Source organism: Topomyia yanbarensis, chromosome 2 (genome assembly GCF_030247195.1).
Source record: "Topomyia yanbarensis strain Yona2022 chromosome 2, ASM3024719v1, whole genome shotgun sequence".
Lineage (NCBI taxonomy): Eukaryota > Metazoa > Arthropoda > Insecta > Diptera > Culicidae > Topomyia > Topomyia yanbarensis.
Genome location: NC_080671.1, coordinates 396,708,246 through 396,780,334, shown reverse-complemented (window position 1 = coordinate 396,780,334; position 72,089 = coordinate 396,708,246). Strand labels below are relative to the sequence as shown.

At 39.6% G+C, this 72,089-nt stretch overlaps 1 protein-coding gene across 1 annotated transcript; it reads left to right on the top strand.

The window, feature by feature from the left end:
* Nucleotides 1–59,721: 59,721 nt before the first annotated feature.
* Nucleotides 59,722–64,437, top strand: LOC131680841 (uncharacterized). Its single transcript, XM_058961551.1, has one exon. It carries the CDS (start codon nt 59,722–59,724, stop codon nt 64,435–64,437), a length of 4,716 nt encoding a protein of 1,571 aa, XP_058817534.1.
* The last annotated feature ends 7,652 nt before the right edge of the window (nt 64,438–72,089 follow it).

Here is a 72,089-nt window from a genome sequence, read left to right as displayed (position 1 = left end):
CACACACAGACATTTGCCGAACTCGACGAACTGAATCGAATGGTATATGTCACTCGGCCCTCCGGGCCTCCGTTAAAAAGTCGGTTTTCAGAGCAATTGCAATACCTTTCTATTGAGAAAGGCAAAAATTCCTTAGAACATTATTAATGCGAAAAATCATAAATAAAAAATTTATAAATAAAAATAGGAAATGAAGGAGTTCACCATAGAGAACTTCTCATAACTCGATTACTATGAGTGACAGAGACAACATGTATTCTGCAAAATTTATAAAAATGCTCTCCTCTACCCCTTTGTCGAAGACAACCAAGCGCTATCTCTTCCGGTTCAAAAGTTAAATTTTCTGTAGCCTACTGCGATCATTTAAAAAAAAAAATAATATTACCAAAAGATGGCCCTTTTTACACACACAAACATTGTAGAATATGTGAAATCGCTAATATGGACAGTTTTGACTCTAATGAATTAAGTACCTCAAAACGCTGATTTGAGCCGCTGTGTAGTGGTGCAATTGTGCCTTTCTTATTTGCCCAAACTACGATTCCATGGTTGGTTATGTTCAATATAATAGTGGAAATGTATATTACATATGCAGTACGATTTGCACATACATACAATGGCTCGACAGCCACGAACTTGAGATGCTATGTGTTGACGCTGAAACAGTTGAAACCAGCGGCGGATTCAGGAGGAGGGTCCGAGGAGTCCGTATAATATTTAATTAGCTCAATTAGCATTAGCTCAATGTTGTCTTTCGGAAAACTTATTATATCATGCGGGGGTGTGTGTGAAGCGGATAGACAACCCCCCCAGCCTATCTTGGTATGCCTACTAGGTGAAGGTGATAGGGATGAGAGAGGGGTAGGTCTGGAGAGAGTGCATGAGGTGGACATTTGAAGGGGATCTGTTTTGGGGGCTTTGATGGGAGATGGCTTAATGGGGGGAGGGGCATGATTGGTGACTAGAGGGGGAGGGGGCTCAGGGAAGAGTGTGCAATGAGCGGAGGAGGGGAGCAACCCCTCACTGTATACCCCCAGCTACGCCCCTGTTAAAATACAGAAAACATATACAGGCCAGGATTAGGTTGACGGTTTTCAGAGTGAGAGGCAAAAAATGATGAAAATATAAGCAGATCGTCACCTCTCCCTCTCCTCGATCGAGCTAAATCTTTCCCGGTAGGTATTGGAAACTGTAGCGGTGATCACGATACTGTCTGGAATATGTGATGGCATCATCATATTTCCTCTATGGCGGAGTGGTTAACGCACCCAACTAGAGTTTCTCGACTCGTTCCGGTCATTCTTTCGCTGTCTGTTTTCCAGTGGACACGTTTTTAAAAATACTTGAAAAAGGGAAAAAAGAAGACTCTCAGTTTCTTAAGAAGTATCTCTTGTAACTAATTCACAGGTAAACATAATTCCATTGTAAAAAAAATTAAGAAAAATGACGGTCTGAATTGCCCCGTAGGGAAGTCCGAATTACCCTTACATTGTAAAAGGATGGAAAAACGTAGCGGTTTGTAAATCGTTGGCTAGCGCTGCCATTGAGTGGTGCAAATGACCCTTTTATGGCACCAAAATGTAGCTGAGGTTTCACTTTTGACCGGTAACTTCTTTCACATCTATCCACGTAAAAGGGCGATTTGCTCAAGTAGGTCCGAATAGCCCCAGGTTCCCGTATATATATATATATATATATATATATATATATATATATATATATATATATATATATATATATATATATATATATATATATATATATATATATATATATATATATATATATATATATATATATATATATATATATATATATATATATATATATATATATATATATATATATATATATATATATATATATATATATATATATATATATATATATATATATATATATATATATATATATATATATATATATATATATATATATATATATATATATATATATATATATATATATATATATATATATAGCAATTCCATGAAAATAGTTATTCGTTCTCTCAGAATTCTGCACTATTTGGTATAATCTTCGACTTATTAGATACATATTTTTTTTATTTCGTCATTAGGGTGTCCCTTTCCACGTTAGACGGGTTCAAAAAGTAGTGATTTTTCAAAAGTTGATTTTTTTTTTAAATTCATAACTTTTGAACCACTGAACCGATTTTCATGAATTACAGGTCAAATGAAAGGTTTAAGTGTAGTTTCAAAAAGTGTAGCTTTTAATTTAAGTGTAGTTTCAAGAAAAAATTACTAACCTTAAAAAATATTGAGTTTTGTACGAACAAAGTATGCATTAAATGGTTTTTCTTGATTTTCACTGCGAGGGTTCTTCAATACTCCATACTTCTACATTTTTATTTGAAAAATCATTCAATTCTACACAACATCTACAAACATATTTTTGAACCAGATCTAGAGGTTTCGGAGATATAATTTTTTGAAAATAAAAAGTCTATGTATACACCCCACATGCATGGAAACGATGTAACCGCATGGTAATTCACCATACACTTCCAGTGAGTCACAGCAGCTGTGAATAAAGAATTCTATGATTTACTTACAAGTTGGATGCAACATTCATTTCAACCTGGGGGCTGTCCATTAACCATGTAGAAAAACATTCAGACATTGACCCTCGCGTTCAAAATATTTTTACCGGGCGTCATCTTCGGCTAGAAATTCCACTTCAATAAACATCCAGGTGGTTTTAAAAGGGTCATATAGCGAACAGCGAAAATCTTATTTTAATATCAGGATAAGTATTTTTGAAGATAGAATACGCCTCCTGCAAGTTACACAAAACTAATCTTCTCTGTTTGTAAATTTTGCCTTCTTCGTTGTTAGATATTAAATAATCCCTTTTCCCTGCACAGACCATTGAACAATAACATTAAAAGTAACAATGTAATGCGTGTGTGCCCTGAAGTATAATGTGATATTGATGCGAATAAACAAATTCATATTGTTCGCAAACAAGAGCACCCCGAGCACTACAACCCTGCATAACCATCCTCTTTAAAAACTTGATCGTCATCTCGCCAATACCATCATCATGCGTACACCGATCAACAAATTAATCCGAAATAGAACGGGGAATGAAGGAAGGATACATCACACTACACAGCAGGCTGAGCGAGATCGGTATCATCATCGTCATCACCATCTACCTGATAACGGGTGCGATAAGGAAGGCGGATAGGCGAGGCTCTCTTGTTATCACTCGGTATCAAAAACATCGCAGGAGAGTGAGTGATCTTGATCGTGCTGCTGTGGTCGACCGATGACTTGATCTGGAGGATTGCGCCAGTCTGGAAATCTACCTCACCTAGGTCACACTCAAATGGGCGCGAGTCCCGCACGTAAAATTGTATATTTGTGATATAGAAATTAAGATACAAATTAAGTTAAGAATAAATGTCAGCATGCAGTTTGTTTGTCCGCTTAAAATAAATTAGTTTGTTCGGTAATAAAATTGTGTTAGTGTAACAAGTGCGTTGTGTTCCTGGAGAGAACTTTTGTGCCCTGGTTCACGTTTCGGCACCGGTTGGGAAGATTCCCACTTCATCCAAGTACGGCTGCGAGGATTTGCATGTTGGTTGCATGCCCTTCTCCGTACGTCTGTGCCTACCCAATCGATGTTGGTTTTGGGACATCCGCCACTCACCGCTATCGAAGACCCCATCAAGGTAACGTCAAGAACCCAACACATATAAAGGTAGTCGTGTCATGTACACCACTTTCTACTTTTTATCCTATTTTTCCGCTCATACATTTTATTCAGTTCTTTCGATTTATTAATTTTGCTGATTCTGTTCAGTCATTTCCTTTAATCATTTCATCTAATTTCTTAGTTTGTTTCCATTTATTTTATAACTTGTTTTAATTGACTAACTTTTCATTATATGAGCTGAACTACTTTGATTTATTCATTCTATTAATTTGATTTCTATTAATCATTCTACTCATTTTATGAATTGGCTATCCAACTACAAGAAAAAGATATTCTTATTCCAAGAGCTTGCTCCGAGAGACTGACGTCCCCCTTTCCCGATCTGAAACACAACAAAAAGATTTCAAAATCATTTCTCGTTCTGTAACTTGGTACAATTTTCTGTCATTTTAATTACTAACGGTCGTGTATAACACATTATGTTAACAAAATTGTATTCTGTTATAAGAGCCGATCCATAAATGAAGTAGCATTTTTTGAGTGATTTTTAACACCCCCTCCCCCATCGTAGCATTTCGTCACAAACCTCCAAATACCCCTCCCCCTGGTAACTACGTAGCTTGATGGTAATTCTCCCCCCCCTTGTTCTCGCAAAATTTGAAAAAAAAAATAAAAGACTATAATGTTACGTCATTTATGGATGATCCCTTAATCTTGTTATTTCATTCTAATCGGGTATTCATCGGTAATGTTTCGTTGTGTGCATTGAAATAGTTGCTCAAAGATACGACATATGATCCTTTTTATCCACTTAAGGATAAATTATTGAATTATATGCACTACTCAGAATTTTCTCACAGAAATTTCAGTAAAAGTGTTTTGTCTCTACATTGAAGGTTAACAGAGAAATTATGGATCAAGCGAAAAACGGTACTTTGTGGTCGGAAATTTAAAAAAAACTTGGAATCAACTATTATCTATCGTTATAGAGTTATGGTGTGTTCGGAAAAGTTTCTTTATTTGGTTGAATCATACTAGTTCGAAATTCAGTCGCTAGATAGAAATGTTGTGTCTTCGAGAAAGTTGTAGGTCCTATCAGTCAGTCCTTCTGAAGCTGCAAACTTTGTAGGTCCTGTATGTTTCGAGATAGAGCATGTTTTGCTTAAAAATTTAACTTACATATTATGTTTCCAAAAATTTAACTTACATATTATGTTTGCGCTATATTTCTAAACTTCTAGGACCTACAAAGTTAGTATCTTCAGAAGATAAACTTATAAATACCTAACAAAAAATCTTTGTTGAAGACACCATCTTTCCATCTCGTTCCAATAAAAAGTTGAGAACAGTGCCCTCTTAGCGATTGAATTCCGAACTAATATGAAATGATCAAATATGAGTTAATTTGAGTTAGGTTGTATGCACCTATGCATAAATACAGGGGTTTACCCCAATTTAGAGTTTGCATTGTTTTGCTACATTGGCGTGTAAGCCACAAAGAGTTAGTAAAATATGAACTTCTGTGCCATCCGGAACATCAGTCTCGATCAATCGTTTACCGTACACGCAGCGAAATTTCAAACGCTTAAACCAACAAAATTCATTTTTGATTTAAATCACCACTATATCATTGATTCAAAACCCATTGACTGTTGAGTATACATTGTTTTATTATTGAACTAACATTATTATTTTTACTTCAACCAAATTTCATTTTATGCTGGTCTTGCATAGTAGCAAATCAGCGTGTATTGTGCATATTTGGTGTGTATCATTTTTTTCCTCAGCATACATGTAAGTATAAGAAAACAAACTTAAAACGGCGGTATCTATTAGATTTTTTTGCTAAATGTGAACTTTTTGTTTCGACAGGCTTTGCTGCCCAGTCACAACATACTGGACAATAGTGTTACAACCTTATTGACGTCAAGGATACTCTCTGGGTAAGTGCCAATATTTAAAAAAAGTATATTTAAGGTAACATTATCTTTCTAACTTTCAGGACATTGCTAGAATTATGAAAAAAAAAATTTACTGGCCAAAGAACCATATATGTAATAAAAAATATATGAACCAAACATTTTTTTTTTAATTTTCATTGAAAACAAAGCAAACATTTCAATAATAATCGTCTACTATATTATTTGTTGCTTCAACAACAGTATGTTGTTGAATTAATCGACGTTCGATCAATAAGATAGTGTCGATCGTTTCAACAATCATTTTGTTGATTCAACCGATAGTGTGATTCAAATATAGAAACGTCAAAACCAAAATTTATTGTATAAATAACAATATTATGAATTGAATCAATTCTTGAATATTATTAGCCGTGAGATAATAATAATTATTATTGAGTTTGAACCAGAATATTGTTATATCTACAATATATTTTTCTGTGTGTACACATAACTTATGTGTCATTTTTTGGATCTAGTGTCTAGCTAGCGGCCCAGTCAGCTGTTAGCTACTGACGAGGAGAATCCGAAACACAAAAATATGACTTCATTTGAGTTAGGTTATATGCACCTAGGCATAAATTCAGGGGTTTACCCCAATTTAGAGTCGACATGAAATGACGCACAGAGGAGTATTTGACCGAAAAAGCTGGCCGAAAGTCAAATTTTCAAAAACCGTTATCAATGACATTATATTATGTCATAATATTCCCTAGTGATTTCTGCATTAGATGGCAACCACGTTGCGTGTATTTACTAAAGTTTGGCAACGCTGTTAACTGTCAAAGGTAGGGGTTTTTAATACTGCAGGCTGGTTTAAAGTTGCGCGTGGAAGCAAAATCTTCCAAACATTAGTGATTCGAATTGTTTCGACTCAAATATCCTATATTTTTAATAAACCAAAGTCAGTATCATATTTTGGTGTAGATGGATCCATATACTCTAAAAATATTAGTCTTATTAAACTTAAATACAAAGAAAAAAATCCGCCATTTTCTCACTTTTCAAAATTGAAAAAGTTCATGTTCCCAATCCGTCCCAGTGAAAACTCTTATGCCTTGATTAAGTTTAACCCAAATACTACTAGATCGACGAAAAAAAACTTGCGCATAATTGCTCCATTTTGAATGCGAACTATTTGAAAAAATTGATATTTTTGACATTTTCCCTCATTTTATTACATTGTCCGTGCTAAGTTCAAACCTTTACAATGATATTTCTTTTCGAAATAATGTGTAATTCTTGGCAAGATTTAGGTTTAGTTAGCGGGGAAACAAAATGATGGTTTTATTGAACCAGAGTGCTTCAAAGTGCTTCGGCACCAACTGAGTCATTTCGGAATACAGTTGAAGCAACATATGTAGTTCAATTCTGCACGAAAATTAATCGATTCGAAGCACTTTGGAGCGCTCTAGTTCAATAAAACCATCATTTTGTTTCCCCGCTAACTAAACCTAAATCTTGCCAAGAATTACACATTATTTCGAAAAGAAATATCATTGTAAAGGTTTGAACTTAGCACGGACAATGTAATAAAATGAGGAAAAATGTCAAAAATATCAATTTTTTCAAATAGTTCGCATTCAAAATGGAGCAATTATGCGCAAGTTTTGTTTTCGTCGATCTAGTAGTATTTGGGTTAAACTTAATCAAGGCATAAGAGTTTTCACTGGGACGGATTGGGAACATGAACTTTTTCAATTTTGAAAAGTGAGAAAATGGCGGATTTTTTTCATTATATTTAAGTTTAATAAGACTAATATTTTTTAGAGTATATGGATCCATCTACACCAAAATATGATCCTGACTTTGGTTTATTAAAAATATAGGATATTTGAGTCGAAACAATTCGAATCACTAATGTTTGAAAAAGGTTGTTTCCACGCGCAACTTCAAATCAGCCTGGAGTATTGAAAAAAACACCTACCTTCAACAGTGAACAGCGTTGCCAAACTTTAATAAACACACGCAACGTGGTTGCCATCTTATGCAGAAATTACTAGGGAATATTATGATATAATATAATGTCCTTGATACTGGTTTTTGAAAATATGACTTTCGGCCAGCTTTTTCGGTCAAATACTCCTCTGTGTGACGTATCATTTTTTCAGTGATTTTTAGCACCCCCTCCCCCATCGTAGCATTTCGTCACAAACCTCTAAATACCCCCTGGTAATTACGTAGCTTGACGGTAATTCTCCCCCCCCCCCCCCCTCTTGTCCCCGCAAAAATAAAAAAAACGATGTTAGTTATTCCCCTTTAGATAAGCTACGTAGCTACGTAGCATGACATGACCCCCCTACCCCCTGTCGTCACACATCATTACAAAATACAAAACTCCACCCTCCCCCATATAATGCTACGTCATTTATGGATGGCGAGTAACACTTTGTCCGGAATTTTCATCCAAAGAGAATTTTGACAGTTGGCTTTTAAACCGTAATCATATGTTTGTCGAGAAGTAATGATCCTATATTTTCCAGACAACATGGGCCAATCAACTACCAATAAAATCGTTTATTTTAACAATAAAAACAATGTTGATTTATAAATATGGAAGTTTTTTTCCATTTTCTGTAAAAAATATGCCAAATGTAGGATTGCACCTTTTGGACGCCAGCCATTCCTAAAACGGTTGTCTGATGGTGTCGATTTGACGGACTACACATCCTTGAATCATTTGATAGCTCATCACTCAGTTTATACATCAAATTTTTGGATGATTTTTGTTGGATAAAGGTATAACACACCTAAATTATGGAAATCGCTATTACGATTGAGACGATCTACTCAACGCAGCTGGTGGAATTACTGTCCGAAAATGAAATTTGTTGCTGAGCATTTCGACGGAATGTGATCAATTTAATACAAAGCACCTTCCAGTGTATGGTTATTCCCAATCAAGTAAAAAACGTGATATATCGAATCCATTTCTGTGACAGTAGGATCAGCATCACTCCGAATTGAGATTGGATCAGAATTCAGTGGATAATGAACGCCTGTGCAGCGATGGGTGAAGACTACCATTCATTTCCTATTACGGACGTCTATCCGGATTGCTTTGATCTTTTGTTGCATCCTCGAAAGCGATATTAAGGACATTATACAAGCGAGCCACAACACAGCTCCTACGCCGCACACACCCCTCTCCACTGCCCAACTATGTATCTGACATGAGCAAACGACGCTAGAACATCTTCCTATACAATCAACCTGAGTTTTTGACGGAATTCCATCTGTATTATTTTGTGCGAAAATATCACCCCTCTTCACTTGGGGTTTCTTTTGAGAAACTCTCTTATATTTCTTCTTCTCATTTTCAGTGCACTTTTTTAAATGCACTTTACTCATACACCACTGCAAAAAACACCCGCGAAACTTTAATCGTTTATTAACAAAACTTCAAATTTTCTGCCAATGTGCAGATGACCGAAGGAAAATGTCCAGAAACTCATTTGTGCTTTTGAATTTTCTCTTCGAATTCCATATTTTCTCAATGTAAACAAGCGCGTTGGTGCCTAGCAACAAGCGTGCGTTCCTTGCTTCCACATATCTTAACCTTATGAGTTTGGATGTGCAGGATATTGGACAGATACGGCGCTCTGTACTTCTTTTCATACATTCTCGAATTGAAATATCCCGGGATATAAAATTATATGCATAATTCTTAACCTTCCGGCAGTCGCGCTATTGCACTGAGTGCATGCTGCTCTGGAAAACTACCGAAATCGTCTTAGGGGTCATGCATAAATGACGTAGCATTTTAGGGGGTAGGGGGGGTACACCAAATTTGTGACGAAGTGTGACGAGGGGGAGGGTAGGGTCAGAAGTTGTGCGACGTAGCATTAAGTTTAATTTTTTTGGCGGGCATCAAAACCCATTAATTAGAGAAAACAATTTAATGTTCCTCCATTCCTAAGTTGATTTTCACGCGGTTTTTCATTTTGTAAATTTTACTGTTCGCGGAATGGCAGGCTCGCAAAGAAAAGGATAGATTTTTCATGCGGATTTAAATTTCCACATTAGTTAGCTAATATTTCTAACTAGTAGACTTATTTTGGTAGCTGAATTAAATTTTCTTTCGGATTCAATCAAAGAAAATTTAGTAATTTAGTTGAGCTTATGCTTCCTAAAATCGTTGGCAGCTGCAGCTTTGTGAACTTTTCTTCATGCTTTATGACATGTAAAATTCTAAACAAAACTATCCACACTATATTTATCATGGGCTTCTTTTGTGGGTAATTTGCTGTTATAATGAAAATGTTGATAAAAGTCGTCAAACATTTTGTAAACACATATATTTAAAAGAATTGAAAAACATATGTAATTTTTTCATCTCCCGGTCACGTTGCGGGGGGGAGGGGGGGGGCTAGAGATATGCTACGTCAATTATAAGGGGGAGGTTAGAATTTTGTGACCAAATGCTACGAGGGGAGAGGGAGGGGTCGAAAATCGCCAGAAAAAAGCTACGTCATTTGTGTACGGCCCCTTAAGGCATCAGCGGCTGCTCGTTCAGTGGGCTATATGCGCGACTTCCGGAGGGTTAATAAAATTGATATTACAGTTGCGGTATATAACAATGGACGAAATATGCATTCGATGAACGGACCAAATATTTCAGCAGATGTTCTAGGAATTTTCTATATTTTAAATAGCGTTTGCGATAAACACAATATCTCTACAAACCATTCCTATTTTTGAAACAAAATTTAATAAATTTTTCCACAAGTTCGCGATTTCCATAACAAATTTTTATTTGCAAACCCTTCCATTGAAGACATTAACATAAAAAAGAACTGTTAAAAAATCAGATCCATCGGTTCATCGATTCCGAGGATATCGTGCGCACCACTAATGCTACTGTAAGGAGCTAATATATGATCGGTGCCAAGTCAGACCAAACTAAGTGAAAGTATTGATTTCGAGAGAGAAGGAGTTTAAAGTTTGGATTGCAGCACACTACGTTATAATTCTAAATGATTTTTCGGCATAATAACGCCTATTGTAACTGTCAAAAGTCTTATGTAACTAAAGAAATCCTTTATCCAGTGCTGTCATTACCTCACTTTTCAAGATTTTGCGATTTGGTACGATGGCAGACGCTAGAGCAGCTTCAAATGGGTATTGTAATAATAGAAACATGGGAACGGGCATAGCGTAGTTGGTAAATCGATTATCTTGTACGCAATTATTCCATGACTTATCCTCACATAATTCATGAAGCAGATCAAGATTTCAACGTTCTCCTAATGCGGCGGACACATTGACCAACGGCACGCTACGGTCTAGAGTAGAAAAATTGATATTGTTGTAAGGTGTGGCATTTATCAACGTTAGCAATACAACAAACCCAAATTTCACTTCGATAACACAAAGTTCATTTGTGGATTAGGAGGGTCAAAGTAATGTTACAAAACAGCTGGCACATAAGAAGTTTCGCTCATTTGACCAGACAGTTTCGGTTGAAAACCATTGGGAATGATGTCGCGGGCTTTTTTATTTCGTCAAATAATTCCTGAAAAAAATTAACCAAATTTTATTCAGTTTAGTAAAATTGCAGAATCATTATCAGAAAAACTCTCCATCAATATGGACGACCAACAGAACACTAAAATTTTGTGAAATTTTATATATTAATTCACTGCAGATTTGTCTGTAATCTCATTCTAAGTCAGCTGTTTGAAGGTAGCGGACGGAGCATTTATCGGAAGGTTTTATGAAATCAGTTGACGCTAGGAATTTGAAGGCGACACACAGCAGGTTACTCCGGGAGACTGTACGTGCAGATCGGGTTGTCCTAGACATTACCCATTCATCTTTTTGCGCATGCGAGTGAAACAAAGATATGTTTATGGTACTGATGAAGGCTTTCACATATTAATCATGACAATTATTAAAATTTCGGTAACACCCAGTCATACACGAGGTGCCTCTTTAGATGTATTATTGCATTATTAGCATCTGACTTGTCTTTCAATTTATTATGTCTCCGGTATATTCTGTCTCTACCTTCGCATTTTTTAAGTTTCAAACTTTGTGTCTGGCTCTAAGCCTGCGTACATTAACTTTCCTGAAAAGACTAAATGGTAAAATGGATGTCGAACAAGTACCCAACGACTACACATTGAACTCTGTCGGACCTGAGACGAGACATGCAGATAGCAAAAAATCGGACGTCAAATGTAGCCAGGGAGTACTGTCAATGCAGCCAGTTCATTTAAACTATGTAGGGCAAAAAGAGAGGCTATGTGAAACGAACGATAGAATGGACAGAAAAAAAAGAAATCATCTATCGGCAAGTCCCATCCCAGGGTCGGACCATATCTGAGCTTCTTTCGGATCAATCATAATCCGATAACACGGTGCTACAAAAATAATTGAATGTACTTTAAAAGTAGTCAGTTAAAGTTTGTACGTCTGGTCAAATGCAACACAAAAGCACTTTTGATCAATTTAATATACCCTCAAAATTTTCATTTATAGCAAAAAAAAAAACGATTTTTTGGAACTTTCGGCTCTAAAATAATTTCTACGCGGTCGTTGCAGCCGATTTTTAATTTTTTAAGCGTTTTGGAAATCCTTTCCAAGAGGATATGAGCATGACTCTTGCATTGGGAATGCTGAAAAATGTGTGTATTATGGCGAGTGTACATATGCTCTATTTCCATTACCTATGCGCAAACAGTGCCCGAGGAAGCTGTAGCGTTCTTTTAAAAGACGCTCTAAACACTTCATGACAGAAATACTAAAAAGCGCTGCGTCACTCACCAAGACAAATCTTGATGCTCTCTTGGCACAGGAAGAGTGTCACTTTGACAATCCCCATGTGGGACCATCTTTAACTGCTCCCAAAACAATGAACAAAATTTCTCTTGGAAGGCTGCCGCTCAAGTACGTTTTGACTCGAAACTGAAACAAACTGGCCTTAGAAATTTGAGATCAAACAAGGAGTTTTGGGCACTTCCAGGAACACAAAGCAAACTCATGTGATATTTCAACCAGAGATTAATCTTACTACAGGACTAGTTGGGACTAGGCTGGGCTCCGGAAACTTTGTGATAGTACGGAATACTTCCCGGTATCGAAGAAACCTCAATTTTCACAGTACGGCATCTTCTCGATTGATCTAATTTACTCCACAATAATTGCTACAGCTTTAACAAGGTGGACTGCTTAACTTCTCATGACCACGTATCTGTCTCACTTGTGTTTCTATGAAACTAAGAAAGCGAGCGATAAAGTTTGCAATACTTTTTAATATGAAGTCACTGCAGTTGAAATCTTCGTTTCATGCAATTCAACCATGTTTGTCATAAATTCTTATATCTGTTTTATATTTGAGAATAACACCATCTATTGTGAATCTAAATGGGATTGACTGATGAATCTTCTGCCGTTTTAACTTGACCTTGAAACTGTGTCAGGTTCTAACCCCAACGTCTGTCAGCACTTTGACAGCAGTTGGGGTCAGAACTCTACTCAGTTTCATCTCTATCTAAAACGGAATTGTTTTTTGGCCTCTGGGGTGTTTACAAAGGCTCCCGGTTTTAGTTCGCCTATAAACAATAATTTAGTTTAGCACATTATCCACTCTTATTTTATGATTTTTACTCACTTAGTCTAGTACAAGATTTCAGCGCCCACATGCGGCTGGCGCCCTTTACGGGGGTCAACCTGGCCAACAGCACGCTACGACCCTGCCTACTGTACACGGTTCGAATAGAATATACCGCGCGAACCCTTAAAATTTATGTTTCTTGTGAACACAGATTATTATTCTCAATTTTTGCGCACAATATACCTGGCGTTTTCATACAGCGGAAAAGCCCTGTTGACGCGCTGTATTTCAATCAATTTCAGTAGTGAGAACGGAAAATAGTTTCATTCGCTGTTCATCCCTAGTAGCAATTGTGGTTTTAAGATACTATTGAAGTACTTCTTAAAACTTAAAATGCACTTGTAGTTTGCTGTATAACTAGTATTGTTACTTGGAATGTGACGCGTAAAGTAGATAAAGCTGTCCCAAGTAGACTCGAGTTGTTGCAATACTGCGTGGTAGCGTTGCACGACACCCGATTTGAATCAAACAACAGACATAAATTTCATTGTATCTTTATTTCTAATATGATAATGTTCCGAATGCATACAAAAAAAATCAGCGCATCGTGACTGATTTGAACAGATTAAGTTAAAGCTAATTAATTAATATTATCCACCTGTAATCCAATTCATTGCGGTTGGCCTTGGCATAACAATCACGTCCGGAAAGACCGGTTTAATTTGATAAACCAGCAAGATTGACAGTGTGGCACAGGCGTCAGTGTCTAGACAGCTAACTACAGATTCGTGTCAGACATCCTCAAGCCATTTGCAATATTTTCACAAAATTTCATATTTTTCAGTTCCGAAAGTAATTCAATCGACATGAATTGTCAATTTTTGTTGGCGTAAAAAGATACTTTATTAACTAGGCATAGGAAATTCAGTGCAACGAAAATGCAATAATTTTGAAAATTTCCCTTCAAATGGATGAAATAGCGACCAGTCGTCGCTTGGTAGTGTATGTTTGGTCCACATAGGGGCTCTAGTCAAAATCAATTTAGCAATTTGCATTCATTACGATTAATCAGCACTGAATCCTTTTCGGATTATTATTAGCTCGACGTGTTGTTAAATGCAATTTATTTGCCACTTTTCAATAAACCACAGATGTTTTACCATGATAACCATTTTGTGATTCTCACTAAATCCGAGCGGACAATAAACGCAATAAAGCCGAGGTAATCGGATCGCATCTGATCCACTGGTTCGAACCTTTTCATGCAAGTAAAGCAGCAAACTAGCAAATATCAGTAAAATGATTATTCAGTTGTGTGGTTTACTTCTTGACTTTTTAGCAGAGCAAGTGGGAAAAAATGTAATGAAAACGAGTCTTCATAAAAAATGTTAAAATAATAGTGCAAACTATTTAAAATTAATCACTCTGCCATTCCTAGACCGAACGAAATATCTTTTACGCTGCGAAACTAAAATATTTTCATTTCAACGCCCTGCCCGTCATTTGTCAATTCATCACACCAACCGGCAACAAAACAATGCTTGAGCCAGTAGCGAACCCGGTATTCGCAGCTACGTGACAGATCTCCCCTCGGGACAAATTTCCACATTTAGGTCATCGTCTCAATCTACGTTTTCTTTTTTGTTTTGTTCCTGGCGGTGAAACTCGAGAGACACACATTTTCCAGGAGTATTTCGTAGAGCTCAGAAACGAATGACCCATTGTCCCACTGAACCTGCCACCCTGTGGTTTCCACTTGCTCTACTGGCTGGCAAAACTTCGACTCGGGATCAGAAGGAAGGGTCTTGAACTGTGTCTGTTATTCTTTTGTCGTTTGTGATACACTTCATCCTATTCTATCCCTGTTGTGGCTGCCCTGCACGGATCCTGTATCTCCTACCAAACAGTCTAAAGAGGAAGGTGCCATCTCCTGCATCCTCCTGATCCCTATCCCATTCCTAATAAAAAAAACCGACTTCTCGGGCGTATGAGTAAAATAAACACGTTTCAATTATGCGTCCTCATAAAAGCACTCTCCAGTGGTGGTGAATCGGTTCGAGGAATGGGAAGGGAAAAGACACTTTCGCATGGCCCCAGGAATGGCACTAAAATTTATAGTGTACCCGGCCCGGACAACACTGTGTAGAGCACACACACACACAAACGAGCCGAATGATGGACTTGACCGTGGCTCTTCAGCAGTTGGATTGTGGTTACCTATCTAGGAAGAAGAGGCAGCTACCGGTCGCCAGCACCAGTGCACTGTATATCCGACTCATAAAGGTGGACCATTGTGGGTTCGGGGTGATGAAAATGGTGCAGAAATAACGCGCAAGTACTGCAAATGGCCCTTATACACGCAATAAAGACGTGAGACAGAAGATTGTTATTGCGTTTCCTATTGCTTGCCGCTATCCTCCGATCTAGGCTTCTTTGAAGTGACAGTACTTTATTTTTTTTCACGCTCGGAGAAGCTTGTTATGTCGAAAGACTAAAAGTAGCCCCTTGGGGGAGCCTGCGCCATAATAGGATCAGATATAAAAATAGATACTTTTTGAAAATTTCCGGTCGTTAAGGAAGCTTTCGTGACGATATTCAGGTTTAGTTGATTGTTAAATTATTCCACATGCTAAACAGCGCACCGTGGGAACGAATAATTTTGTGATAGAATTTATGTTGCGATTAAATTGCATTGCCTTTTTCTATTTCTACTAATCTTTTCACCTCATCTTTATTACCTGTCGGGAAAATGACGAGACGTTCACATCTAAGAAAAACCTATTTTAATCCACCTAGCGGTGCAATTGTGCCTTTCTCAATCATGAATCACGAGAATGTGTGCGTTGTTTATATTCATTAAAAGCTTTTAAATGCATATATTACATTTTATTATTATACATCACATGACAACTATATACAGGAAAATAAATCATTATTCGAGTTGTAAAATTTTGAAAAAGAAAAAAACAGCCACGGTAATATTGAACTGAAAAAAGGTGCGAAATCGGCAAAGTCCCAAAAAGTCGATTTCTATAAAACATTTTTTTTCGAGATAACATAAAATCTCGACGTTTCATGCATTTTAAAGATGTTTGGCATCAAAAATACGAATTCGATTTCTGAAATTTCAAAAAAAATTTTGAGTTCCGGCTTGTATGGGAATTTCATATGTGACCGGACGGTTTAGTCTATATTTCCGGACTCATATAAGCGATCCGTACGAAATTTTATAGACATCTGTGGGGGTATTATAGCTATCATTTGGGACTAAGTTTGTGAAAATCGACCCAACCATTTCCGGGAAACTGATGTGAATTCGTAAATTTTGAAAGATGGCCGCTTTTTCCGGGCAATTCCGGAACCGTCTATGGTGGTCAATGTAGTCAACAAAAGTTTGGTTGGCCGTCGGTGACCTAGAACTGCAAATTTAAGTTGTTTGAGAGACATTTTAGCGAAATTTTTACCTTTTTTGCTTTCATCGGAGTATCGGTTTGAATCACAATTTGCTATGTGATCGCACGCCACAACCCGTAACTCCGGAACCGGAAGTCGGATCGGGATGAAATTAAATAGCCAATTACGGGGACGCAATACCTTTCATTTGAGGTCAAGTTTAGTCAAATCGGTCTAGCCACCTCCGAGAAACCGATGTGACTGTTAGTCTGAATTTGGATACTTCCGCCGGGGCTTCCGGAACCGATGATGGTGGCCAATGTGACCAAAGAGACTTTGAATGGCTGTTAATGACCTAGTACTACAAATCGAAGCAGTTGTGGTCACATTTTGGAAAAATTTTCACCATTATACATTCATTGCAGAATTTCTTAAAATCGACATTTTCTGCGTGATCGTACTCATCACCCTGTAATTCCGGAACCGGAAGTCGGATCCATTAGAAATTCAATAGCAGCCTATGGGAACGTTGCACCTTTCATTTGGGACTAAGTTTGTAAAAATCGGTTCATCCATCTCTGAGAAAAGTGAGTGAGATTGTGTTCGCGTACACACACACAGACGCACATACACACACACATACATACACACACACATACATACACACACACAGACATTTGCCGAACTCGACGAACTGAATCGAATGGTATATGTCACTCGGCCCTCCGGGCCTCCGTTAAAAAGTCGGTTTTCAGAGCAATTGCAATACCTTTCTATTGAGAAAGGCAAAACGTGGTGAACGAATTGACCCAGAATTTTAAGCTTTGCACACCACTGTAACAAACAAATAAGGCAGCCTGAAAAAATAATATAAATTTATCTAAGAGTTCTAATATCCTCATTGTTAAATGATGTGAACATTTCTTGATTGATGATTCAGTGTCCGTAGACTTTTGAATGTTTTCATTTCTTGCATAATGCGCGAGTTTTTAATCTCATAGTGATAGATGTTTGTATTTTGACAATTGCGAGCGTGTTGTATGATTATGCGATCTACGGTAATGCTAAAAATGTGAAACAAATTCACTACAGTTCAAGTTATTCACAGACTACCTTTGGAGGAATTATTCCTATATACCTATATTCTCTAGAAAATAAAATTTACAATGACTCATTGTCATGAAATTAATAACATAACTCTTTAGGAATAACATCATGATTATATTATACAATTACTAAAAATAAAAAATTTCAGTATTCTGTTGGATTAATTTGACAGGTGACTACCGCCGCACTAACCGAAATAACTAGATTTTGGTGATATCTGACCGAAAAGATGCGCAGTAATTTTAAACCTAATTTTGTAAAAAAAAATAACGAAACATATCTACTTTTTTACATTTTAACGACATTCAATTAGCTAGAGATTACTGGGTAGGGAAAGTTATGAAAATTAGAGCCATGGTACTCAAGTGAGAGTAAGGATGTGAAGTGAACAGATCGGTAAACTAGAAGTGGCAGGGTCATTAGAACAGGCTTAACTTTTGTCTTCTGCTGATGAGGATCGAGCTTAGGCAGCATAACTACGAATCACCCGAGTTCACCAGCATGTGTCTTAGCATAGACAGACTTGTCCATATTTACCGTGACAACCGACGTATGAATGTTGTTAAAATGTAAAAAAAAGAAAATGTGACTAACATAGTCGAAATAAATAAACAGAAACTTATCTACGTTAAAAGTAATATTCGACCGGCGAACGACCATATTATTGCGTTACTAGCATCGCCCCCTTGATGACAATGATCGCTGGTTCTACAGAAAATAAATTACCTGCTAGAAAAATATTCCCCATTTTCTGCTTTATAGTAGAGGTGTGCCCCGCGCCGCCGATTTCAGGCAAAGTTCGGCGGCGCACCGGCGTCACGCCGATGTGCGTACTGTTTTACATGCAATCGTCGGCGCGGCGGCGGCGGCGTGGTGCACACCTCTACTTTATAGTCGTAAGCTGCAGATTGCCTATCAGCAGCAGCAAGCGGTAACATTTTGCTCAGCGAATTCATTAAATAGTTCTAAAAAGTGCCCAACTAATTAGTCACGGGTTAAACGTAGGCTCGAGTCCGGTGCATATTGAATTCAATAAAATTCAATAAAATTAGTAAGACCAATAAAACGAATACAAACAAGAAACCTAATATAATGAATGTAAATAATAAACAGAGTAAGATAAATAAAGTAAATGTTACGAATAAAATGAATCGAGTGAATAAAATTTATTAAATTTCAAAATGTCGAAAAAATGTTTAACAAATGTTAACTATTTCTACCATTTTTGAAACAATTTTTCAAAACAATACTGTTTTAATAGGCCTCTTCACGTGATATTCATACCGTTTAAGTTGTAAAATGTTGCATATATTATCAGCTTTCAATCCAAAGAAAAAAAATTTTGAGCAAACACATGTTATTAAAATATTTGACTTTTTATGTTATCCGGCATACCAAAAACAACGCACGGGTGAAACAGTCCACTTCAGAAATTTTCACTCATTAATAAACTTGACACAAATATTATAAATAACACGATTAATAAAACAAAGAAAATTAAAAAACTTTAAAACGTTATTAAATTTGTAAAATCAGTGAAACGTGTGAAAATAAAATGAAAAAAATGAGTACCATCAATGAAATGAAAAGGAATTAAATAGATGAAATAAACATAATGAATCAAATAATTAACATAAATAAAAAATTTAAAATAAATAAAATTATTAAAATCAAGCAAATGAATTAAGTCTACAAAATAACCAGTGAAATGCATCAATACAATTTAGAAGCTTAGTAGAAATCAGTTTAAAGAAATATTAAAATAAAAAAAAATTGTGAAATTAATTAAATTGATTAAATTAATTGAGTTAATAAAATGACTAAATTAAATTAATTAAGTAAATAAAATGACTGAATGACATTAATGAGATTAATCATATAATGAAATTAAAAATAGTAAGTTATTAAAATTTATGTGATTAATAAAAGTAATAAAAACAATAAAATCAAAGAAATCGATAAAAATAATAAAATTAATTGAATGAATAAAACCTAAATGGATAGAGACCAGCATTCAAATAATAAAATCAGTATTATTATTATTATTATTATTATTATTAACTATAAAACAATTAACAAAATAAATAAATAAAATATGTAAAATAAATGCCCAAAACAAATAAAATGAATAAAATGACTGAAATGGGTCGAATGAATGCAATTCATAACATATCAAACATTTAAAAAAATAATAAAATCAATAAAATTTTAAAAAGATCAAAAATTTCATAAAATCAATAAATGAATAAAAATAAAATGAATAAATTATTAATTATAATAAAATTAATAATAATAATAAAATAAAAAAAAATTGTTATAAAACTATTTAAATTACTAACAAATAAAATTCATGAAGTGGATAAACATAAAACGATTAGCATGAACATAATCAATAACATAAATAATATGAATGCAAATCATGAAATGAAAAAAGTAATAAAATAAATTAAGTATTAAAATTAAAAAAATGAATAAAATTACTAGAATGAGTGAAATGAAAAAAAAATACGAAATGAACAAAGTTAATAATAATAAATAAAATAATAAGTTTAATAAAACAATAAAAAACAAATTAATAAATATAATTGGAATAACAAGCTTAAAACAATAAATACGATATCTAAAATAACAAAATCAATAAAATTCATGCAATTAAAAAAAAATATGAAATTATAATATCAACTAAATCAATGAAAATAAAATGACTAAAATCAGTGAAATAAATAAGAATAAAATGATTCAAATTAATGGAATGAATAAAATAGATGAATTGAATTAATCAAGTAAAATGAGTAAAACGAATTAAATAAATGAAATGGATAAAATGAACAAAATGAAAAAATGAATACATCGGGTAAAATGATTAAATTTAATAAAATGGATAAATGGATAAAATGAATAAAATAAATTTAATTAAAAAATAACATAATTGAGTGGCTGGTTTCCAAAAGGAGTTAACCCACATTTTGCATATTTTACATGAAATGGAAAAACTTCCGCATTTCCAAATTAACATTTTTTATTGTTAAAATACACGATTTTATTAGTAGTTCATCGACCCATGTTGTTTAAACAAACTAAGATCATTACATAAACTATCTTTTAATTCACGAGAATTTTCATAGTTCGAGGGCGTAACCTCAAGGGTACCTAGCGTCCAAAATGGGGTAACCCACAATTCACACGTCCTTTCCTTATCTTTCGTTTTAGAGTTACGGTGTCTTTGGCAAAAGTTGTTGCATGGCATCTAGCGCTTTATTTGATCATTTCGTAGTAGTTCGAAATTCGGTCGCTAGAGCGGCGCTGCTATCAACTTTTTAATGGAATGAGATAGAAAGATGGTGTCTACGACAAAAATGTATGTCTGGTAATTATAAGTATAGCAAATGAAGATACTAGTTTTGTAGGTCTAACTAGATTTGAAATATGGCGCACTTTTGGAAAAAAGTAAGTTCTGTAAGTAAAATTTTCAGCAAAAAAATTGTTCCATCTCGAAACATACAGGACCTACAAAGTTTGCATCTTCAAAAGATATATTTAAAATAACAGGACCTGCAACTTTCTCCAAGACACCACGAATCTACTCGTCAGTAACTAACACCAGCTTAATGCTAGTTAGCTAAGTTCAAATCAGCGCTAGTCAGATACTAAAATCTGAAAAGTCACATGTCTTGAGTGATCGCTGAAGAACTGACCGGTACCGAGTGATGTCTCGATAGTAAGTACAGAGGTTCTGTTTTTTTGTATACATAGGGGGACAAGAACTAGCATCAAGTATGGCTTTTTAGTGTTTTGGATTCTTCTAGTCAGTAACAGCTGTTTGGATTTTAGTGCTTAACAAGCGCCAATTTGGTGCTGATTGGGACTTATCTAACTAGCTTCAAGTTGGTGTTCGTCACTGACGAGAGGAATTCGAAACACTAAACAACCACATTTTATATTAGGTCTTCCGTCCTTATGCACAAAAATTGTGGTTATTCAATTTTTTTCACACTTGGTAATTTTGCAAAATTGATAAAACTAATAAGATTAATAACGTAATGAAGTTAATAAAATTAATGACCAAAGTCATTAATTTTATTTATGTTATTCCTTTAATTGATGAATTAAATTAAATAATCAAGCTAGTTAGCTCAATTTAATGAATTCAATTAATTAAAATAATTATATAAAATAAAAATTTAAGAAAATAAATTAATTTAATAAAATAAATTCATTAAGAAAATGAAATGAATTGAATGAATTAAATGAATTTGATGCATTAAATGTATTAAATGAATTAAATAAATTAAATGAATTAACTAAATGAATTAAATGAATTAAAAAAATTATTGAGTTTCATCAAATCAATAAGACTAATAGAGCTAATAAAATTAATATAATTGATGAAATCAATAAAATCAATAATAGTAATAAAAATACAATAATTAAAATTCATAAAATAGTAAAATACATAAAATTAAGGATATTAATAATTTACGAAATTCATAAAAATTTTCCGACCTCGACGAATGAGAATAAAATTAACAAAATTATTGAAATTGATCAAAAAGTATGGTTTTTTAGTGTTTCGGATTCTACTCGTCAGTAACTAACATCGACCTAATGCTACCCGCTTCAGTTTACGTCGCAGAGTTAGCTGCAATTCAGTACACCCTTGGGATCATCGACACTCTGCCCACAGATCACTACTTCATCGTTTCGGACAGCCTCAGCTCTATCGAGGCTCTTCGTGCGGTGAAGCCTAAAAAGCAATTCCCGTATTTTCTGGGGAAGATACAGGAGTCCTTGTGTACGTTATCTGAAAAATCTTATCAGATTACCTTTGTTTGGGTCCCCTCTCATTGTTCTATCCCGGGCAATGAAAAGGCCGACTCATTAGCAAAGGTGGGCGCATTAAATGGTGACATATACGAAAGACCAATCTGCTTCAACGAATTTTTTAGTATTTGTCGTCAGAGGACGCTCAACAGTTGGCAAACCTCGTGGAGCAACGGGGAACTTGGACGATGGCTACATTCGATTATCCCAAAGGTATCAACGAAGCCTTGGTTCGGGGGGATGGATGTGGGTCGGGATTTTATTCGCGTAATGTCCCGACTTATGTCCAATCACTACACCATGGATGCGCATTTGCGGCGTATTGGGCTTGCGGAGAGTAGTCTGTGCGCTTGTGACGAGGGCTATCACGACATCGAACACGTTGTCTGGGTATGCGCCGGGTATTGTGACGCCAGGTCTCAGTTAAAGGAATCCCTTCGGGCCCGAGGTAGACCACCCAATGTACCAGTCCGAGATATGCTGGCAACTCGTGATTTCCCCTATATGTCCCTTCTTTATACCTTCATAAAAACGATAAATATCCCAATTTAGCCCCTCTCTTTTATTTCTCGTTTTTAGAGTTTCCTCCTGCCTTGTGGAACCGATCAGCTCCAGAGTGCCACTATGTAACCGCCGTCGCCCTTACCACTACGCCTGCATAGAAGGAAACTGAAGCGAGAGCGACTCGAGGTCCGATGACTTTTGAAGGATTCCCCGCGGGTCCGAAGAATACCATCCGCCAATCCGGTACTCGACGACTTACTAGACTGAGGCGCAAATTTGTTTCGCTGATCCCCCTACCCCCCCCCCCCCCCATTCGAGCGAAAGTTGCAAGTTTTGCTCTTCTTTCCCTGTCTCTCCCCTGTCCTTGATACAACTGCTGCTGCACTGATGCGGAAATAAGCCACCCTCTGAATATCTTGACCAAGCATAAGTTTTAGTTAAAAAATTCAAATTAGTATTCTGTATTCCTAGTTTTAAGATAGCTATAATTTTTACTCTTTATTGAAACTCTTGTCCTCCATCTTGTAAATAGAATTGAATCCCTAGTTTTAAGATTTCTGTGAAGTTTCTCATAAATATTTGTTCCTCCTTTTGTGTACTAAACTATATTGTTAGTTTTAAGATAACCGTAAAATATTTCGTAAAATACTATTACTCCCTCTCTTGTATATCAAAGTGAATCCCTTGTTTTAAATTTTTTCATAAAAAAATCTTTTGGCCCTCTCTTGTATATTGAATCTTATTTCTAGTCTTAAGATAGCTGTAAACTCTTTTTTTTCCTTTGTAAACAAAATATTTCAACATTGTAACCTCCTAGTTTTAAGATATCCAAAATGTAAAAACACAAGCATTTGGCACCGCCAAGCTAACGCATTTGTGCCTATCAAATAAACGAAATGAATAAAAAAAAAAAATCGACCTAATGCTAGTTAGACAAGCCTAAACCAGCATCAAATTGGCCCTAGTTAGACACTAAAAGCCAAAAAGTCACACATAATGCGGGAAGGCTGAGCAACCGGCTGGTACCGAGTGATGTCTCGACAGTAAGCACAGGGGTTCTGTTTCCCGACGAGGCATGTGAACCGAAACCGCCTTTTGAAAGAAGAAACGAACAATATCAATGAAAATCACAAAAGAAATAAAGCGAATTGAAGATAAATGACACAATGAATCAAATACAGAGACATTATAGGGTCAACTCAAATGAAGAATTTACTCTCATCGCAACTTATTTATTTCGTCGATTTATTGAATTTACATTGAGAAAACTCGACGAAACAAATGAAGAAATGTTTTAAAAGAATATTAGGAAAAATAAAATAAATGTTATCCTCAGTATAATAAAAACAATTAGTGAAACGAGTTTTAAAAATTTAAAAATAGATGAAATGAAATGATCGATAATGAATACAACGAATTCAATTAGCAGAACGAACAAATTAAATTAAATTAATGAAACAGAAAACATTATTAAAATGAAGGAAATAAAAAATATATAGATAGTTAAATTAATAATGCAAATAACACGAGAAATATTATTGAAACAAATAAAATAAATAAAATTGGTAAACTGAACAAAACGAATGAAATGAAGAAATTAAATTAAATCAATTGAATGAGTTATATTAATAAACTGAATTAAATTAATGAAATTTAAAAAAGTAGTAAAAAGGAAAAGGGAGAGAAACGCCATTCGGCAATACAAACTAACTGGAGTGGTCCTGAAACCGCATATTGTTTTCAGTAAAAGGAAAGAAAATGATGATTAATTACGTATGTCTTTAGTACACCGGGATCGGTTTTTTATGAGCATTTGAAGATTTTAAGTATTATTACATTCAAAAATAAACACCCAGTCGGGTTTAGCCAAGTAAGTGACTATTTTTTGGTGAACCTTGTGTGTTGAATTTATTGATGTTATTTGGCTGTATATACAAGATCTCGATCTCAATCAACGCAATTTTAACGTTAAGAAAACTGAAATAAAAGTTTAAAAAACAGTTGTTTTCCGGTCAAAATCACGTAACTTCGAAATTTGTTAACTTTGGAGATTAAGTTTCTTCGAATAAATTTAATGATTAAATATCTTCAGAAAAAAATGAATTTATTGAGTAGTATTGCTAGAAGTAATTATTGACCAATTACTTTTGAAAAACATTTAGAGATTTCTGTCTTCAGTTAAGTTGTTTGGAATGATATTCGAAAAAAAAACTTGATGACAATAACGCAATGCAGCAGGCAGCATACCGAGATATATAATAAGATTTAGGAAATTTTCCTAAAACCCAATTTTCTTCTACATAACTTTTTCGGCATTATTGTTAGAGTATTTCATTATTAAAAACAATATTTCAACTTTTTTGAATAGCAGAAAAGGGCTTTATTTTTCATAAATAGCCTAGTGATTCCAAACCCGGGGTCCGCGAACCCCTAGGGGACCGTAAAGTCGTAGCTGGCGGTCTGCGATGAAAAATATATTTTCCAAGTGCATATTAAAATTTCAAGTCTTTTTGCCTTTCTCATATAGAAAGGTTATGCAATCACTCTGAAAAACGTCAACCTAATCCCGGCCCGGAGGGCCGAGTGTCATATCCCATTCGACTCAGTTCGTCGAGATCGGAAAAAGTCTGTATGTGTGTGTGTGTGTATGTGTGTATGTATGTGTGTATGTGTGTGTATGTATGTGCGTATGTGTCAAATAATTCTCAGAGATGGCTGGACCGATTTGCCCAAACTTAGTCTCAAATGAAAGGTGCAACCTTCCCATCGGCTGCTATTGAATTTTGGATCGATCGGAATTCTGGTTCCGGAATTACGGGTTTCAGAGTGCGGCCACACAGAAATTTCTCATATAAACTATAGGAAGAATTAAAAATAGAATTTTTATTTTTGATGCTAAATGTGTTCAAGGTGCATGAAACGTCGAGATTTGATGCAAACTCGAAAAAAAATTTGACGACGATTCACTTTTTTGGATTTTGGCACATTTTTGCCTTTCTCATATAGAAAGGTTATGCAATCACTCTGAAAAACGTCAACCTAATAATTTTTTTTCGACTCGCATAAGGTTTCTGGATTTTAACAGGGGCGTAGTTGATGGTTTAAGGAGAAGGGTTACACCCCCTCCCTCTCTACTGTTCACTCCCCTCCCTTAAAAATCTCCTCAAATCACCCCTCAGACCACCACCCCATCCAGCCCTCATACCCCTCTCTTTCAACCCCATCATCTTTAAACCACCACTATATCACAAAGCATACCAATTTAAGCTGGGGAGTCGTTCGTTCATGGGACTTTCGCCCTCCTCACATACCCACCCCCGCATGACAAAATGAGTTAGCAAGCAGATAACATTGATCTAATGCTGATTAGGCTAATGGAGTATGATATTTTTTTGTTTCAAGTGTTTCACCGTCGACACGTAGCTCATCAAGTTCGTGGCTGGCATGCCATTGTGTATAAGTGCAAAGTGTACTAAGAATGTAATGGACATTTCCACAATTATGTTGAACATAGAAAGCCTCCGTGCCATAGTTTAGAGAAATGAGAAAGGCACAATTGCACCGCTAGGTGGATTAAATCAAGTTTTTCCCAACAAACTGAAAATAACATATCGATAGAATTCAAAAGCGATGTTTATCCGTGGGGGTCCGCAGCAACCGCAGAATGATTTCAAAGGAGTCCGTTGTACGAAAAAGTTTGGGAACAGTTGAATATATGTCGATAGCCTGCATACACAGAGTATGTATTTCTTCAGCAAAGTTGTTTGTGATAACATTCAAAATAACTTTGCTGAAGATATATAATTTCTAACTATATTGTTAAAGGAATAATTCCCCATAGTTACTTAGAGGAGTATTAATCGATAATATTTTTTTTCCAAAAGATGAGCTGTGTTTTGTTAAAAAACTTTATCGAAGATACTAAAATTATGTAGCCATTCACCGTAAGACGATATTTTTGAGCATTTATTTGTGTTCTATTGAAAGTGTACAACTGGAGAATGAGACCTCGTATATAAAATCTAATTACAGTGCTCAATGCAGCACTCAAATGTATACCAAAATTTTTTCATTGAGATTTCGACAAATCTTCAAATGTTCATGAAAAAATATACTAGAGACAAATGAATGATTTCCCTTAAGCTTTTCCAAAAACACTATCTTGATTTTTTTATCGTTCGGCTTAAAAAATAAAATGAATGAGTTTAAGAACAAATAAATAATGCGAATAAAATTAATACCGTTAAAAAAAATAGTAAAAAGTGTAAAGTAAAATGTAATGTATAAAAATGTATAGAACGGATTATTTAATTTCAATTATAGAGATTTTATTCAACATCAAATTTGAACAAAAAATATTATCCCAAACGAGTTATTAGCAGATTTCGATGGCCCACCTCATTTCACGAACCAGTCCAAAATACGAAACCGCAGGTCAGTTCGTGAATGTAAGTTCCAATGCACTAGTTCTTTTTTCAATTTATACAAAAATTCAAGTTAAACAAAAAATATATATGTTTTAAAACATAAGTTCGGTATAGCGATATGTACGCTCATGCCCAACTCTGGCTGTTAACCGTACCTTGTTAATTTGATATGATCCTGTTATGCTAGAGATTTCGCAATGCTTAGACGGTGATGCTTCCCATTTAAACGTATGCATAGCTACCATTCATCGACAGTTTACCTAGGTTTATTTTATCTATGATAATGCATATCCTAGAAGCGAGTAGCGCATCTTGGCAGTAGCGTTGTTTGAAACGTGCAGCTACTGTAAGAACCAACATAGACTAAAACTAGAATATTTTAATTAATTTCAGCAAGATAAACATCTCCCGCAAACCTGCCGTACCTGTTGCACTAGTTCGGATGTTCCATCTGAACCCTTAGCTCATTTACATTAATGAAGATTTAGTGCAAAGCTGGCTATCGGTTCTTAGATACCAAGAAGCCAAGTTGGTATAATAATGTTAGAGTACTAGAGTGAAGGAGTCCTTAAACAGAAAGAGTTTAGCAAAGACAGGTATCTTCAAGACATAGACGCTCAATTGGGGTTGAGGTAAGTGTTCAGTTCTGGAGCTTCAGCTAGACACACACGCACAGTAAAACCTACCTTGAATAATCTTTTTTTCTTCGATATACTTCACCGAAATTCTATTGTCTGGGAAAAAATAAAACAAATAATCGCCTTTCCTCCACCGCCAAACAATCAGTGGATGTCCCCTTTTTCGATTGTTGCTTCCCTCCAAATAGGCTTTTCAGCTATTTTTCTTTTAATTCCATCGATGACTAGTTGGCCGCAAAATCGGTCGGTCATTGGGAATAGATCTTGGCTTTATGATATAGGATACCCTTCGTTGCATGATATGTGTTTTGCTCCGATAAGCTCGCGATGGGAAACAAGCAGCGCACTGTGGGCGGAAATACGGGGGAAGATTGGTTAACTTATGAATGTGTGAACTTTACTGAAACGATTGAAAGTAGGGACGCGAGAAGAATCAAATTGGCATCGTATCGATTTTGTCATAGAAAAGTACGGAAAGATTTTAATCGTTTAACAAAACGGAATGACGTTAGGTTTTGCTATGAGATTAGAAGAAATAAAATAAAATAAGATAAGTTAGCAAAATATCCCCAAGAACTTTTGAACTCTAGTTTTGATAATTATAAGTGAATAGCTTTACCGTTTACTCAGACATTTTTTTAACCTTATGATGCTCTTCCGTCATAGTGGTACAATCCAGGCTGAATTAGAACTTTTCGTTGATCAATTCTAAAGTTGTATGTGGAACCTAGTATTTCAAAAAAATCACTACTAGTCTATCGAATCCGTGTGCGTGTCTTATTCGAATCTAGATAAATATGCTAATCTAGATAAACTATGCTAACTGAACCAAAACCGGCTCTTTGTAAATCCACAAAAAAATTGAAATTTATTCTTTGAACATTCCGTTGAACAACCAGCCTTCATGAAATATTGATTATTGGTTAAGTTATACTTTATCCGCTATCCCTAGAGTACAAATCACATTACACATTATTGAAAAGATTTTTATTTTGCTGTGAGTCTACTAAAACAAATAGCATCAGAAAATCACTACAGAGATTCTGACCACTGCTGAACGCCCGCAGTGCAATCATACAAAATACGATAAGCGCATTAGACTCGGTCGGTTGTCAAAAACCATTCATTCAGCAGACTGCTCAAGCTTATGCACCATTTACATTCTATTCAGGGAAGCTCTATAGAATGAGCTTGACGACACGGTAATGCGCTTCGTCTGATTCGATTTCAATAGTGGAAAGGTTTAATACAGGACGTCGTAATATTGCCTCATTGATACCAATAACGCGAGGTCTATAAAGTTCCAAAGCGCTTAGTTAAAGCAGAATCAACTTTGAGTGATAATACAATTCCGGCATATTCGAATTTTAGATACTAATATTATGTCATAGAACATGCCAATCATCAAACGCTTATTTTGAGTACGGAGCGAAACTCCTTTCGCTGTCGGGTTACCTAGAATTTTTACTGTCACAGTCTTTCTCAAAACTTAACTTCTCTTTTTTAATTTTTTTTTCGTGGCTGGTGTGGAATTATCAAAACAAGTGTTTAGACAATGAGGTAGGTTTTCAAATTGACTGTTCATATCGATCAATTAAGAGAATAATTTAGCCTAGTGAATTATTTGATTCTTAAAATATATAAAGAAAACAAAACAGTCGACTTCTTCTCCTGAAAATTCAACTACTTGTTTCAGCAAGTTCAACACTTTATCCAAACGTTAGGCTGAAGGAATGTGCAAAAACCTTATTTAATCCACCTAGTGGTGCAATTGTGCCATTCTCATTTCACCAAGCTATGGTTCCACGGCTGGTTATGTTGAATAAAATTGTGGGAATATCTATTACATTCCTAGTGCACGTTGCACCTATATAAAATAGCTCGCCAGCCACGAACTTGATAAAGTAAATGTCGACGCTGAAACACTTGAAACAAAAAATATCATACTTACTTGGTCTAATTAGCATTACCATCAAATTCTCTTTTTTTAACGCGAAAGAGTGATGTTCTGTATTTCGAATTTTTTAATTAGAAAAGATGCTAGAAATTTAAAATTCTTCAATAACTCTAAAACGAATGAGTATTTTTCAAGAGGTGTACGCCGCGCTGCCGATTTCAGGTAAATTTTTTACATGCAGTCTACAACAATAATTTAATTTTTACATGCAGTCTTCAACAATATTATGTGGTTTTAATACCACAGCATTTGTCTGGTACATCATTTGCACGAAAAGTCACAGTGAAAAAAGTTATATTAAAAAACTAAATTTAAGGGGGGTTGCCTTAGAAAACGCTTTATAAAACGATAACCTTAAGTCCTACAAGTTCAAGCTGTTCAACAAAATTCTTCACCATGAGCATTTCTAAAACTTTGTCGAAGACACCAACTTTCTACCTTGTTAGGATAAAAAGTTAATTTTTCTAGTTCAATCATAGTAAGCCATGTCAGCCGCAATGGTTTGGCCTCTAGTGAATTTGGCATTTCCGACCACTGTGCGCTGCCTGCTGGCTCGTGGTGGATTCGGATTGGTTTGTAGTAGTTGTTAAACCAACCGACTAGACCTAAACCTCTTGTATCTCGCAATCCGTACCCATCGGTTTGCCCCGGACTAAGCACTGCTTTAGTAGGGATTGTTACTTATTTTGTTTTGCGTTAATCGTCATGTTTTTATCCATAGCTACTTTTCCTTACTTGCTGTCCAACCTTCGCGATATATCTGACCAGCTCAGGTCTGCTGCAAATATCGTTACCTGTTGAGACATGAACCGATCCGGAGGTGTCGACCATAGAGCTTTACATCTCTGTGCAACCACCTTCGCCGGGCTTCTTATCCTTCTTGGTGCTAGTCGTTCCTATTTATCAGCTAGCTGGTGCTGAGAACTTCTCGGCAGCGGTATTTCACTCTTTACCGGTGCACATTTTCGCGATCCATTTCGCTGCCACTCCAACGAAATAATCATCGGCGATAAAATTTATCTAGACAACGATATCCCTAATTTCTCCAATTTCCTTCAGAGAAGCCGTCCAACTTGACATACAACCCTTTCCAGCCACTCTCGCAAAGTTTTGTCTTTGGTTTTTTCATTGACTTGTTTCTAGGGTGACCAAACTCAAATGACATTTCATGTGTCAAAACGGATTGCATTATATTTTTTTCCTGAACAAGAAGTTAATAAATTTTTAAAAGTAATTCAAAACTCTCATAGGGGGGGGGGCTTGAACCCTTGCGCTCGGGCCTGCCAAGGGGTGAGTCGCTTAGCACAAATCGCATTGTGCTCTCAAACAAACAGCGTGGTAGACTGTACCGCAATGTGCCACGATGTGCCATGGTGCTCAGCAAACCAAAAGCAATGGTTGCTATGATTATTCAACTACACTTTGTTGACAGTTTTTGCCACACATTGTTGTACCGAGTGAAATGATCGTGTATTACTGTGAATCGTAATCTTATATCGTGTTATCGTAGGTGATACAGTGTGTATGGCACATTGTTCTAAGCGACTAACCCCAGCTGGGGCTAACCCCACATTGAGTCTAATGGAAGTTTTCTCGTTCGTTTTCCGAGGTTTTAAGAAAAAGTAGCCAATCGATTCGCAATCAGTAAATTTTATGTTGTAGCTCACATATCGGAGCACTCGATACAATACTGTTTTTAGTTGGATTGCACTGTACGTTGACGTTTCGGCCCACACAGTCGTTCCTGAAGGTAAGGGCCGCTCATACACTTGCTATGTATGGCTATTGAAATTCGCTATAACCCAATCAATATGGGTATTTTTGGGAATGGTCTTGAAGAGTAGGTACCAGAAAGTGATTTTGACGCCATTTTGAAAAAAAAATGGCGACTTCTGGTTTAGCGAAATCCTCCATAACCCAATCAATATGTGTATTTTCGGAATGGTCTTGAAGAGTAGGTACCAGTAATTTATGTTTGGCGCCATTTTCAAATCCAAGGTGGCGACTTCCGGTTTAGCGAAAACCGCTGTAACCCAATCAATATGGGTAGTTTCGGAATGCTCTTGACGGCTAGGAGACAAAGATCGATGTTTGACGCCATTTTTAAATCCACATGGCGAGATGGCGATTTCCGATTTCGCGAAATTCGCTATAACCCTTTCAATACTGGTTTTTTTTTTGGAAGTTTGTATTTGTATTTAAAATTTGTGTTCATCTGACACTAAGTCTTAATGAACTAAACTAAAAATAATTAACCTAATGTAACAGCAAACGGTGACGAAATTGTGATGAATTATAATTGAGGTCAAAGTGCTCGGCAAGCTCGTTGAAGCGACGAACCATCGCTAAAATCGGACTATTAGCAGCGTAGTTGGTGTTTCGCATTTCGATGTGTAGTAATGTCCGAGGGCGAAGAACACGGGTTGGGGCGTAGAGGTTAATTTGTCCAAGGAGATCGGGACCATCATACTCAGCCAACAAAAGCTTTGATATGAAAATGGTCTGCGAAGTATGTCTACGTTCTTGCAAAGTATGTAGTCCTAATAGTCTGCAACGGTTCTCATATGGTGGCAGGTTCAACGGATCATTCCAAGGCAATTGACGTAAAGCATATCGTATAAATTTGCGCTGGACAGCTTCAATCACACTTTGATTTACAATTAGTGATCTGCATCAACAATTTTAAGCAATTTTGAGCTCATCTGAGAAATGTCATCTCAATTAGTTTTGCATTATTTAGATTTAATAATTGCACCGGTTTATATGGGAATTTCGCATAGAACCGTGTTCTTCAACCCGTCACACAGGAACCGATTCCAATGGAATTTAATAGCAGTCAATAAGGATATTGTGGCTGTCATTTGAGACTAAATTGGAGGAAATTGGGTAAGACATTTCCGAAAAGCAGATGTAAATTCAATTCAGGAATTTAATCACTTTCCCGAAGGTTCCGGTTCCGCCGAAGGTGTCCAAAGTGGTCAATGCGGGTTTGATTGGGCATCAGTGAGCTGAAGCTATAAATTTAAGCAATTTAGAATACATTTTATGTAGTTTTGCATCTTTTAGATAACATGCTTATTTCGATTTTTATGGGCATTTCATGCGTGACCACATGCTTCACATCATAACTCCGGAACCGGAAGTCAGAATTAAATGAAATTCCAATAGCAGCCTATGGGAACAGCGGGATTCATGGGTTCCCGCGCCACCACGGACCAAATATTCGCAATTTCGGCTGGTTCTGCAGAAGTGCCGCGAATACAACACACATCATTTGTTCATCGATTTCAAATCGGCATATGACACAATCGATCGGGATCAGCTATGGCAGATAATGCACGAGTACGGTTTTCCGGATAAGCTAACGCGATTAGTCAAAGCGACGATGGATCGGGTGACGTTGCGGAACACTTTCGAGTCCTTTGAATCTCGAAGAGGGCTACGGCAAGGTGATGGTCTATCGTGCCTGCTGTTCAACGTTGCCTTAGAAGGTGTAATAAGGAGAGCGGGGATAGACACGAGTAGCACGATCTTCAGGAAGTCCGTCCAACTTCTTGGATTCGCCGACGACATTGACATAATGGCACGGAATTTTGAGACGATGTCGGAAACGTACATCAGACCGAAGGCTGAAGCCAGCAGGATAGGACTTGCCATCAACGTTTCGAAGACACAATACATGGGAGGAATAGGTTCTAGAGACGACAATGTCAACCTCCCGAGAGATCGGGCAGCACTGCCAAGTCGGTTGGCTGTGTTTTTAATTTCGTCCCTGATTTTCTATAATTTTATTTAGTATTTTTTACAATTGCTAATGAAATTTGGCTGGATTTAGTTAAAAAAGTGTATAAGCTACGGTGGCGGATCCAGGGGGAGGGTCTTGGGGGTCCGGACCCCCCCCCCCCCGAAAATTTTTAACTTCTTGAGAAATTTTAAAATAGTTTCTATTTTAAATTCGTTCTAAGTTCAAAATCATTCCATACCAGATTCGATTACCAAAACTGATATTAGTTGAATGAAGGTATTACATATTTCGTATTGTACAATGAACATTTCAAAGTCGAAATTTTGGACCCCTCCGAAATTTTTTTCTGGATCCGCTCCTGATCCGCTATAAAGAAATATTAAAACTTCAGAGTTTTTATATGTATCAAATCGGAAAAAAGCGTTTTTTGTGGTTGTACAGGTTTCCATGAAGAGGAAATGTATGCTATCGTGGTTACGTGCTTTTTTAAATCAGTTGTGTCTATAAAATTAATGTTTAGGATAGTGCAAAGCACGTAAAAGAATGTGATTTGTATAGTGGAATAGTGAATAATTTATTATATTTGACGCATTGTTCAATTGCTTATTGTCTCATTTCCTAATACATAATAGCGTCATATACGATGGGAGCGCTCGTTTTATAGTGTTAGTGCTGATTTTCGCAGCGAGCAGGCTAGAGTGAGGATTCGCTAGTTGCTCACTTAGATATCCTAATATGATGTGCATCTAGACTGGAGAAATGCTAATGAAATTGCAATGGGTGTAAAGTACTACAAAAAGAAGTATTTATTGATGTGTGGCTATATGTATTTTCAATTTATATTTATATGCGAGTTTTGAATGCGGATCCGACATGTGTAGCGGTAGCTGTGATTGACGAGCAAGGTACAACACATACATTAACAACACAGCTACTGCGTTTGTTCCCTTTCTATACTTTTCCCTTGATATTTGCATGAGTATATGTGTGAGCTATTCAGTTAAGACGGCTGGAAGCGTGACTGACATGGATGACGCACATATATGAATTCTAGAGAAAATTTTCAATAGGACGTAAGTAACATTGAGAGCCTCTCTTTGTTTACTTTCTCTTTCGTTTATTACAACGTCATTACAACACTTTGCACTAATTTTCCAGTACATATCGAAAGCCGACGGTTTTAACTAGAATATTACGCAAAGAGTAAAGTAGAAAATGTTGAAATGGCCGAGTAATGAACAGAAGAGAAAGACCCCAAAGAGAATCTCTCATTGTTACTTACGTCCTATTGAAAATTTTCTCTAGAATTAGTCAATTCACCAGGATATAAGACGGTACAGGTGGTCAGGGAGGCCATTACGCCAGTTTTATCTGCCAATTTTTTTTGTGGTGAAGGGGAACGTAAGCGAATGACGTAGTACATTTTTCTTTGCCATTGGGCTGTTTCTGGGTTACCATATTCACAGATTTTTCTGAAATATCACAGATTTTGTTTCACAAGGTTTGATCACAGATTCTTTTTCATTAGGAATTTTTGTTATTTGAAATTAGGTAGCTTTGTCATTTGAAAAATTAGTATTTTAATTTAAATAATAAAATAACGGCATTTCAGAGGCTTTATCGGTATGTCGGCATTGAGTATAAAAACCGGTATATCTGGCAACGCTGGTGCATGGTCTTGTTTGAGTGGAATGCTGTCTGTTGTCATGTATGAGAGTTGGGAATAGACAATTTGCAAGAGGGATCAAGGACCAGTTAATAATTTACTGCAGTCGTGTCGGCTCGCGGAGCAAATGTTTTGGTGACATGTTTTATGGGGCCGCTTTTTCACTCGCGCTTTACTTTTAGGGCAGTTGAACCCTGTGTGGGGTTGGGCGTGGATGAGGAGAGCAGTTCATTAAGTCATGTACGTTATATTTGTTGTCCAATTTGTATTTGTTCCTTTTGTATACTATCTAATACTTAGTAACATGGGCTCAAACACCTGAGGTAGTTCTTCTCGAGGGGCGGCTCTCAATGGGCATCTCGACCATCCAACCGTAAGTTGGCCTACCTCCAGCCCCTTGTCAGCAGCGGATACCGATAAAATAATCTTCGCTGTCTGAGTCTCTCCATACCCCTTCGTTAACCGGATCGTCATGTGCACCTCGCGCAGGTTGCACTGCTAGTTCAGTGCACCTCTCAGCTCATCTAAAGTCATGATCTCATCCAGGTCCTTACACACAATCACCGTCTCCGGGCTCAAGGCTTAACTTCTGCCTCTTCACTGGGAATTAGCTACTGCATAGTTGAACTGTTAATCGTGGATTCCTCCTTCCTGTGTACGTATACATGTATGAAGGTGCGGATATGTATGTGGGTATGTGTATATGTATGAATATATGTATGTATGAATGTGTGTGAATATATAAGTATGTGTATATGTATATGTACACAAAATGGTTTGCATTTTACATGGGATTGTCTTGTAATGTATTCATATAATGTATTAATGTCTAAAACTTGTAGATAGCAGCCAGATCTTCCTCCAATTACAGCTCCTCGGAGATCTCCAATGAAACGACCTACGCAAGTCCTACAGGCAGTGACACCAGGCTAAGAGAAACGAATGCGCTGAGGAAGACATGAGGTATATCGGTCCTTTCTTATTATTTCCTTAAATGTTAAAGGAAACGTAAATAGGAGTCAGCAAAAAAGTAGCATACTGCAAAAATGGTAAGTTTTCTAGTGCACATGTTTAAATTTATATATAGAAATCAAAGTAACACACTAAATACGCGTCGATTTCTTTTTTCCTGAAAGGAATCGAAAGTTTTACTGTAATGTTAAAATCCAAATGATACAAACATTGCAGTAAGGCGGGGCTGATTGATGGAACGATGACCTCGGAACATGTCTGTCTCTGTACACGAAATGGGTCATCGGAAAGTCAATTGAGCTAACACCTACCTAAATCCGTGAACCAAGTTATTTGCATGAATATGTTTAGGTACATGCAAACATCTTTTTTCTGTAAATCACTACCAGCTAGTGGGAGATATGATGGTTTACACACACACACACGACAATGTGAACCTCCCGAGTTCAGATTGACGGTGACGAAATTGAGATGGTCGACGAGTTCGTATATTTGAGCTCACTGGTAACCGCCGACAATAATACCAGCAGAGAAATTTAGAGACGGATCTCGGCGGGAAATCTTGCCTACTTTGGACTCCAGAGGACGCTCCGGTCGACCAAAATTCGCCGCCGCACGAAGCTGATTATCTACAAGACGCTGATTAGACCGGTGGTCCTCTACAGTCACAAGACCTGGATTATGCTCGTGGAGGACCAACGCGCCCTTGGAGTTTTCGAACGAAAGGTGTTGCGTACCATCTATGATGTCGTGCAGATGGAAGACGGAACGTGGCGCAGGCGAATGAACCATGAGATGTATCAGCTGCTGGAAGAACCATCCATCGCGCATACCGCAAAAATAAGACGTTTGCGATGGGCTGAACACGTCGTAAGAATGACAGACGACGACCCGGTGAAAACGGTTCTTGAGAGCGACCCTACAGGAACAACGGGGCGCACAGCGAGCATGGTGGATCGACCAGATAGAGGACGACTGCGGACCCTTCGAAGACTGCGAGGCTGGCGACAAGCAGCAATGGACCGAGTAGAGTGGAGACGGCTTCTGCATACAGCAAGAGACAACAAGGCTCTAGCCTGAACGGTAAGGTCAGGATAACCCATTTTGGAGAACTGCACGTATCTTTCTATCAAGCTATTGTGTATAGCCGCGTTTTGGTACCTGCTTTTATACGGTGAAACAATAACCACGCGATAAATAAAACTAAAATGTTTTCCAGAATCGAGTCGAGAATCATCGAGTAACTTATTGGACTAATATTATTGCGATTTTTTCCATAGATATTATAATATCCAGGAAGTATACTCATTCCAAACACCGTGTAGGTGTTCTATTAAAAGTTGGATCTTGCTACATATATGCTGCTGTTGAATATTTTCAGTTTGCACTCTGTATATTGCAACCCCTTCAATTATAAATGAAAAATCTGCAATCAACAAACGGGAAGCTTGTGTTCTAGCTCTTGAGCCTCGAAATAACCATTCGGCATGGTATATCAGCGACGAGAGAAATACCGTACTACCACCACGCCACGAAACATTAAAACAAGACCTTGTAGTACCACCGCCTACAGCGCAGATATGTACTCCAACCATCATCCATTAAATAAATTAAATGAATGCAAACGTGATGAGGTGAAACGCGAACAACCTCGGACCACTTTTTGGAATAACAGACCGGTCAAATATTTGCCAGCAGAACACATTACTTTTTGCGGAATTTATCGGTATAAATTAATTGTTTTCGGCCAACATAGTTTCAGTCAGTCCCTGGTGCACAAAAATTGAGACCCGTCAGTAATATTAGTGTTTTGAATGGCATGGCATAATTAACGATACCGTTTTGCATAACCATTCCCATTGTTGGTTGATGATGATGATGATGATGATGATGATGGTCCCACCTCATACCCCCACAAAGGTGTGAGCTGAACGAGTTATCTAGAAGATAATTAATATTTTAAATCATGACAAGACCAGTTAACAAAAAAACGGACTGGTTCAATTTACAGACATAGCCTTTCCTTCAAAAGAACGTAACCAGATATATTTCGAATATTCCATCAACAACCAGGGTCCATCAAGAAAATTTCCATTCCGGGAAGATACTTGATAGAATCGGGAATTGAACCCAATAGCTTCCATTTCTGATAATTCTCTGTAAGACTCCTCCCGCCTGACCAAGACATCGGTACTACCACCTGCTAAGGTGAGAAGTGACGAGCCTAGTGGCAGTGCAGAGTCTAATCGAGTTATATCATCCACATCAGGCCCCTTTATTGAAAGTTGCGTACCACTAACCCAAGGCAACCCAGGGATATTCCTTTCCGGGAATACCCTGGATGGATCAGGAATTGAACCCGATATCTTGTTTTATCAGAAGAAATCACCAAGCCCCCCACTCAACGAACCAACTCCGTTATTGCCGCTATGGCAGCAATAACCGAAATTAACTCTATTGTCGAGCAAAGCCAACAAAGCAACTCCATCATCAAATCAGACCCTGATCACAACAAAAGTCTAAAAGCTTCAATTCAACCCGATGAGCTCTTAGTACTGGTCACCATGTTCGATTTCAAGTTAGTCTCTATCTGTTTATCGCGCGCGTGGCTCAGACTTCTGTAGACATCTCATTATTTTTAAAAACTATAATAAACAATTAACAAAAATCCATCATCATCATAGCGAATATAATAACTTAGTGTGACTAAATGCAAATAATAGAAGAGAAAAAAAAATACAATCTTCGTGGTATTACATAGTTATTCAAATAACTCCAAAATATGAAAATTCAACAAATCTGTCTACAAAGCAGATTTTACGTGTGAAATACATAGTGTTTTGAACTCCGCTAATGTTGCCGCACGTCTAATATGTCTAGGCATCGAATTGAAAAAACTTATTCCTTTGTACAACAAGGAGTTCTGTGATCTACTAAATAAAAAGTTAGGTGTTCTTGCATCAGACGCGTTTCTAGTGTTGTACCTATGCACATCACTTCCTCTTTCAACTCGATCACACAAATATCGAGGTAGCATTCCATTAATAATTTTAAAAATGAACACCATTGTTAAGTAATAAATTCTTTGCTTCACAGAGAGCCATTGTAATGCGCTTAGCATGAAACTAGAGGAAGTGTATCTGTTACATTTTAAAATTAATCGCATGATTCTATTTTGCAATCGCTGTAACCTCAATATTTGTGTTTGATTGGCAAGAAACAAAATGGACGGGCAGAAGTCAATATGTGGTGAAACAATAGATTTATATAATAAAATTTTACTACTAATTGTTAAATCATTTTTCAGACGACACAATATACCATACTTTTTAGCAATCTTTTTGATGACATTGTCTATATGAGACTTAAAGGTTAACTTATCATCAATGATTATTCCAAGATATTTTAATTCACTAACGCGATCAATAGTCTCACCATTTATTTTAACGTTAACGTCAGGCCTAGTATTAGCCGAAGAGATAATCATATATTTAGTTTTAGCAACATTTAACTTTAATTGTTTAAATTTTAACCAACGAGCAAGGGAATGCAAATCTTCGTTCAAATGCGCCACGGCTTCATCTATATCCTTAGCTGCAATGAACAGAACAGTGTCGTCAGCAAACAAATTTAGGTCACAAAATCGTAAAACTCGCCTAATGTCATTTATATACATAATAAATAAAATAGGACCCAAGACACTACCTTGCGGCACTCCAAGAGGATTGTCGAGAGGACTAGATACAAAATCGTTAAAACTAGTTTTCTGAGTTCTATCACATAGATAGTTTTCAAACCACTTATGTGCTATCCCTCTGATACCAAATCGCTCTAAAGTTTTCAAAAGTAAAGGTCTCGAAATTGTCTCAAAAGCGCGTTTCAGATCCAAAAATACAGCAAATATAGTCTCTTTAACCTCGATTTTCTCTTTCCATTTTGCTAACACTAGATTCAAAGCGGTTTCGCAAGAGTGTCCCTCTCGGTATCCCGATTGCTCCGGAATTAGCAAATTATTATTATTCAAATAACTCATCAGCTGGCCCTTAACAACAAGTTCTAAAATTTTCTCTAATGTGTGCAACATGTTAATGGGGCGGTACTCTTCGGCTTTATCCGTCCCAGTAACTTTGGGAATAGGAATCACAAGTGATTCCTTCCAAACTGTCGGCACGTGCCCCGTTTGTAGCGATTCATTTACAAGGTCCAGCAGATCGTGTCCGATGACATGAAAGCAATCCTGTATCACTTTTGCATTGACATTATCGATACCAGCCGATTTTCCCAAAGAAAAACAAATATCTTTCAATTGTTCAAAAGTGATTGGGTGAAATCCGTCAAATCTACAGTTAGTATTAATCGGCTGTGTTATTTCCACAGGTTCACTGACCAGCTCAATACTTTGATTGATCAGTTGGACACTGTTAACGAAATAACTGTTCAATTTTTCAGCTATTATTTGCTCAGATTGTTCTTCTACCCCGTTAAAAGTTATGGACTGCGAGGAACTAGGTTTAGGTTTAATTAAATTCTTTAGGATTTTCCATAACTCTTTGCTGTTGTTTTGATGTTGATCGATCTTCCTTTGAATATATTCACATTTGGTCTTCTTCAAGGCCCGTGAATAAATATTTCGCGCGTGTGTGTACCCATTCCAAAGACGTTCACTATTAGTTCTGCAAAATTTCTTGTACTTTTTATCCCTTTTACGTTTAAGACGCAAAAGATCTAAAGAGTACCAGCTGTTCGATTTATTTGAATTAACAAACTTTTGAGAAACTAAACTATTTGTACACTCTTTTAACACGTTAGTTAGAACAGCTGCCTTGTTATCCAAATTTCCATTCAATTCCGTAAAATCCATGCTTCTCGAAACCAGTTGAGACATAGCTTGTTTCGAATATCTTTTCCAGCACTTGATTTTAACTTTATCCTCTTCATGGTTAGGTTCATTCTCCAGTAAAATTGAAATTGTCTCATGGTCTGAAATTTTACAATCGGCCTCTACATACGAATGAACCCCATCAAAATTGGAATACACGTGATCTATCAATGTTCTACTGTGTCTGGAAATTCTTGTAAACTCACTAACCGTTTGCTTGAAATTGAAAAACTCTGCCAACTGCTTCAACTGATTCGAATTTTGATCATTGAGCCAATCAATATTGAAATCGCCCGAAATTACATTAAGTTTACTTAAGTCAACGAAATTCTCCCACCAGTTTTCTAAAATTTCTAAAAACCGTCGATCGCTAGAACTAGGAGAATGGTATACTACTGCAAAGTTTCCCATCTGCATGCCTCTTTCAACTGATATACCCAAGAACCAATTATTATCAACTGCTTCGTTTAACCGAACGTTGAATTTAATCGATTCTTTGGCGTAAATAGCAACTCCACCGGTATGTCTGGAATGAGATAGGCAAAAAGCAACTTTATAACCCGGAATGCTATACTGATCAAATGCATCAGCATCAACAATATGTGTTTCTGATATTAAAACCAACAATGGACGTTTGTTTTCTACAAGATGTCGCATTGCGACAAAGTTTGTAGATAACCCAGCTATATTTAAATACAATGTTTCAGACAACCTCTCGTTTGTTAGTTGCTATTCACTTGACCAAACGTTGCTTTTTTTCAATTCTAGCAGTCTCCGATATACTGAACACTGCTTACTAAATGCCGCATGATTTACGTCCAAATTCATTTTACGTTCATTATTCTTTTTAATACAATTAACGCATTTAAAATCCGTTGACGAGCATTCAGATGTTCTATGTGCTCCATTACATCTGGAGCATGTTTCTTTATTCACGCATCCCGTGCTCTTATGACCATATTCTCCACAGTTGAAGCAGCGCAGCACGTTAAAGGCCTCAAAAACAGAACACCTATCCCAACCAATGTTTACCGCACGGGCTGACATCAGGCTGCTATAAGTGTCCTTATCAACTTCAATTATAACATTGTATTTGTTATATTTGAAGCGTGGATTTTGGAAATTGGCAACAACTTTAACATATTCAAACGGAATACCCTCATTCTGACTCTTCAATAAGTCAATGAAGACTTCTTCAGAGTATCGATCACTCATCCCCATTATTTTTATCTTCGGTTTACCGGGTATCGGTATAACAGCATTATACTTTTCACCCAGATTGCTTACAATGTTTTCTTTCACCGACTCAATATTATCCCGAGTTGCACACTCCACAATAATCGAGCCATCTTTACCGTTTTTAAAGTTGCTAATTTTGTGCACCTTTGGATCTAATTTATTTTTTAATTCATTCCTCGTGTCGTCACTCGATTGCAACGGCTCGACTGGTTTAATCACAATGACCGGGCGAGCCTTACGTTTCGTTTGACTTCTAGTTCTAATTTTATTCGTCCCTGTAGCTCCCGACAAAACATTCGCATAAGTAATTCTACTATTTTTATCAAAAACCTCGTCATTATTTCCATCATCGTCTATTTCAATTAACATCGGTTCATCTTCTTTATTCGTCAAAATTTTTCGTTTTCTACTGGGATTCCCGTCCGATTCAGAATGAACCTTCGTATTACTAAAATTCCTCTTTCTGTTCATTCCAACTAATTCAATTTCACGCTTAACATTTTCATTAAAACAACTTTTAAAATCTTCCAACTTTTTGGCAACACTGTTTTCCAAGCCAGCCAATTTACTCTCGAGAGAGTTGTTGAAAGACCTGATCAGTTTTTCTATTCCGTTTTCTACTGCGATGTTTATCTGTGCATCGATGTTTTTTCGGGCATCAGTGAGAGATTCAGAAATGGAAGCGAATTGTTCCATTTTCTTATCCAACTCAATGATTATCGAACTGACATCCTGCACACCAGAAGACTGGGTTGATAAACATTTTGCACATTTGTAGCAAAGACTTGCATTATCAGCCACCCAATTTACCATGGCCTTTGTTAACCCGGAACATTTTTGATGGTATTTATCGCCGCAAAAAAGGCATAGTACAAGACCTTCGGCGAGACTCACCGTGCCCGTACACTTTGCACACAGGCCACTCATTATAGGCAAATTAAACAACAGCTGGAGAAGCGGGACAAAACAAAAAAATATAACACTGCGTCACCTCGCTGCTGGGAAACGTACAAAGCCAGCCGATGCAGCGAAATGAAATCCGAAAATCACAGAACAATAATAGTCTGTATGACTACACACTATACTTATCTGAATGATATTCCGATTAGCGATTAGCGCCCACAAAGTTTTCAACGAAAAGCAAAGTATTTCTCACAAATTTAAGCGATTGCTTCCTGCACTATGTACACACAAGTTACCATATTCACTTTCACAAAAGCGTTAAATTATTTAAAAAGTTGTTCCGTACCTTTCTAGGTTCATAGTGTATAATTATTTACAGTGAAACCAAAGTTTATAACGATTTAATGATGGCACTCATTATGTGATGTTTTAAGGCCACAAAGTGTAAGATAGGGCCAGAGCCATAACTGGTTTATTGCACTAAATAAATATTTAACCAATTATCAGGTGTCCGGAATATAACGATTATTTAAAACTACAATGCATAACCTGCTTACTAACATTTTAATTTACTCCTTCTTTTTTGACAGTAATATAAAAAGCCACCCACTCTATATCAACCCAACTTGCATCCGCTAGCCAGCTGAGTTGTACAGGAACTTCAACCTTCCGGTTTTGGTGTTTTACCGCGGGTAAATACGAACATGCAACTTCACCCACTGCTTTGCAACCTGCACACTCACACACACACATACACATGTATAACCAAGGATTACATTTCAACGCGGATAAAGGCACCCTCATTTCGTTTGTTGTGTATTGCAATTGCGGAAAACGTTGGCAAAACCGGCTTCCTTTTGCCGGAGCGGTGCTGCAAGTGCAATCCCAGCTGACACGGCCAGCGGCGGAGATGGTTATCTCTTCCTGGCTGATGCACTCAGCTTGCTTGCTTGCCTGCTTGCTTGATGGTTGCTTGTTTAAATGTTTCCTATTTCCGGTGGGTAATTTATTCCGGTTTATGCTAATTCCGCTTTCCGGGCCACGGCATTTTTCGGACCCACCCCGGCACCGGTACTCGTTTCTGCGGTTATAGTACTATGGATACAGCGAGTGGGGAAAAAGTTCGCAGGTTGTTAGTTCCGACCGGTGTGTGGTAGGTACTACTGGAGAGTCTACTTCGATGCATTCTCTTTATTGGCCGAGGAAAGCACTGAGATTGATCATGCTTGTAGTCAAATAACATCAGAATCTACTATGGTATGACATATCGAACGCTTTTGAAGTTGATAAGGAAAAAAAAAGAGATGCTATGATGCGCCTCACAAATTGGTCCTTAAACGCATCTGCTCTACAATAAAAATTTACTATTCAAATAAAACAAAATTTTGCTACCATTGTCGACGATAAAGTTCCGATTGACCTGTCACACGGGAAGTAAACAGTTTCGATTGCGCTTATCCCACAGCATTGTGTGATAAAATAGCTCATCGTACGGTGCTCCACCTTAACATAAAGATGTAAGATTCCGCTTTAGATGAAAAGACCTGACCCGACCTGTTCCGACAGATTCATTGCAGACCACTTCCGCATGGCTTCCACATCCCATTACGATAATTCAAAACAAACTTCCGCCCGAGTTCTCCTGTTTCTGCGAATGCCAACAGTTGCAACGGCCAGGAACTTCGAGTGCCACTTGCGAGAGACGAACAGTTCTTCCGACCTTCCAGTGTTACAGTTCTATACGAAATAGGTTTATACAGATAGATATATCGCTTGCTGTACGTACGTCCATATATGTAGTGATATTTGAATGTCTCCGAGAATTGGAAGAAATGATATTTGCTACGGATTTATCGCTGATATATGATGGTTTAAACTGGTACACCGAAATAATTTCCGTAAGTTTACATTTTCAGACTGAAATGGAAACCGCACGAACAATCAAGCGTGTGCGGATTTGGTCCCACACATGACATCACACGATACAAGTCAAGCAGCGATTTCGGATTCGGCTCTGGGTTAGGGTGTGTCTAACTTATCCACGATTAAGCAATTTACTGTTTATGTCGCTACCAAAGAAGTTCCAACTTGTCAGTGATAAAGCTATTACCTCTTTGTAACGGATTAAATAGGTAACTTTTTTGAGGATGGAGGAACCCCCTCAGTTCACCAAAGTTGAAAATAATAAATTTTCCAATCCTCAAAGGCTTCGGAAACCGCTCCGACGCACGGAACGACAAAGCGCGCGATTTTATAGCTTCCTGTTTGCGGGCACGCTCCTCGTGGGTGAGTATTAAAAGGAGGGTCGATTGAACTATGTGTTCTCTTCTCTAAGTTAAATTGGATTTGGCTGACGAAACTGTATACTTTGACGGTATTTTGGCATCAATCATGCGGGGGACCGAAACCAAAAATTTGTTGGATTGAACTTATGCGTGTCAGCATTATTTGGAAATGGCTCGATTAAAGGGTTTGTCTCATCTGACATCCACTCTTTTAACACTCCGTCGGGGATCGTTAGTGACGACCCCTTTTGATGTAATATTTATTAACCTTTCAACAGTCTTGTTAGTTTTTGCTGCGCCTATATTTCGTACAATCTAATCATGACACCGTCGCCTATTATATCACACAAAATCTGACGTTTCTCAGTTTTCATGTCTTAGCTAGAGGCACATATTGCTTCGGAGCGCTTTTTGCCATGTTAATATGCCATAAAGTTAGATAACTTTTGGCCAACAATCAATAAATCATGTGCATTATCATGTTTAACTTGATGGGTGATATCTTTTATGTTGTATCTTGCTTTGAGCGAGATTAACCCCCCCCCCCCCCCCAAACCAAAATTAATTGGATTGAAAAAAAAACTGATGTTGAGTATTTAAATTAAATATTGTACAAAATAATACTGGAAGTATATTGACTGGCCACTACATTGAGAACCTGTTCTTTGAAGTATCATGAGGACATTCGTCGCGAGATACACAATAGAATCTAGTTTCTATTCTAATACCCAATCATTATTAATTTACGACGGAATTCCGAAAATAAAAATAAAATGTTTGCTCACCGCTTGAGTAATATTCGACTCAATAGAATATAAGCAAGCCTTCCTACAGTCGGTTATTCGGTGTTTAAGTTAAATATTCCGCAAATTATGGTAACACAACAAACGACAAATCTCACAAATTCTCGGCAGCCGGTTGCCCAGTACAATTATTACATGATAAAGATTTTAGCACACTTACTAACAAATCTCTCCTTCTCGTGATACATGTGGCGATGCAGAGGATTCCTCGGTCTCTAGCAGCGACATGTATCGGACTAACATTTCTTCCATTCCTAGAAGATCTGCATTCGGAGGTGGCTTTGATCAGCATGCAGGGATCAAAATAGATTGCACAATGTGGCTCATCCTATTATTCCCAAGCATGTTGTTCCAATGAATATTTTGCAATCTACGTCAATAACGGAGTAGCAACCACGGTTGGTTGGTAAATGACTGGGCAATGCGTAATATAGACCCTGTGGATCGCCACAGTGGTCCTTAGCCTCTTGTCCAGTAACTCCTATCCCTACCTCCCTGCGGTGCCAGCTGGGGTACGAGTAACCATAGGAAAAATCGGGTAAACAATCCCGGTGAGACCATGGTCGTAAGCTGACAGGGAAAAGGGGCTCCTCTTTTCGCAAGGGTGAGTCCATCCAAGCGTCTGTTCCCCATGTTAGGGGCGGCTCAAAACAGCGTCTGTTCTCCATGTTAGGGGCGGCTGATGTATCGAACTCGTGTCAGCGTGGGACTCTAAACAGAGCTGAAACGATGGTCCTCCGGCGAGACAGGGAGTTGGGAAGGCCCAACAAGCCGCCCTGGAAAACTAACCGTTACGAACAATGCACAAGAAATTACGAATCGGAACAATCGGCAAAGACCTACGCGACGAAATAGCTACGATTGGAAACTCGGAACATGGAACTGCAGGTCACTTTGCTTTCCAGCTTTCGACAGGATAATCTACGACGAACTCCAACCACGCAACATTAAAGTCGTGACACTGCAGGCGCTTTGCTTGACAGGACAAAAGGTATGGAAAAGCGGGCATCGGGTGGTTACTTTCTGCCAACGAGCTGGGAACCGGCTTTGTAGTGCTAGGTAGGATGCGTCAAAGCGTGATTGGATGGACTCCGATCAACACAAGGATGTGTAAATTGAGGATCAAAGGCCGTTTCTTCACCTACAGCATCATCAACGTATACTGCCCACACGATGGAAGACCCGACGACGAGAAGGAAGCGTTCTATGTGAAGCTGGAAGAGGTACGACGGCTGTTCGCAACGGGACGTGAAAATCGTCATCGGTGGTATGAACGCTCAAGTAGAAAGGGAGGTAATGTTTAGACCGGTAATCGGGCCGAAAAACTTGCATACCGTATCGAATGACAACGGCCAACGATGCGTGAATTTCGCAGCATGGTAGTCCGAAGTACTTTCTTCCCCCGCAAAGATATCCACAAAGCCACCTAGGGATCACCTGACCAACGCACCGAAAACCAAATCGACCACGATCTAATCGACGGGCGATTCTTCTCTGATATCATTAACGTTCGTACCTACCGCAGTGCGAATATAGATTCGGACCATTGCCTAGTTGCAGTATGCATGCGCTCAAAACTCTCGACGGTGTGCAACACTCGTCGTAGTCGGACGCCAAGGCCCAACATCGCACACCTTCGGGACGCCGGGGAAGCCCAAGACTACGCACAGCGACTGGAAGCAGCACTACCCACGGAAGAACAGCTGGGCGCAGCTACTCTTGAAGATGGCTGGAGGGAGATCCGTTCCGCCAAAGAAAGTACTGCTATAGCGGCACAAGGTACAGCGATTCCGAATCGAGGAGACGACTGGTTCGATGACGAATGTAAGTAGTTAATAGAGGAGAAGAATGCAGCACGGGCGAGGATGATGCAGCACGGAACGTGACAGAATGTGGAGCGATACATACAAGCACGAAACAGGCAAACCTCGGTCCTCCGAAGAAAGAAGCACCAACAGGAGGAACCAGATCGCGAAGCGATTGAACAACTGTACCGCGTAAACGACACACGGAAGTTCTACGAGAAGCTGAACAGTTCGCCAAAAGGCTACGTTCCGCAGGCCGATATGTGCAGCGACTTAGACGGCAACCTTCTTACGAACGAGTTGAAGTGATCGAGAGGTGGAAGCAGTACTATGACGAGCACCTCAACGGTGAAGCAGCAGAGGACGAAGGCGGTATGGCAACGGATCTTGGCGCACGCGCAGAAGACGATAGGCTGCCGGCCCCTGATCTCCAAGAAGTCAAAGAGGAGATCGCTTGGCTGAAAAACAACAAAGCTACCGGTGTAGATCAACTTCCCAACTCCGCTAGCGAATGACGGATCTCAATAGAGGCACGTCCGTAATAACCTACGAACTTGGAACTATTGAGAACCAGAGCTACAGGTCCAAAGCCCTGCTATGGTAAGGGAGGATGATTATGATGATCTGGGCCGCGGTCATCACGTAAAGCAACAAAGGTCATAACCCCAAGTCCAAGGCGTGAAACGACCCGTGCCGAGGGATGAGTGATCGAGGGGGTGAAAAAGATGCTCGATCGTTAACGGAGCCTGCGGGGTACCTCGGCAACCCCCACAGTAAGCGTCCATTACCACGTTACTGCGGAGCTCTGGCGTGGCGGACCTTTCTTTCTCGCGCTACTCGTGGGAACAAATATGAGTGAAGCGAATAGAAACAAACAAAAACCGGAGGTGCCGAACCTCTTTGCCAAAGGTGGTTTGGCGAGGTCTCCCCCCAGTAGGGAGGGTAGTGGAGCGACGCGGGCTGCATCCAACAGCACCAGTGACAGTGGTAGGAATTAGCCCTACCAACACGCTGGACGGGCCACTAACTGCGATGCGCAAAGTTGTGGAGCAACTCGATAGCATCATCGAGTTCGCAAATGCGAAACAATCAGCAAGGATCTGAAACAGAGCCTGCTGGTACTCCGAAAAGCTGTTCAAGTCGCAAGACAGGAACAGCAGACTTATGTCAAGAGGGTAGAAGGACGAGAGAAGGCCGACAGAGGAACCCAGACAGCGGCCTCCAAGAGGGTGGAGGGAAGAGAGAAGGCCGACATAGGTACCCAGACAGGGGCCTTCCCCTTCCCCTTCTATGGAGCAGCTAAGTCGCTCGAAGCGGCGGCTGAGTTCCTCTCGAAGTTCAGGGGCAAGCGAAAGACGGCGTCGAACTTGAAGCGACCTAGGAAGTCACCAGGCGAGGGTGCAAAACGTAACACCAAACGACGTGTAACCTTGACGGCCAAACGCCGTTACGGCGATATGTAAGCCGAGGCGCAAATGACCCCGCCGGGCAGAAAAATAGGCACCAGCAGCCCGGCACAACCGGGACAGGGGGTGAAAACTCCTGGAAGCTGGTCAGTAGAAGGAAGCCGACGTCGGACGCACCTCGACCCGCTAAGAAGGCCAAGAGCAGAGTCGAGGCCTTATGGGTAAAGACCGACGAGGACAAATATGCTGACGTCTTTAAGTCAACGCGGGTGGCCGAAAGCCTCTCGGCCCTCGGGCAGGACGTGCGCAGCGTGAGACGCACCAAAACCGGTGAAATGCTCTTGGTGCTGAAGTGAGGCGCACAATCTAGTGCGGCGTACAAGACCTTGGCCCAAGAGGTCCTGGGTGAAGGCGCCCAGGTGAGATCTTTAGGGGCGGAAGTGACTCTCCAGTGTAAGCAGCAGGACGAGTTCACGACCACAGACGATGTCATCGCTGCCGTCACAGAACAATGTGGCGCAGACGTCGAGCGGGCCTCTGTGCGCTTGAGAGCGGGACCCTCTGGCACGCTAGTAGCCTACCTCAGGCTACTGAATGCGGAAGCTAAAAAGGTTACCGAGAAAGGAAAACTTAAGATCGGCTGGTCAGTATGCCTAGTTAGCATACCCCTGCCGCCTTCAGTGGATAGGTGCTATCGGTGCCTTGAGTCCGGCCACTAGTCGTACGAATGCAAGGGAATAGACAGGAGCAAACTATGTCGTCGCTGCGGCGAGGAGGAGTCATAAAGAGCGAGGCTGCACTAAGGCGCATAAATGCCTTATCTGCACCGCTAAGAAGCAAGCCCGCAACCATGCTATGGGTGGACCTTCGTGTCCCTTCGATGAGGCCAATAAGAGGAAGCCGTGAACGCCACACAGCTAAATCTTAACCATTGTGCAGCAGCCCAACAGCTGTTGTGGCAGTCGGTCTCGGAGTCGAGGACAGATGTCGCCCTCCTATCCGACCCGTACAGCATCCCTGCCGGCAACGGCAATTGGGTGTCGGACGGGTCTGGAATGGTGGCAATCTGTACAACGGGACGGTTCCCGGTTCAAGAGGTAATACACTCCTCCGCCGAGGGTGTTGCGATTGCCAAGATCAATGGTGTGTTCTATTGCAGCTGCTACGCTCCACCAAGGTGGCCCATAGAACAGTTCAACCAGATGATCGACAGGCTCTCGTCAGACCTAGTGGGCCGGAAACCGGTAGTCATAGCGGGAGACTTTAACGCTTGGGCAGTGGAGTGGGGGAGCCGCTGTACAAATAGCAGGGGCCAAGCGCTAATGGAGGCGCTTGCGAAACTCGATACTGTGCTAGCTAACAATGGCTACGCTAGTACATTCCGTAGAAACCGGGTGGACGCATGGATTGACGTAACATTTGCCAGCCCGGGTCTAGTTCGAGGAATGTAATGGAGGGTAGACGAGGGCTACACCCATAGCGATCATTTAGCAATCCGCTTTAGGATCAACTATGGCGTGCAGCATCCGAGGGCGGGAGATCCCTGTCAGGTACGCGGGTGGAAGTCCAATCACTTCGAAAGCGAAGCTTTCACCGCGACCCTGGGAGGCCAACACCGACAGTCTAAGCAAGGATGCGCTGGTAGCCGTCCCACCACGCGCGTGCGACGCCACTATGGCGAGGAAAAACCTGCAAAGAAACGACAGACGCTCGGTATCCAGTGGAGTGCCGAGATTGCAGCTCTACGATCAGCCTGCCTCAGAGCTAGACGTAGGATGCAAAGAGCCCGCACCGAGGATGCAAGAGAGAACCGCCATGAAGTGTTTCGAGCTGCGAAATTGGCCCTTAACAAGGCCATTAAAAGCAGCAAGAGAGCGTGTTTCGACAACCTGTGTGAGAGTGCCAACGCGAATCCGTGGGGTGACGCCTACAGGATTGTGATGGCCAAGACCAAAGGGGGCTCCTCACCCCCAGAACGGTCTCCGGACCGGTTGGCAACGATTATCGAAGTACTCTTCCCGTCTCGAGCCACAAGCCCCTGGCCACCTGCACTACGAGACAGTGCGGGCACGGTCGAAATGGTGGCCCCAGTGACGAATGAAGAACTACTCGCAGTGGCTAAATCCCAAGCAATGAACAATGCTCCAGGGCCGGATGGAGTTCCAAACAACGCTCTCAAGGCAGCGATCATAGCGAACCCGAACATGTTCAGGCTAGCTATGCAGAGATACCTTGACGAGTGCCGTTTCCCCGATAGATGGAAAAGGCAGAAATTGGTGCTGTTGCCGAAACCCGGGAAGCCGCCAGGCGACCCATCGGCGTACAGACCAATCTGTCCGATCGACACGACTGGCAAACTGCTTGAGAGGATCATCCTCAACAGGCTAACCCCGTACGCGGAAGGTACGGATGGTCTGTCAAGCAACCAGTTTGGCTTTCGGAAGGGTAAGTCCACAGTGGACGCTCTCAACTCAGTGATAAATACTGTCGAGATAGCGATCCAACGGAAAAGGCGAGGCATTCGATACTGTGCGTTAGTGACACTTGACGTGAAGAACGCATTCAACAGCGCAAGCTGGGATGCCATCGCGCTCTCGTTACACCGGCTTAGCCTACCGGTGGGTCTGTACCGGATCCTGGAAAGTTACTTCCAGAACCGCGTACTGCTATACGAGATCAATGCCGGTCAGAAAAAAGTTCCGATTACCGCCGGAGTCCCGCAGGGCTCGATCCTAGGCCCGGTATTATGGAACCTCATGTATGACGGGATCCTGAGACTGAAGTTCACTCCTGGGGTCAAGATTGTCGGCTTTGCACGAAGATAAACATTTTCTGGATTAGCCCCAGAGCGTTTTCTGCTATCTATAAACTTCCAGAATGTCGAGGGATTCTTTCGCTGGTTGCATTGCATTGGACTTGGTTGAGATACTCACCGAATGCACTGTTTCGGGCTGTTTCATATTGCAGCTGAATTTAACGAAGAATAACTTTGTTGTCTTCGGTCCTGTGACGTAAGAATCGCTTACGTTGCTTCCGTAGTACGTTGCGCAGCCGGCCAAGCTCAGCGTTCCACCACGGGTACTTATAATTTACTTTTTAGTGGCAAGAATTCCATATATGGCCTCGTAGAACGCCGAAACTGCCTGATCCAAATCGTTTCCATCCAGCATATCGTGCCAATTGACTGCGCCAATGGCCGATGAGACTTCATCGAGGTTGCATCGAGTGAAATCAAAGTTGAGGTCGTCATTATTTGTATCAGAATCGTCGCCGTCGTTAGAACATGCGTCAAATCTTAAAACGAAGGGCTTATGGTGAGGATAGCACGTGTACTGAGTTAGTGTGTAAATTGCGTTCTCCATTGAAAAAAAAAAAGACCAGTGGTTGAGCGTTTGTATGCGCAGGTGCAGAGTATGAAGAAACATAGAACATAAAAAGGGCGCATAAGCCCTCTCGATCTCCTCGATGCACCACTATCGAGGCGTAATGCAATAACTATCTTAAAGCAGTTGTTCTTTAACGCTGATGCACGTAATATGTCTGATGTTGTTTGTAATACCGTCAAACCTCTCAACCTTGGGGAGGGAGGAGGCCCCCTTAAGAAGAATCACAATCTATTCAAAAAACCTCTGTTAGAAACAGTAAGGTGTGCTATTTTGTGTTCTGATTATCACAGTCCCCACCTGTTCGTCTTACCCTCGCCATATATCAGCTTCACCCGTAGTCTGAAAAAATTGCAGATATTTTTTTGTTTTCTATTTGTTTAAAAAATATATTCGATGATTTTTGTAATTTAATTCAACTGGACATCAGAAAACCAACATATGGAACTGTAGCATAGTATTACAGACTTTTTCCATATTTTGCCATGTCTGTTTTACCTCCATCAGAATCTCAGTAGTCTGTAGAACTGTCCCAATCTTTCCATGTTATAAAGATGACTTTGCATACACGGTACCCACTTCGTTTAGTAATGAAATCTCCTTTCCGATTCACCATCCATCATTCCTAGTGACGGTTCCATGCAGTAACGCGTGAATTGTTGGAAACAATCTGAATTAGATCACTGTAAACCTAATTTCTACGAAGACCATAAATCGGATACCTTTCCGCCCAACATCATCCCCCTGCTCCCCAACACCGCATCGCTCTTGAAACCTGCGAAGCGAAGAACCGATCCCAAGTCCGGATCCGGCACTGTGCAGCCCAAACTGTTTACCACAGTTTTCTACTCGCCGTGCGCTTCAGTGCACTCCGATGCCTTCGCATATCGCCATCAGCATCAGCACATAGTCGCTGCGACGATGATAAACCGGCAAAAAGCCTGAGAATGTATGAGAAGTTACCGCTGCTGGTGTGTGGTTGCGTAACAAAAGCGTTATAATTGAAAATCTAATAAAGTCATCCACGTTTCAACAATAAAATTTATAGTCTGATCGTAACGTCTTTTTGAAAGCCCGTAGAATTCCGCCCCAAGGGGATGGATAGTCTGAATGCGTGGAGGGGAATGGTTTGAAACGGTGGTAGCAGTGGGGGACGTAGCTTGAAGTGGCATCCATTTACGAATGCCCGAGATGATTCGTTCCGGTCCGGGGTGCTTTTGAAGGCTTCGCTAAGACACCGTAGGCAGCAATCGACCAACTAGTTCGATTCTCGTTCTGTTAATGATCTACCGTGGTGACACATTCCAAGGTGTCGCTCATCCAAGCACAATTTGAAATGTGTAATACGTGGCGATGAATGTCAAGCTCAACTGAAGGATGTAGTACCGGTTCGAGTACGGGCAAGAAGATGGTATATGCTATAGGCAACAGAGACAGTGACAACAAGTGAACACCCATATTCCATGAGACTTTTACTCACTACCTCCACCGCCCCCAGCTTACATTCCTCAGGAAGGTCCACAAAAATAATCTCAAGCAGTACATTTCTGTAGTTGTCTTCGTCGTCGTCGTCGTCGTCGTCCTAGACTTTGGCATTGCTCATCCTTCATCGTTCGTAACGTCTTGGTGCTGGCCTGTCACTGCGTATGACAACGTTAAGATTCATCATCGTTATCCGGATAATGAAACATTACACGTTTGGTGAACAAACGTCTTACGGTGCTGGCTCATCGTCGTTGTACATTGTGAAACCCTGTTGCTTTTATTGCCGATCCAATGATGAAGAGTGGACTGCGGTTGGATTGCAGTTATTGCAAAGGAAGGATTGTCGTACCTATATTATGATAAACATGGTACAATCGCAAAGATTTTGATTTGATTGCATTGGAACACTTGGTGTAGGGTTCACCATTTCCGTATCCACTTTCAGATATTCGAATCATTGTGCAATTCTGAGTGATAACCACAGGGGTTAACAGCGGTTTGACAATAATAGATGATTATCATTGCAAAATGATTCAAGTGCAAATGTTGCAAATTTCAATCGTATAAACTCCACTTATCCGACATTACTTTCTAGGAAGATAAAAGGGTTCTGGGCACACGGTACGCAACTGGCAACTAAACTATCTACTGTTCGTATGGCATCCGATTGGTTGAAGTATCTCAGTCAAAAATTTGATCCACTTAGTCCTTGCTTTCATTCACGTCGTGACAGGCGACTGAACGCAGGAAAAAGATCGAACGACTAGAGGGATTAAAATAAGTCAGTCGTACAGGTACAGTGACATAAGGATAAGGACATAAGGATAATAGATGAAATTCGTAAGTTTGTTTTGTTGTATCGATTTTGTTGGCTGTTTTCGGCAGATTTAAGACTAAGAGAAACGAAAGCAATGAAATTGAAAGATAGATAGGTATTCTAGGACTAGGCAAGCTCATATGGCCATGATCGAAAGGAAATGTGAACAAGGAAAAAAAACCGTTCATAAATTCATGAAAAAAAGTCACGACTTCGTGAACAGAACGATTTACGAAAACCGTTACCAAGTTCCTGAAATTATGAATAATAAACCTCTTATTCATGAAACTATTTGAGTTTTCTAAAAACCAGTTCGCCCCGAATATATACATGGTGTTACATTAGAATGTTTGGTTGGGTTTGGTGTTGTTCCCTGGACATGTTTAATTTTTGTTGTGATTCTTGTTCATGATTTGGGAATACACAGTAGACAGCCAAACGTTGTTCATGATTTCAAGATCTTAGTCGCGATGTTCGTAATTTCCATTCACGTTATCGTGATATGTGAATGAGTGGAGTGCTTCATGTTCATGATTTCAGGATCTTTGTCACGATTTTGAATATTTTTGTCACGAGTTGTGTTATTTAAGTTCATGATTTCAGGATCGATTTTTGTAACTTCTATTCATGTTATCGTGATATTTTAATCATGAATAGATCAATTCACGTTCATCCCTCTCGCAGGTTGATGGGATTGACGGTATTGTAAACATCATCAAGCCACAATAGATTCAATAGAGTTATCTAAATATAAGGACCTTCGCTCTTTTTAGTTTTTATTTGCACCAAGTTCTACTACTAGAGGTTAATTAGTTCTCATGTTAATAATCCACCAAACATTATGACTACTGAGGATTTGATTTATATAAGAAGCCCGCTTCAAGATGTTGATTACAATACGCCTCGATAGTGGTGTGTCGAGGAGGCCGGGAGGGCTGATATGAGCCTTTTTTCTGTTCTATACCTTTCCTCTATTTACCAGCTCATAACCAACAATCAACCAGTAACAAATAGATAATTGAGAAAGGATGTGCTATGTGTGGTGATTGGCTATTCAAGTATTAGTAGTGTTTCAGGAATCAGTAGCGTCTGGCTCAAATGGCGCGTTCCCCATGTTGATAGGAGATTTGTGCCTTTGTGTTTGAAGTACTAATGTATGTCTCATGTGATGATCATAACTTCAGCTGTATCTTGTACCTATCCAATCTATTACATCTCTCATATATTGTCTTTTATTTCTTCTTTTCGAGTCCTATACTTATACACCCGCCTTCAGCTGGGTCAACAAAGATGGTGATAGTGAACGTCTTAACACTCACACATTCTCAAACGCGGTCTCAGCGGGAACCTACAAAAATGCCATCGTGCACGCGATTACGAATCGGTCAAGTCCGAAAGTTTATCCTTGATCCTAGAAGCCTAGGTCCATGCCTTCAGCTGGACCAATTAAGAAAATACGCCCATACCCATTAGACAACACGTCTCATGGCGACATAACCGGAACCCTATCGATATAAACGATCCCACTCTCTGCCAGAATTCTAACCGCGCACCGAAAATTTAATATCAGACTCACGGTTCGCGCGACCATTCAAGAACACACGTTACAAAATCACGTCAGCGCACAAACGTTAGAGCCCCTCGCGATTTTCCAAGCAACCTACGCCCACGAACTCGCAAACATGATTACACCCCGGCGATAAGGTGAAAATCTCAGCACTCATAAACTTAGCAACACGATCTCAAGCGTCAACCTACAAACTCCCACGCTCGCGCCATCATGAATCGGGATCGTCCGGAAGACTCTATCCTCGGTACCAACAATCTAGGTCCTTGATAATTAATAAAAAAAATAATAAAATTGAAAAATTACTCCCATATCCACTAGGCAAAACGTTCCATGGCGACATGACCGGAAACTCTAGTGATATGGGGTAACTCTCTCCCTGTCAGAATGTGATCCGTACACCGAAAGCTAAAGATCAGAAAGACGGTCCGCGAATATATGAATGTCCGCAGGGTTTCAAAATCGAATTTATACACGCGAAGTCACATACACGCGAGCACACGCGACAAACACGTCAACATACGAACGCTTAAGTCCTTCGCGATCATATACGCACACCTATGCCCGCGATCGCGTAAACTTGATAACACTTCGGCAATTGTGTGAACGTTTTAGTACTTACGAAGTTACAAACGCGATCTCAAACGCGAACCCGCAAACGCGCGCGATCATGAATCGGTCACGTCCGGAAATCTTTAGCCTTCATTCTAGCAATTTAGGTCCATACATTCAGTTGGACCAATCAAAAAAAAAAATAAAGCTCATATCCACTAGACCACGCGTTCAACGGCGACATGAATGGGAATTCTAATGATATGTAAGAACCCACTTTCTTCTGGAATCTGAACCGTACACAAAAAATTAAGTATCAGATTCACGGTCCGCGCGCGATCATTCTAGAACACACGCGAATACGCGAAAGGCACACGGTTATGAAATAGAATTTATACACGCGAAGTTCATACACGTTAGCACACGCGACATACAAACGCGATCGAGCACGTTAACGTACAAATGTTCGAGCCCTTCGCGATGATACACGCGATCGCGAGTCCCTACGCCCGCACATGCCTGAAACGTACAATGAATATCACATTCAGAATCACGGCCCGCTACAATTGGCCTATTGCAGTGTTTTATTGGGCGACATTGCCTGTCTCGTCTGCAAATTGTAGTATGTGATTCTGAAGGGGAGCCTTTCCGAGAACCTAGCTCTACAGCTCCAGTAGGACATTTGTATTTCAGTATTTGAATTTGTGCTGAAGATTACGCTCCATCCTCCAGTGATCGCGTTATGTGAATTTATGTTGATCACGTTACGTTACGTTAATTTACATCCGATGCTAGTTAATTTGATCCAGAAGTCTGAGAGTCTGTTCCGGAATTTCCCGCCCGCCGTTTTATGTGCCAGTAGAACCACCCGCCTTCCCGAACCTCATCCAACATATTTTGGTGCCGTGACCAGGATTTGGCGCTTACGACCAAGCTATCGAGCGTTCTTGAGGTTCTTTAAAGGACAGATCGCCATCTTCCAAGTATTCATCAATTGTTCTTGGCCGTTGGGCGCCATCGAAACCGTTGCAAAGCCGCGCCAGTTCGCCATTGCAATTCTGAACAATTGAACCAAGCCAAGCTGCCTTCTCCGCTAGCAGTAGTAGCTACGTATTTCTCCAGCACCTCCTGTATCCTGTTGATACCGTTGCATCCTACGCCACAGCATTTGGAACAAAATAAATACAAGGCACAAACTTGCTTTGGTCAGGTGAGGGTCTTTCCAATCCATTAAATTTATTTTGTCAGTGCTACCTGGTCATCTGTTTGTCAGGTCTGCCCTACCGCACCCGCTGCTATCAACCGCCACACCTCTACCGAGTCCACCAGTGGCGTGTGCAAGCTAATACAAGGACCGCGCTGTACTTCTGATTACAATTATAACAATCCAAGGCATATATCCGCCTTGGTCAGGTGAGAACCTTTCCAAGTACTTATTATCTCCCGCCAGTGCTACCGGGTCTTTTATTTTATCAGATATTACCGACATACCGTGAATTCCCGATCAGCGTTTGCTACGATGGAAGGCTTTCGGACCAAGCAACAATTGACAACGAGGAGAACTACGTTGCTCGCTTCGTTGAGCCGCGCCGAGCAGTTCATGGAACGATACAATGAGGAACGGGACAAACTCGAGGCATCCATACGCTTGGAAAATTTGAACATGCTTTGGCAAGCACTGGAGGAAGTACAAACGGAATTAGAGGATGGCGAGGAAACGAATGAAGGTCTGGTGAGAAATTTAAATTTCCGTGCACATTTTGAGCCTATGCTCTTCAAAATAAAAGCTTTCCTTTGCTCTAAAATCCCTCCTCCTATCAGTTCACACAACGATCTCCCTCACAACACAAACACAGGGTCCACCTCCGCTCTTCACGGTCTAAAACTGCCTACAATCTCGTTACCGGAGTTCTCTGGCGATTATAAGGACTGGCTAGCTTTCCACGACACATTTTCCGCGCTCATACACTCGAATCCTGACGTGGCAGATATCCAAAAATTTCATTATCTACGCGCAGCTTTAAAAGGGGAAGCAGCGCAGATTGTTGAATCCATCGGAATTAGTGCCGCCAACTATAAACTGGCATGGGACTCTTTAACCAACCGATACTCCAATGAATATTTACTTAAAAAACGCCATCTTCAAGCGCTGTTTGATACTACAGAAATGGCAAGGGAGACTGCCTCAACATTGCATGCGATTGTTGATGAATTTGAGCGACATGTGAAGATTTTGGGACAATTGGACGAGCCAGTTGATTCATGGAGTACTATTCTGGAGCATCTTCTTTGCACACGTTTACACGCTGACACGTTAGCAGCTTGGGAGGATCACGCATCAACTTTAGACAAGCCCACCTACAAGTGTTTAATTGGTTTCCTTCAGCGTCGCATGCGGGTACTGGAATCGATTTCGGTCAATCAACACCATGCAATTCCATCCGCATCCTCAGCATGCATTGGTGATTCGGAAAAGACCATTCATGCAAATGTTTTGTCTCATGTAGCGACTGAGAATGTTCCGTTTAAATGCTATGTCTGCGACCAACACCACCCCTTAATAAAGTGTTCAAAGTTCGAACGGCTCCCGATAGCCGAGAAAATGAGTCTAATGAATGCCAATCACTTGTGTCTGAATTGTTTCCGTGCCGATCACTATGCGAGAAACTGTACATCCAGGTACAGTTGCAGATTTTGTAGAAGACGTCACCACTCACTCATCCATTCAGCATTTGCCGACAACTTAAGCCGAGTTAATCAAAATACTGTCCCTTCATCGTCAGGAAGTTACCCAGTAACATCGACACAAACGCGCGATGGTCCCATTAATGAATCTTCGGTGTTTTCCGCGACAACTGCCGTCAAATTAGCGAAACCTGGCCACCATTCACCGCTGCCTGATGCCGAGAAGAGTATTTTAATGCTGACGGTGGTTCTGGTTGTAGTCGATCGATATGGGAAGGAACATTTGGCTCGAGCTTTGCTGGACTGTGGTTCGCAGCCAAACATAATTTCCGAAAGAATGGTACAAATCCTTCGGTTAAAGCGAAAAAGGGCGAATGTGCTTATTCAGGGAATAGGCAACCAGCCACAACATGTAACTCAATCCGTTTCCACGCAAGTCCGGTCTCGCAAGGAAGATTTCGCGTTGGATGTGAACTTCTTGGTTTTGGAAAAGGTAACGTCAAACTTACCAGCCTGTGACGTGCTTATTGATGACTGGTGTCTTCCCGAGAAATTATTTTTGGCTGATCCAAATTTCAACAAACGAGCCGGTATTGATATGATTATCGGAAACGAACACTTTTTCTCATGTTTTAAAACAGCTGCAAGAATTGAGCTCTCCAATTCCCTGCCGACTTTAGTGGACAGCGTCTTCGGATGGTTAGTTTCAGGAACAGCGACTGTATTTCAACCCTCACATGAAGTTTTGCATCACTCTGTTACCGCTGTTTCACTTGCTACCCTCGAGGAAAGTCTAGAACGGTTTTGGGAAACAGAAGAGCTGCCAAACCAATCCAATTATTCCATCGATGAGCAAAACTGTGAGCAGTTATATGCAGCGAATGTTGCCAGAGATTCTGAGGGAAGATACGTGGTGCGATTTCCCCGCCACCCCAACTTCGAAGAAATGCTTGGGGAGTCTAAAGCGGCTGCACAGAGACGTTTTGAATCCCTAGAGCGAAGGTTGTACCACGATGACCAGCTGCAAAAAGAATATAGTAAATTCCTTCATGAGTACATAGCCCTTGGACATATGCGCCTGGTTCCATCCCACGACAAATTTGTTTCCAACCAATGTTTCCTCCCACACCACCCGGTTGTTAAAGAGGCAAGCACGACAACCAAGCTTCGCGTCGTTTTTGACGGATCAGCCAAGACGTCATCAGGTCACTCTCTTAATGACGCACTGCTGGTAGGACCAGTAGTACAAGACGATTTACTATCAATCATTCTAAGATTTCGTACATATCCTGTAGCATTGGTCGCGGACATCGAAAAAATGTACCGTCAAGTAAAACTAAATACCGATGATACACCATTCCAACGTATATTATGGCGCTTCTGTCGGCAAGAACCAATACAAACTTACGAACTTCTAACAGTTACCTACGGCCTCGCTTCCTCGTCGTTTCTTGCAACTAGAACCCTCCAACAGCTTGCCGACGACGAAGGAAGGTCGTACCCCTTGGGAGGCCCAGCTCTGCGTAAAGGCTTTTACGTGGATGATTTCATCGCCGGAGCTCAATCAGTGGAAGAAGCAACACAACTACGATCTGAGTTGAATGAACTGTTATCCAAAGGCGGATTTTCTCTGCGAAAATGGACATCGAACAAGCTCCAGGTTCTACAGGGCCTTTCGGCGGATGAAATTGGAACTCACTCATCTTTGAAGTTCGACAAGAATGAAACTGTCAAAGCTCTCGGCATCTCATGGGAACCTCAAAGAGACATATTGAGATTCGATACTAACATCAGCCAGAAAGGAAAGTTGAGAAAGCGAGCAATACTTTCCGAAATTTCACAACTTTTCGACCCTTTGGGTCTGATCGCTCCAGTTATAATACGCGGTAAAATTCTAATGCAACACCTGTGGTTGGAGTGCTGTGGATGGGATGATGAAGTTCCCGAGAACATAGCTACGAAATGGAAACGATACTCCGAGCAGCTACCATTGCTAACTGGTTTCAGAGTGAGCCGCTATGCCGTTCTGCCGAACGCCGAGATTCAACTACACACGTTTGCAGACGCCTCCGAAACAGCCTATGGAGCATGCACATACGCAAGATCCGTCGACACTCAGTGCAACATTTCAGTACAACTGTTGGCGTCAAAATCTCGTGTAGCACCGCTCAAGCGGGTTACTCTTCCTAGGCTGGAGTTGTGTGCTGCTGATCTTGCCGCAAAACTCCATTCCAGGATAATCCAAGCACTGCAGATCAACATCGCCTCATCGTTTTTTTGGTCCGACTCCATGGTTACATTACAATGGCTGAAATCTCCACCAAACACCTGGAAAACCTATATAGCCAATCGAGTGTCGGCTATTCAGACTGCTACCCACGGAGCGCAATGGAAACATGTTGCTAGTAAGCAAAACCCAGCTGACCTAGTATCACGGGGTTTGGAGACAAGTGAACTATTAAACAGCGTAGTTTGGAAACATGGTCCCGCCTGGTTATCCCACATCCAAGAACAGTTTCCTTCATCGAGCATTCCTGATTACCCCAGCGATGGAAAAGAAAGACGAAAGGTGGTAGTTGCTAGCGCCAAAATAGAACCACTGCACAATCCCTACTTTGCACGATTTTCATCGCACAATCGACTTGTTCGCGTTACAGCTTATTGTCTCCGGTTTGCCCAAAGATGTCTCACGAAAACCCGGACGCAGTTATCCAATGAACCCCTACGTATTTCGCTTACAGTCAAGGAGTTGACAAACGCCCAATCGATTCTCGTTCGAATTGCTCAGCACGATGTGTTCAAGCAGGAGATCAAAGATTTGACAAAGGACAGAACAGTTTCCAAGCATTCCTCACTTCGACTTCTCAAGCCTTTTGTAGACCCGGAGGGAACGATAAGAGTGGGAGGGAGGTTGAGATTGTCTGAGCAGCCCTACATTCATAAACACCCAGCCCTTCTACCAAGTTTCCATCCCTATACCCGCCTCCTCGCTAAACACTATCACCTGAAACTTATGCACGGTGGTGGTCGGCTTACTCTTGCTGCCATGAGGGAGAAATATTGGCCAATAAATGGAAGACGCCTAATGAGAAGCGTTATCCGAGGGTGCTACCAATGCGCCCGAGTGAGTCCCGTTCCTGCGAGTCAATATATGGGGCAACTACCTCTAGCTCGAATTACTCCAAGCCGCCCGTTCACTGCTAGTGGAGTGGACTATGCCGGTCCAATATATTTGAAACCTATCCACAAGAGAGCAAACGCAGCGAAGGCATACATTTGTATATTTGTTTGCTTTAGTACAAAGGCCGTTCACATTGAGTTGGTAAGCGACCTCTCCACGCCAGCCTTTATAGCCGCGCTACGACGTTTCATTGCCCGGAGAGGTCGTCCAACTGACATCTTCTCGGACAACGGCAAGAACTTCGAGGGTGCCAAAAACGAGCTCGAGCAACTATACCACTGGCTCGGAGGCAACGAAGGGGAAGCCATTCAGTCACACTGCGCCAACGAAGGCATCAATTGGCACTTAAATCCGCCAAAGGCTCCCAACTTTGGCGGTTTATGGGAAGCTGCAGTGAAGGTTGCTAAAAATCATATGTACCGCCAGTTGAGAAATTCCCGTTTGTCATTCGAGGACTTGAACACAGTCCTGACAGAAATCGAAGCCGCAATGAATTCTCGACCATTGGTGCCGCTTTCCGAAGATCCGAACGATTTATCCTGCCTCACTCCGGCCCATTTTCTAATTGGGTCGACAATGCACTTCATACCAGAAACCAATATAATGGACGTTCAGATGAGCAGATTGAACCACTACCAATCCATGCAGCGTCTATTCCAGCAATTTTGGCATCATTGGCGCGGCGAGTATCTGCAAGAGATGCAAAAATGCACAAAATTAACCGGAGAAAACAATGAGCTACGTATTGGACGCCTCGTGGTTATCGTCGACGAATTTCAGCATCCAGTGAAATGGCCGCTCGCGAGAATTCTCTCCATCCATCCAGGACCGGATCAGCTTACGAGAGTTGTAACACTACGAACCGCTCGCGGCGTCCTAAAGCGGCCGATCACTAAAATTTGTTTGCTCCCTTGTGAATCCTACGACGAGTCTGCAGCAAATGGTTCAGCGCATCGTGACACCAGTGTGATGAGGCCGATAAATCACGATAATGAGCGGACGGCTTCAGTCGCTTGACGTTTACATTGATTTAGTTTTAGTTTGGTGTAGGTGTTAGTATTAGTGTGATATGATGTATTATAGTTGAAAGTAAATATTTCAAGGTGGGGGGTGATGTTCGGGCTCACATAGTAGTTGTGTCAAATGACGGTGGCGTAGAACAGTTTTTGGAAACGCACCTAGCATTTGGCGCAACTCTTAATTGATGACAAACCTATACCGCCTAAATAGCTATTCGAGCAGATAGTTGTATGCAAGATGTGGTACGCGAGGTGTCCACATAATCGCTTAATATATTTCATGGCAGTCCTGGTCCAACCACCGCTGAGTTTCGATCGTAAAATATATTTGAGTCCTAACGCAATAAAGTTTAATTCGATTTCGTGAAAGTTATTTGAATTTGTGCTGAAGATTACGCTCCATCCTCCAGTGATCGCGTTATGTGAATTTATGTTGATCACGTTACGTTACGTTAATTTACATCCGATGCTAGTTAATTTGATCCAGAAGTCTGAGAGTCTGTTCCGGAATTTCCCGCCCGCCGTTTTATGTGCCAGTAGAACCACCCGCCTTCCCGAACCTCATCCAACACATGGTATTCGTAAATTCTCTTCGCCTTATCGTGATTTATTACTTTTTGGTTACTAATGGGTTTTTTACTCAGGATAACGTGACAATATGAACTGAATCGTTATAATAAGACTCATTCGCGATATCTGGTTCTGTGAACTATATCACGCACACTATTTTGGGTTCTCAGTGTACTTTTCGTTTTCTGTCCGGACATCACAATGAGCCTTATCAAATAAATAATGTTGTTCGAGGTTCTAATAGCTTTTTTATATCTACTGCTCGTACCTATTACTGGTCACTAGCATATCTATTATTGGGTATTTCATAAAAAAGTGCATGGAACAAAAATGATTCCACGAACAATACTCCAACTTTTGTGATAGAGTTCACGTAAAAATTTCATTACCATGTTGCATAGAATTGTAAATGATTGGGGATATCTTCTAAATATCACAAGCACGCAAAAAGCTACTAGATAGATCGTAAATCATGTACTAAGAATCATGCACCAGTTCACGAATACATGAATAATATTTTATGATTTCGAGAACTTTTTCACGAAAACGAATGACAAGTTGTAACTATTAAACTTGGAATCATGAACCAGTTCACAAATACATGAATAATATTTCATGATTTCGTGAACTATTTCTCGAGCGCGGATATTGGATCGTAACTTTATTAGGAATCATGAACCAGTTCACGAATACTTGAACAATATTTCATGATTTCATACAAGATTCATACTGAATTTCACGCAAAATTTCACGCGAAATTCAACACAGAATTTCGCGCGGAACCTCGCACGGAATGTCGCATGGAATATCACGCGAAATTTCACGCAGAATTTCGCGCATAATTTCGCACAGAATTTCGCATGGATTTTCAAACGAAATTTTAAACGGAATTTCACGCAAAATTTCGCGCAGTATTTCGCACAGAATTTCGCGCGGAACTTCCCACGGAATTTCGCATGAAATGTTGCACGAAATTTCACACGGGATTTCGCGCGGAATTTTACGCAGAATTTCGTGCGGAATATCACTCGGAATTTCGTGCAGAATTTCGCTCGGAATTTCGCATGGAATTTTACGTAAAATTTCACGCAGGATTTCGGGCGGGATTTCGCTTGAAATTTCGCAGGGAATTTCATACGGGATTTCGAGCGAAATGCCTTGCGTAATTTCGTGTGGATTTGCGCACCTAATTTCATACTGAATTTCACGCGAAATTTAACACAGAATTTCGCGCGGAACCTCGCACGGAATGTCGCATGGAATTTCACGCGAAATTTCATGCAGAATTTCGTGCGAAATTTCACGCAGAATTGCACATGGATTTTCAAACGAAATTTCGCACGGAATTTCACGCGAAATTTCACGCAGTATTTCGCACAGAATTTCGCTCGGAATTTCGAGCAGGATTTCCCACGAAAGTTCACGCAAAATTTCACGAAGAATTTTAGATGAAATTTCTCACGATATTTCGCTCGGAATTTTATACTGAATTTCGCGTGGGTTTTCACACGAAACTTCACACGGAATTTCGCTGGGAATTTCATGCAAAATTTCACGCGAATTTTCAGACAGAATTCCGGGCCGAATTTCGCACGGAATTTTGCACGAAATTACGCGCGGAGCTTCGCACAGAATTTCGCGCGGAAACTCACACGGTATGTCGCATGGAATTTCATATAGAATTTCGCACTGATTTCACGCGGATTTTCTCATGAATTTTCAAACGAACTTTTAAACGGAATTTCGCACGGAATTTCACGCAAAATTTCGCGCAGTATTTCGCACATAATTTCGCGCGGAACTTCCCACGGAATTTCGCACGAAATATTACACGGGATTTCGCGCAGATTTTCGTGCGGAATTTCACTCGGAATTTCGCGCAGAATTTCGCTCGGAATTTCGTACGGAATTTTGCGTAAAATTTCACGCAAGATTTCGGGCGGGATTTCACTTGAAATTTCGCACGGAATTTCATACGGGATTTCGAGCGAAATTGCTTGCGTAATTTCATGTGGATTTGCACACCTAATTTCAGACTGAATATCACGCAAAATTTCACGCGAAATTTAACACAGATTTTCGCGCGGAACCTCGCACGGAATGTCGCATGGAATTTCACGCAGAATTTCGTGCGAAATGTTGCGCAGAATTTCACAATGTTGCGCAAATGTCGCTCGGAATTTCTTATTGTATTTCGCGTGAGTTTTCACACGAAATTTCGCTGGGAATTTCACGCAAAATTTCACGTGAATTTTCACTCAGAATTTCGGGTTGAATTTCGCACGAAATTTCGCGCGGAACCTCGCACGGAATGTCGTATGGAATTTCGCATGGATTTTCAAACGGAATTTCACGCAAAATTTCGCACAGTATTTCGCACAGAATTTCGCGCGGAACTTCGCACGGAATTTCGCACGAAATGTTGCACGGAATTTCAGACGGGATTTTGCCCGGAATTTTATGCAGAATTTCATGCGGAATTTCTCTCGGAATTTCGCGCAGGATTTCGCTCGGAATTTCGCACGGAATTTTACGTAAAATTTCACGCAGTATTTCGCATAGAATTTCGCGCAGAATTTTGCATGGATTTTCGAAAGAAAAATTTTAAACGGAATTTCGCATGGAATTTCACGCGAAATTTCGCGCAGTATTTCGCACAGAATTTCGCGCGGAACTTCCCACGGAATTTCACACGGGATTTCGCGCGGAATTTTACGCAGAATTTCGGGCGGGATTTCGTTTGAAATTTCGCAGGGAATTTCATACGGGATTTCGCGCGAAATCGCATGCGTAATTTCGTGTGGATTCCCGATCAGAATGCAATAACAAGACTATAACAGAATTCAAATTTCGTAGTAGGCTGTGTTATAAATTTGGTCTCGTTAGTAGTTAAAATAACAGAAAATTATAACAAGTTACAACGCGAGATATAGTTTTGAAATATTTTTGTTATGTGTTTCTGATCGGGTTTGCACACCTAATTTCAGACTGAATTTCACGCAAAATTTCACGCGAAATTTAACAAAGATTTTCGCGCGGAACCTCGCACGGAATGTCACATAGAATTTCACGCGAAATTTCACGCAGAATTTCGCATGGATTTTCAAACGAAATTTTAAACGGAATTTCGCACGGAATTTCACGCGAAATTTCGCGCAGTATTTCGCGCAGAATTTCGCGCGGAACTTCCCACGGAATTTCGCACGAAATTTTGCACGGGATTTCACAGGGGATTTCGCATGGAATTTTACGTAAAATTTCACGCAGGAATTCGGGTGGGATTTCACATGAAATTTCGCAGGGAATTTCATACGGGATTTCGTGCGAAATTGCATGCGTAAATTCGTGTGGATTTGCACACCTAATTTCATACTGAATTTCATGCAAAATTTCACGAAAAATTTCACGCGAAATTAAACACAGAACTTCGGGCGAAATTCTTGTGAAAGTTCGCGCGGAATTTCGCACAGAATTTCGTGCGGAATTTGACATGAAATTTCGCGCAGAATTTCGAACGGAATTTCACGCAGGATTTCAGGCGAAATTTCGGAATTTCACACGGAACTTCGCACGAAATGTTGCACAGAAAATTACACAGAATTTCGCGAGGGATTACGCGCGGAATTTCACGAGAAATTTCGAGCATATTCTCGCACGAAATTTCACGCAAAATTTTACGCGAAATTTCACGCAGAATTTGGAGGGAATTCCACGCGAAATTTCGGACGGAGTTTTTGCACGAAATTTCGCGCGAAACCTCGCACGGAATTTCGCATAGAATGTGTCACGGAAAATTGCGCGGAATTTCACAAGGAATTTTACACGGAGTTTCGTTCGGAGTTTCATGGAGAATTTCGCACGGAATTTCACGCGAAATTTCACGCAGTATTTCGCACGGAATTTCGAGTGGAGCTTCGCTCGGAATTTCGCACGAAATGTTGCACGGATTTTCACACCGGATTTCGCGCGGAATTTTACGTAAACTTTCACGCAGGATTTCGGGCGGGATTTCGTTTGAAATTTCGCAGGGAATTTCATACGGGATTTCGCGCGAAATTGCATGCGTAATTACGCGTGGATTTGCACACTTAATTTCATACTGAATTTCACGCAAAATTTCACGCGAAATTTAACACAGAACTTCGGGCGGAACTTCTCACGAAAGTTCGCGCGGAATTTTCACACGAAATTTCACATGAAGTTTCACGCAGAATTTCGAACGAAATTTCACGCAAAATTTCACACCGGATTTCGTGTGAAAGTTCGGAATTCCATACGGAATTTCGCACGAAATGTTGCACAGAAAATTACGCAGAATTTCGCAAGGGATTACAGGCGGAATTTCACGCGAAATTAAGCGTAAAATTTTGCGTGAAATTTCGTGAGAGAATATGCATTTTAAATTTTGCCCGATTTTTCCAGATATCCGTTACACCCCAGCGGGGATACCATTATGCCAGATTTATCTGAAACAGACAGAGTTTTTTAAGCTGGCAGCAAAAAGTCAAAAGTCTTATTCTATTAAATTTTTAAATTGTAGACACACAAAATTTAGGGAATCTGAAGATCAAAATGTATGCCAAATTTTGATAACTTTAAGGTCCCTGTCAAGTGATAGATTTTGCCAGACATTTTTAGTTGAACTGTTAATATACCTATTTATAAAAGTATTACTTAATATAAAATTAAGCTTCATGTGAAAATACTAAATAATTTCTCTGACGACAACAGGACTTCAAATAGAATCCAACGCGAAAATTGCCCTTAACGCTAACGTTGAATTCAACGAAGTGCGTTGATGACAAGGCAATTAACGTGAATTTCAACGTCGATAATGGTGCTGAATTCATCGTCATCGGCGGTAAAATTGAATTCAACGTTAACGACCCTGCTTGGGACAGTATCAGGAACCAGTACCGACCGACTCAAATGGCACGTTCCTCATGTTGATCGGATATTTGTGCATTGCATAGTAGTTTTTTTTTGCTAAAATCGTTAAATTTGGGTCAATGACGTCTTCGGAGGGCTTTATCGACAAAGCCCTCTGATATGGTGTCGTTATTTTAATGATTAATCTCCCTAAAAGTGAGATATATCTACCAACTTTGCTGTAGAGCAAGCTTTTGCCAATAACTTTTCTGACGAAACAAAATCTTTGTTTGTGGATGATCTCTTTAAAGCCAATTCATTAATATAACTTTTGGGAAATCATTCTGACAAATTCGTTATGTTCAGTAAAAAGCTTTGAATTATCACAAATAGAAAACTTTCTACAGGGTGTTTGGTTCATAATTCTCTCGAAGGATGATTGACTGTCATATTTGGAGAAAAAAATCGTTCTACTCATACCATAAAATCTCAACCGTTACAGAGTTATTGAACTTTTTGTGTAAAAAACTTATTTATCTTAAAATACCTCTAACTCGAAAAGTATACTTTGTATTTTAAAACTTTTAGTTCCATTGGAAAGGTGAGAAAATTTTCTATTGAATAGTGTTCTCATATCTTTCAGTTAATTAGTTTTAATTACCTTTTAGTTGTAAAGTAGTTCAAAATTGGTGTTTTTGATGAGGTTTTTGTTAATTTTCTCAAAATAATGAACTATGATTATAGCAATATCTATTATCCAAAAAATGGGTTTGCGGACGATTTATAATTTGTTCTTCAACATGATATTCCTATCTCTTCTCGTTTTCTTGTAATTTCACTTCTAAACTTTTCCTGCACACTCAGGTTTTTTTTACGCGGGTTATACGAGCCGCGTAAATGAAAACCGCGTAAATTTCAAAATCCGCGTAAATGAAAACCGCGTAAATTTCAAAATCCGCGTAAATGAAAACCGCGTAAATTTCAAAAACCGCGTAAATGAAAACCGCGTAAATTTCAAAATCCGCGTAAATGAAAACCGCATAAATTTCAAAATCCGAGTAAAAAAAACCGCGTAAAAAAAAACTTGAGTGTATTTGACTTGCAAGTTCTTAAAAGACTCTAATCTAAAAAATATACTTTATATCGCCATTACCAGGACTTCATTGGAAAGCTGAGAAAGTTTCCTTTCGATGTATGTACAGATATCTTTTAGTTAAGTGTACTAAATGACTTTTTTACTAGTAAAATAACTCAAAATTTGCGTTTTTTGGAGAGTTTTGTAATTATTCTAATTATTAATCAACTAAATTTATCGTCATTATTATTCATTTGGTGCCCCTTAATTTTCTCTACAACTTGTTATTTAACACTTTATCCCTATCGCTTTTCATTTCGCTGCAATTTAATAGTTAACACAGCATGACCTCATCACAAATGTAGTGGGTACGAAATCGTTGTTTTTGCATATGAAACGAGAAGATCAAAATGATTTTGCTTCGAAACTAAAAGAGATAATTGAATGGAGTCAAAGGGAGAATTGTAGAACTTGCTGAAGGTGCATTAATTCCATGATAATAATGGTGAAGTTTATTATTTACTATCTTAAGAAAATAACGAAAATGCTAATAATGACATTTACTTTAAACTAATTAAATTCTAAAAGAATACTAAATTCACTTAACTGAAAGGTACTAATACATTTTTCTTTGCAAAATTTTCCTGGCTTTCGAATAAAAATAAGAAAAGGTACAATAAGTGCCATACTTTTTCAATAAGAGCTAGTATTAGTGAATATGAGATAAAAATATCCAAGTTCAATAACCCAAACACATGAAAACAAGACAAGATAAGTGTATCATGTCAACGAACAAATTATACAACTCTTCAAGACTAAAAATTTGAATTATTAAAATGGTGATGTTAACTATTAGGATTTTCGCGAAATGAACAAAAAATCGATCAAAATTGTTTAATTTTAAATAAATTACTGTGAAAAGGTTATTTAACCTCATTAGCTGAAACATTTGAGGACATTTTTCAATGGAAAATTTTCTCACCTAATGGATCCAAAAGATTTGAAATACAAACTATATTTTTTGAGTTAGAGCTATTTTAAGGAAACAAAGTTTTTAACACAAAAAATTCAATAACTTAGTAACGGTTGAGATTTGTAATTTAATTGGTTTTATGGTCAATATTGAGAAACGAGTC

Excerpts from the sequence above, each read along its gene's own strand:
- LOC131680841 (XM_058961551.1), top strand. The coding sequence starts at position 59,722 with ATGGCAAGGGAGACTGCCTCAACATTGCATGCGATTGTTGATGAATTT.